Source organism: Pseudonaja textilis, chromosome 10, assembly GCF_049901715.1.
Source record: "Pseudonaja textilis isolate UNSWEBS1 chromosome 10, rPseTex1.2, whole genome shotgun sequence".
Classification (NCBI taxonomy): Eukaryota; Metazoa; Chordata; class Lepidosauria; order Squamata; family Elapidae; genus Pseudonaja; species Pseudonaja textilis.
The window spans coordinates 8,766,926-8,834,893 of record NC_141999.1 but is presented as its reverse complement, the minus strand read 5'-3'; the positions used below and the strand labels follow the sequence as shown (position 1 = coordinate 8,834,893).

Here is a 67,968-nt window from a genome sequence, read left to right as displayed (position 1 = left end):
AGCCAAAATGTGGTGACTCCTGGGCTGGGAGAAGGGTCTTGGATTTAATCCTGTGGTTTCTTCAGTGAAATTTAGGTTAAACGTTGTATGTGACGTAAAAATGCCTTTTGTTTTGTTTTCATCGTAGGCAAGCGGCTATGGTGGAGGAGTGTGAGTATTAAAAGATGCACCTTTTTCTAGGTTTTTTGGTCTGTTGCGTTCTTGGGAGATTTATTTGTGTGTTTGTTTGTTTATAAAATGTGTATAGCTGCTTACTCACTCAACATGGGAAAAAAACAACAAAAAACAACAGCCCACCCACCCCAGCGACAGCACACAATTAAAAGGGCAACCAGTGGAACTCAGTTTACTTTGAATCAGTGGTGATATTCAGCCAGTCCGCACCAGTTCAGGCGAACCGGTGTGAGGTTGCCAAACCGGTAGTAACTTTGGCCCCGTCGCCTGGTCACTGCTCGCTCACCCCGATGCTCGCTCACCCCAACCGCCTGACACTAGGCCACCCAATCGTCCCTTTTTTTCCTCCCAACAATCAGCTGTTCCTATGATCAGCTGTGCCAGGATTCTCCTGGCTTACTTCCTGCTTCACCCAGGAGGCCTCCCTGGGGCCCAGGAAGGTAAAAAAAAAATGGAGGGGGGGGGCAGAGGGATTTTTTTTACCTTCCTGGGCCCCAGGGAGGCCCCAAAATGAAGTGTGGGAAGGCTGCCCCCCCCATGCTCCATTTTTTTCCTTCCCGACCCCAGGGGAGCCTTCTGGGAGTAAAAACACCCCCCCCTCCCCAGGAGGCTTGCCTGGGGCCCAGAAGGCCCCCAAAAGGGGGCAGAGGTGCTGCAAAAAGCAAAGAAAAAAATACAACCTACCATGCCCAACTAGTCACATGGTCACTTCCCCTGGCCATGCCCGCAGAACTGGTAGTAAAAAAATTTTGAATCCCACCACTGCTTTGAATCCAAAGTGTGTTTTCAAACCTGCAGCTTTTGCAGATTTATTTTAAAACAACTTCACAGCAACCAGGTAAACTGTATTGCATGAATCTTGCCTTAGCTACGAAAATGGGCTGGGTGAGTTTGGACCAGTCACTCTCTCTCAGCCCAACCCACCTCACAGGATTGTTGTTGTGAGGAAAATAGGAGAAGGAAGGTGTGTTGGATATGTTCGCCGCCCTGAGTTATCTGTGAAAATAGTAAAAGTAGGGGAAGGAAGGAAGGAAGGAAAGAAGGAAGGAAGGAAGGAAGGAAGGAAGGAAGGAAGGAAGGGACTGCCTGTTGCCAAAAAGTAGGATTAAAAACTGAATCATGATGTCTGTTCTCCCTCTGCAGTCCGAGCCAAAGTGGTACGTGGCCTTCCAGATGTTGCAACTATCATGGAAAGTAAGGTAATGAATTGTCTTGGATGGTCTCCAGCTGTGCAAGTGGGGAATAACTGCTGTGGGAACCCTGCATTACCATTTTTATTAGCAACTGATAAGGCAAGCGTTGTGACATTCCATCTCTCTTTGTGTGCACTTTTGTGCAATCCTTCCAGGTCCCAGATTCATTGCACAACTTCAGGCTTCTCTCCCCAAAGTATGAGATCCTCAATGTTTCCAACAATCACCCCTTGGTTCCCACAAGACCCATGAAAACTCATGCACGAATGCTGACATGGTGATCTTGTAGCATTGCAAACTTTCTAAAAAGAAATGTCTATTTTTAATTTAATTTCTGGGAATGTCAGGTGCCCTTTGGAGGTTCAAAAGAATATCCTAGCGTGGGGCAAGAGGGAGAGGGGTCCTAGAGGGCATACAAGGGCTGTCTGCCCATACATTGGTACTGTCAGACCTGCCCTAGTCCAACCTCTTAGGAAAGAAAGACCCTGGACTCCATTTGGTTGAAGTGATAGCTTTTTACCAAAAGATATTGGTTGCAGTAGTGTCAGGCTAGACCTAATTTACCACGTGCAAAAAATACAGAATTTTTTCCCCCATCCCAGCCTCTCCCCGTGACCAGTCCATGTTCAGCCAGTAAGAGTCTGCCTAGGTGTTTTGAGAACACTGCGATGTTTAGAGGAATTCTTTCTCAAGGTGTATGGCCTTGATTATTGGCACAAATTGGTCCCGAGATCCCTGTTCTTCGTCAAGCTGTCATTCCCCCCCTCCCAATTTCCCATCACATATACATGCAGGTCGATTGCCCATTTGTTTCTCCCACCCACCCACCCATGTCTCCCTCCTCCCTCCTAGCCTTTGATGGCAGACCTGACAGGGACCAATGGACCCTGCCCTGCCTGTGTATCTGCCTTGCCCAATTATATTGCCTTTCCCTGTCCAATCTGAAGTCCTACAATGACTCCTTTCTTTGCTTTCCAAAATAGACTTTGTGCTTGACCTGCATCATCTCCGGAGACCCTTACCCAGAAATCACCTGGTACAAGAACGAGAAGGCCATTACCTTCAAAGATCGGTACAAGATGGAAGTGAAGGGGACCGTGATCACAATAACCATCGAGAACGTCAGCAGTGAGGACACTGGGAGGTTCAGCATCCTTGTGAAGAACAAGTGGGGCTCTGAAACTGGGAAGGTGACGGTCAGCGTCTACAAGCAGGGGGAAGAACCTAAGGAGCTGAAAGAGGAGCCCTCCTCTGCCTGAGACCAGGTTCGGTTCTAAGGGATGGGTCTGGTCCAGTAGAGGAGGATGGTCCTTATTCATTGCAAGGAAAGACCCACCTCCCCATCCCCTACCCTACCCTCACTGCTTTCTGAGCAGACTCCTTGGCTTATGATATTTATAAAAGTCAACCTCCAGCCTCATCAGGTCTCGCTCAGTGTTTTTCCGTGCTTTCAAACATATATATTCATAAATAGACTTACATACCGCTTCACAGAGCTTTTACAGCCCTCTAAGTGGTTTACAGAGTCAGCCTCTTGCCCGCCCCACCCCCAACAATCTGGGTCCTCATTTTACCCACCTCGGAAGGACCGAAGGCTTGAGCGAGGTGAGACTTGAACTGCCAAACCGCTGGCAGCCAGCAGTCAGCAGAAGGAGCCTGCAGCACTGCACTCTAACCACCGCGGCTCTTAAAGAAAGTCAAGAGTTGGTGAAGATACAGCCGTTACTGGTTTTAGCTCAAAAGACTAATGATGAGTTCATACATTTCAGTAAGCCAGGTAATTTCCCCCCACCCACCCACCATTTTGTGGAATACAGGCAGTCCTCAACCTACAGCCATTAATTTAGCAACGGTTTGAAGTTGCAATGGCGCTGAAAAAAGAGACACATGATTGATCCTCACATCTGCAAACCGTGGCAGCATCCTCACTGGCTATGTGATCAAAATTCAGGCCCCGGCCACCTGATACAGGTAGCCCTCGAGCTATGACCACAATTGAGCCCAAAATGTATGTTGCTAACTGAAACATTTGTTAAGTGGGTTTGCCCTGTTTTACAACTTTTCTTGCCAGAGTTGTTAAGTGAATCATTGCATTTGTTAAGTTAGCCAAATGGTTGCAAAAGGGATCCCATGATCTTGGGGCATTGCAACCCTCATAAGTAGGAACCAATTTCCAAGCATCTGAATTTTGATTACATGACCCTGGGGATGCTGCAACGGTCGTAACTTTGACAAACGGCCATAAGTCACTTTTTTTCAGTGCCCTTGTAACTTTGAAGGGTCACTAAATGAACTGTCGAGGACTACCTGTATATATTAATCACAGCTACAACACCCTGGGGTCATGGGATTGCTCTTCGCCACTTTCCCAGCTGGTTTCAGGAAAGAAAAATCAGTGAGGGAAGCCAGATCCCTTTAACAACCACATCGTCATGCACTGAACAGCTGGCTGTATTCCCTTAACAACCGTGGCCAAAAAAAATATATCATAAAATTGGACACACTGAACAACCACTTTCCTTAGCCACAGAAGTTCTGATCTCAACTGTGGTTGTAATTCGTGGACTGCCTGGGAGCCACAGTAGGAGGACTCCCGTGCTGTGTGATACTACACTATTAAACAGGATAAAGTGCATATTTTGGAGTGTGATTCACATTCTTCAACCCAATGGGTGGGACCAGGTGAACAGTTAAATTGGGCTCTATTTCACATTGAACAACATTGAATTAAAGTTAAATATACGGCAGTCCAAATGATTAGTTTCCAGTTAATATTCCATCTATTTCCCTTTACTTTCCGGAAATGTTACAAGGTGCTAATTACTGCGGGGAAATTCTGGGAGTCACCCCCAAGCTTCCCACGGGTTCATGGGGGCCCAAGGGCTCAAATCAAAGCCACCATAAATTATGACTTACAAACCACAATAATTAGGTTCATGTCAGATTCTAAATCAATACGAAATGTTTATGTGGCTGCTGCTTGCCATCTCCATGTGTCATAAAACCAAAGACTGTGATTTATAAACCATGGTTTATGGCTCAGCTCTATGAGCAAACCCAACCACTGTAGCTTATTCAGCAGAATATAATGGATCCAAACTCCTGAATGAAGGCAAATATACGTACATCTCCCAGGATAATATTGCAGGATCCAATCTGGGTTGGTCACTGGGACCAGCGGTTTAGTCTTCCGATTCCGAACTTTGGACTCTTGCTTGAGCCCATCCTCAGGGAACTTCTCTCTATCAGAATATGGTGCTTTGGGCTAAATATTATGGACTTCAAGATGAGTCCAAAACCTTGGAAGATTAAACCTCTTGGTCCAAATGACCAATCCAGATTGGATCCTGCAACATTATCCTGAAAGACATATATTTGCCTTCATTTATGAGAACACAATGGAAATAAATCATAGCTTAGGATGATGTGTGAATGGAATCACTCAGGCCTCGACTGCAAATATTCACAGATTTTTTTTTCAGGCTTAGATTCAATGATCTCCTGGTGCTACTATATCTTTGCTGACTTGCTCTACCATTTGCTAAATAAATAGTTGGATTTGGAGAGTATGATTACGATTGTGTTTATTTCAGAAATATACACGGTTGCTCAGCTCCAACACTGTGCCACTGGGCAGCTTACGAAAGAGCAGAAATAAATAATGATGGTATTTTGCAGTGGCACCTGTTTTCTTCAGTGAGACAATCCAAATTGTGACTACTGGGTGTAGGGAGGTTCCCAAGACCCTGATCTCCTGCAAGAACAGGAGGTGTGCACATTGGTGCCCCCTCTCTGCCCATTCTGTGCACACAGCAGATCTTTGAAGAGGTCAGCTTAAATTTTAGCTTCCCAAGGTCAGGACAGGATGAAGCAGTCGTATTGAGCAAAAGGGGCTGAAAGTCACTGAACTTTTTGGCGTTTCAATTCAATGTGTCCCATTACAGCTCAAGCCAGAGTATTTGCTGTCACAGAAGAAATATCCAGAAAGGATCCCCCATGACAAAGCATAAATCTGAATTAATGGACCACAATTGTGTTTGCACAAGAAGATTGAATGAATGAATGAATGAATGAATGAATGAATGAATGAATGTATTTGTTCGTTCTTTTGTTTGCTTAGCAAATTTATACAGCTGCCCAACTCATACAAAGGTGACTCCAGGTGGCTTATAACATTTTTTAAAAATATTGACCCTCTCCCATGGCAGCAACAACACAATCAAATCAGCCACGTCATTGCCATAGTCCCTGGACCCAATAACAAAACCACAATTTTAGGGCCTTTCACAAAAGGAACTGTCCTGACCCAACCGGGTTCCCAAAAAGCAAACACAGACAAAGGCAGCAGCCCCCACCATTTAAGGTTTAATCACAATTCTGTTCCTTTACAGATAAAAAGCTGCTTTCCAACAATTAGCTCCGACAAGAAAGAGCCTTGCCAAGTTGTTTGTCAAGGCTGCCAAAAACCCAGATAAGAACAAATTCTCCAAACATGAACTAAGATGTCCACAAGTTGAACTTCAGAGTTTCTTTGCTGTCTGCAAAGAATGCTTTTCCAAACCTGGCTTTTATCCTCTTGAGGGAGGGAGGGGCCATTACCTTGCAGCCTTACTCCCGAGTCACCTGTGCTGCTGTAATTGTTCTTTCCTCCGAGTAATCCTTCGTGCACATGCACTTGGCACAGGCTCCTCAGGAACCTCCTCATCACTGCTGCCAGCCCCCACAATCCCTGGAAGGCAGCAGTCCACTCCCTGAAGGTCCTGGCCCTTCATCAGAGTCCTCGCTCTCCTCAGCCATCTGCACCTGCTGCCGGCTAACCACAACAGAAACAGGATGGGAGCAACGATACCTCTGGAGAAATAATATTCTCTAAAGAAGGGGCCATCTCCAAGAAGGCCCTTTTTCGTGGTCCCACTAGATGCTCCAATAAATTGATTCAGCACTAAACATTGAGGGTCTCATTCACTTATTATACTAAGGGAATTGTTGGTTATGTAAGGGAACCCAGTGTGAAAAACACAATGTCCACACAGGATTGAAGAAAGACAAAACTCTTATTTCTGTACAGAAGAAGAAAAGGTCTCCTCTGGGTTTCATACCCAAAGAGAAATCAGGCACAGTTATTTTTGTAAAATTCACTACAGGAAATAAAAATACCATAAGAAAATTGCTGATTGGTTACAAAGTTCCATGACAGTCACACATCCATTCAAAGAAAAGGCATCTGCATACTCCATTAATTATTTAATTCTATTGTACTATCATACAAGTTGATTACCTTTGGATATGTTTTTTTATAGTACTAAAGATAAATTTTGCTTACTCCTGAATCTTTGTCTCGCCTCTTGCTGCTGCTTTGGCTAAATAACGTGTCACTTTCTTTGATTCCAGTAACAGGAATTCATAGCTTACAAAAGCCTCTAATTTAAAATAAGAGAGTTGGAAGGGACCTTGGAGGTCTTCTAGTCCAACTCCCTGCCTAGGCAGGAAACCCTACACCACTTCAGACAAATAGTTGTCCAATCTCTTCTTAAAAACTTTCAGTGTTGGAGCATTTACAACTTCTGGAGGCAGGTTGTTTCACTGATTAATTGTTCTAATGGTCAGGAAATTTCTCCTTAGTTCTAAGTTGCTTTTCTCCTTGATTAGTTTCCACCCATTGTTTCTTGTCCTGCCCTCAGGTGCTTTGGAAAATAGCTTGACCCCGCCACCCTCTTCTTTGTGGCAGCCCCTGAGATATTGGAACACTGCTATCATGTCTCCCCTAGTCCTTCTTTTCATATTACTAGACATATCCAGTTCCAGCAACCAATCTTTATATGTTTTAGCCTTTCATCCCCATATCATCTAATTCTTTATTGATTATCTAATAAGCCACCAGACCTTCAATCTGCAGGGGTGTCAAAGCTGTAAATAAATACCAGGCAAATTTCCACTCATCCTGCAGAACATCTAGGTTTCTCTTCCTATGAGACTCAAATTACTCCACCCCATTTTAACTTAGTCTAGCATGTTTGCAAACTCAGACTTCAAGACGTGCAAAGGAAGTAGGCAAGATTGCTCTCTGAATCTTTGCCAGGGTGAGCAGCACTGATGGCAAAATCAAAGAAAGAGAGAGCCACTTAACCTTTTTAAACACCTAAAAAGAGTTCAAGTTGCGAATTAACTCTGATTTTTTCTCTAAGATAGAGAAGTGTCAGGTATGAAGAATCAGAACCACAAATTAAGCTGATTTGTTGCTTATGCCTATACACCAGAATCTGATCAGCTAATAGTCGGTACTAAATTAATGCTGGATAAGAGTTAACAAAATTCAAGAGGAATTGGACTTATCCCAGTTGTGGGAACATAAGGACTCCAGGTTGATTCCTTTCTTGACTCCACCCCCAGGCTCTGCTACACATAGCCTAGCTTTGGTGATGTATAAACTAGATTTGTTTAACTTACGCATTTAGAAAGACGTATCTCACACAAACACGAACATTTTATTTGGGGGATTTTTAGCAAATCTTAAGGCATCAAATTTAAACCCATCTGCAGGGTGAATGTCCTCTGTTATCATCCTCCCTGCACAACGGTTTGAAAGGTTTACAAGTTATATTACTTATACAACAAGAAAGCATCAGATAAAACAGACTAAAAAAAAAATAGAAGGGGTAGAAAGAAAGTCTGTCCTTATCATCCTCAGGGAAGATCCAGAAAAAAGTTGGACAAGCAAGTGCCTTGACTAATGTTTCTCAACTTTGGCAACTGTCAGATATGTGGACTTCAACTCCCAGGATCCCCCAGGGCTTAGGGGCAAACATCTGACAGTTGCCAAGGTTGAGAAAAACTGATCTAGAGCTAGTAATCCCTCTTTTAAAAAATTAGCGTGTGACAATGTCCTAACAAAGGAACTCGCTTCAATTTCAGAATCACAAACTGAATCTTGATTTTTCTGACACCTTTTAGTAGAACCCACTGAGAATTATGACAATATGACATTTGTAGCTTGTTCCTTTTTCTGAGCAGTTAAAGCAGCGCAAAATTCCTGATCAGCAGATTTGTAGAAATAAAACCAGGGAGGGGCAGCTTAAGCACTCTTTCAAAATAGCTCCCTTTTTCCTGTTCAATTTATGAAGCAAGGGGAGAAAAATTTGAATGGCTAACCCTAGACTTCTGTCCTGGTTAAGGCTGTTATCAGGGACAGAAAGTCAAACTTTGTTCCCTTTTGTAGGTCAGTATAACTCATTTTCCAGGACTGTTTTTTCCCCCCTCAATTTTCACAGTGACCTAGACTGGAGCACAAAAGCAGGACAATCCCATGTATGATAAGCCTGACCATTGTCGGCATCCATATTAGGATCTCCCCAGACTTTCACAGCAATTGAGACCACAGGTAGTTCTTGACTTATGACCACAATTTAGTCCACAATTTTCATTGCTAAGCAAGACAGTTGTTAAGTGAACTTTATCACCTTTCTTGTCACAGTTGTTAAGTGTATCACTGCCGTTGTTAAGTAAATCACACAGTCATTAAGTGAATCCAGTCTCTCCCATTGACTTTGCTTCTCTGAAGCCAACTGGGAAGTGTACAATAGTGATCACATGATCCCGAGGCAGTGCAATGTCATAAATACATACATGCATACATATATAAATGCAGGATTTAAGTGTGAAAAACAGCCTTACGTCCCTTTGTCAGTGCCGTTGTAACTTTAAATAGACACTAAACAAATTGTTCATATCAAATACTACCTGTATTTATAATAGGGAAGAATATCTATTAGATTCCTGGTCCTGTGTTATTTAAAACATAGAATCATAGTTCACTCAATTCGAGAAGATTCTGAGTAGGCATTAATCAGATTGCCTTTAATTAAAAAGTTTATTAAATGTAATTCATCAGGTACAAAAGCTTTAGGGAAAACCACTGTTTCATCTCCTTTGTTGTTGTTGTTGGTGTTCTTGTTCTTTGCCTATTTTATACATTTTCTTTGAAACATCTAAAATATTTTTAAAAAATAAATTTCATATCAACTTTGTGGAAAGAGAATATCCTGCCAATACAGTCTATTCTACCTAGAATTTATTATTCTATTTCCCTTATATAAACAACTCAAACTTTGTATCCCACAGGAACTATTAAAAGCAAAACTGCACTGTATTCTGACATTACAAATATGTAGACAACAGTTCCTGTAAAAAGATGATTTTATAAAGAAATTGATAAAGAAAAGTTTGGTCTTCATTGCTCATTGTTTTCTAAATATTCTCACATAAAAGAAATGGAAAGTCAGAAGAATGTTGGCTGATTTTACAGTAGTATCATAGGCTCAACTATGACCAGGTACAAATTGAGTAATGTCCTGTCAAATAAGGTTGCTTGCATATTGGTCCTGATAAAGTTACCCAACATTTGTGTCTAGCTGATGAGTCATCACTATGATTTGTCTCTAAGCCAGAATGCTTAAGGATCAGCTGCCAGGTCTTTGGTGCCTTTCTTTCCTTCTACCTAGAATAAGTCTACCAACAATTGCAGACTTGACAGCTGCATTGAAAGAATGAAGCACTCCTGTGAATTGAACTCAAGTTCAAAGAGGTCCATGTTGCGTTCATGGCAACAAAATGAAACTATGGCACTGCTGTCCTCTGTAATTTATTTTCCCCATTTTACAACAGTGAAATTCAATACGGTACAGCCCTTGGATTTTCTGGTGGACCCTTCAAATACTCTTCCAGTACCAGAAGAATACTGTACCGGTTTGGTATAGTTCTCACAAAGGTACAGCTGAACAAGGGTTAAATGCTCCTTGAGCCTGCTGGATGATTATTCCTAAGAAGGATGAAAGAGATCATCTGTCTGAGTTGTTCTTCTGTTGGAAGATAAAGCTTTGTGTCCTAGACCAGAGATCGGGTCCATGGAGAGGTTTTTCTGCAGACTAGAGGGAGCGTGGTTTTGCAGGGAGTGGGGACCTATGTCCTAGACAACTAGTGGTTCTCTTTGATGGAGTCAGTTATCCTAAAGCAGAGGTGCCCAACCTTGGCAATTTTAAGCTTTGTGGACTTCAGAATTCTCCAGCCACGTTGGCAAGTTGAAATCCATAAGTTGCCAAGGTTAGGCACTCCTGTTCTAAATTGAGGAGGGAGCTAACTTTAGAGCCAGGTCAGACAGCTGGAATGAAGGCAGTGAGATGTCAATATGACTTCTCAGTTTTCTATGGTGTTTATACAACAGGCTTCACATTACCAGTTTAATCCATTTTCCGTTTTGCATGATGCTTGTCGTTAACCGGGTAGGTTGGGTTCATACAACACTCTTCAGCAGAAAAAAATACACTGAAGTTAAAACAAAACAAACCTAGTATTGTGTAAGTAAGGGTTCAGTGTAAGTATGTTGTGTGACTATAGGAAAATTACAGTGTGAGTGAAATAATCCCATCCAGGATATATTGCTTGGTAGTAACCCTTTTTTCTATAGTAGATAAGTTCACACATTATCTACACTATGTTGATATAGCCATGAAGAGAACTATGGGTAAGCTTCAATCAGAAATAAAAATAGACTGATGTAGTTTTCAAATATAAAATTTAGAAGTAAAAATAAGAGGGTTTTTTTTTTCCTTACGGATGATTCCCTGAACTTGGCCATGGAATTTAGCAAATAATATTCTTCTATGGAGTCAGCCAAGGCTTTTTCTGGCATGATGAACGAGAGGTTATTCTCACAATGTACAAACAGAAGATTAATGATTGATGGCTCGAAAGGGCACAGATCAGATTTGGCCCTCTGTATAAAGGCAGCTATTGCCAGGAGATGCCCCACTGGTCTCTCCCAATAGGAAGCATCCAGCAGTGTTGCCAATATGGCGTTTGATGGTACCTGGCAAGTCTACACCCAAGAGAAGTATGAAGACTTCCTGAAAGCAATTGGTAAGCTACAGGAAATCCCCCCCACCCCACCCCCAAAAAATGAACAGGATCTCTGAAGCAAATTCTGAGATTTTTACTGGAGACCTGATTCCATCTTGAGCATAGTATCCTCTGGGTAAAAGGACAACTGGAAAGCTAAGCAACCTACTATGAGGTTACTCAAGCTCAAGGAATGGTCCTTATCTGTTGCTAGATAGTGTTTCTCGACCTTGGCAACTTTAAGATGTGTAGACTTGGCTGGCTGTGGAATTCTGGGTTCTATCATCTTCTCTCCCATCTGCCTCAGCTCTATCAGATGATATCATTAAAATCGCCAAAAACATCAAGCCCATAACTGAAATCCATCAGACTGGGAATACTTTTGTGATCACATCGAAAACCCCCAACAAATCTGTTACGAACACATTCACGTTGGGAAAAGAAGCAGAAATGACCACCATGGATGGGAAAAAAGTCAAGGTGAGTCATACTCAACTATGTGACATTTTATTGTACACTGCCTAGAGTCCCTCTCTAAGAGAGATGGGCAGTCCAAAAATATGAAAAGTTCAATGAATGAATGAATGAATGAATATATGAATGAATGGTCTCCTTGACTTGAAAATCTTGAGGTTAGTTATGGAGACTCCAATCCTGGAACTGCCCATCTTAGGGTTTTTTTTATAATTTTCTGGACAGACAATAGGGAACACCTATGGAGATACTCAACCATCCAGGTCATGGTTGTCCCAAAGGTGCTCTTTCCAAAAAATACCTGTACTTTCTTGCTTTTTTCCTTTGAAAATATTTTGCTTCTCATCCAAGTTAGAACTGAAGAAATTTCTTGGATGTGAAGCAAAACATTTCAAAGGAAAAAAATCAAGAAAGTTCAGTTGCCTTTTGGAAAAGCACTTTTGGGACAACTGCAGGAAACCTTTTCTACTGCAATCTATGGCAAAACATCTCTGCATTTTATTAACTCAAGGTTGTAACTTTAGCACTATTTTCTTTTTTTTCCCCAAACATTGATATTTTTATAATATTATCTTTACATTTTCTGGTGGCTTGGAACATGGCTGTTTGATCTATGTTCAGTAATGGTTTTATTGTTTTACAGTGCACAGTAAATCTTGAGGATGGAAAATTAATAGCCAAGTCAGACAAATTCATCCACGAGCAAGAAATTGTAGGCAATGAAATGGTGGAGGTAAGTCAATGTTCGTAGTTTAATGGACAGGAAGAATAAAAATTTAATTTCACCCAGGAAGATATGGTAAGAAGTTGATTCAAGAGGCTGTGGTTCACTGACCACAGCCCTAGAGAATATGGAATCCCTGTTTCCTCAGTTAACTCAGTTTCCTCAGTCTGTATGATATACAAGCTGAGGTTTTATCACACACTAGGCTGAAATATGCTGGAAAACAACGGTGTCACTCTCCTGAGTCTGCAGGAAGAATGAAGTCAACCCTGATTGTTCATTGGAAGCACAACTTATAAAGCTAATGCTTAAATCACAGTTTCTCACCATGGCAACTTTAGGACCTGTGGACTTCATCTCCCAGAATTCCCCAGCCAGCTATGCTGGCTTAGGAATTATGGGAGTTGCAGTCCACAGGTCTTAAAGTTTGCCATGGTTGGGAAACTCTGGCTTAGATGTTACAGATACATAATACAAGTGAAAGAGTCATTGTTGATCATGATGTTGAAAAAAATCAAAGGCAATTGAAAAAATGGCTAGATACTCTCTGTCAGCCTGCCTCCCCAGACAGACCAGATCAGGAAGGCTAAAATTACCTGCATGGACATTGGCTAGGATAACAGAATTTTACAAGTCTATTCTATCTCTGCCTTCTTTCATTTTAATGAAATAGGGAAGAGTCACTTGTACCATAATGTTGTTTTTCTGAATTTAGCAATGTTCCCCTCCCTTTTGCTTGGGCAATGTTTTTTGCATTTTCCCAGCAAAGTCAACTTCCTTATTCTCTACACTCAAGCATGCAAGAAAACTGCATAGTGTATTCACATAGGCATCAGGAGTTGAGGTCAACTTAAAGGGGTTTACTAGCTATAAAACGACCACAATTACTTGTAAATTGCAACCACCTATACAGGTGACAATCTTCTTTTTTTTTCTTTTAGTAAATTCAAGACAACCTCTAAGATAGGTAAAAGGAGTGTTCAAAAGTAAAAGGGGAGGGGCACAAAAAATAGTGGAAACTAATTAAGGAGAGAAGAACCAACCTAGAAATGAGGAGAAATTTATTGACAATTAATCAGTGGAACAGCTTGCCTCCAAAAGTTGTGGGTACACCATGACAGGAGGATTTTTAAAAAGAGATTGGACAGCCATTTGTCTGAAATGGGATAGGGTCTCCTCTTTAACCCGGGGTTGGACTAGAAGACCTCTAAGGTACCTGCCAACTCTGTTACTCTGTTAAAAAGAGAAAGAAACAAAAGCAAAGATTTTTAGCATCTACGGTTGTTTGATGTAAAAAGAAGGGCTTTTTAAAGTAAATTCTTAAATAAATAAAATTCCTGTGTTTTATCAACCAGTGCAGTTCCTCATCTTTTCAAATGCCATTGATTCAAAGATATATTCATTTTCCTCCTAGTTCTTGCCTGCTGCAATTTTAAAGAGCTATACTTGTGTTGAAATATATTTTGTCATGCCTACAGAAGCTTTATTCACATTGGCTAATTAAAAGTCATTTTAATTTCAAAAGCCCATATCTTCACTTTTCTCCCACAGACTATTTCCTGCGGCTCAGCCACATTCACCCGAAGGAGCAAGAAGATTTAAACAAAAAGGGAGATAACTTTATTATTTTTTGTAGGTGCTTTTGTACATGAGAAATAGATAAATAAATAAATAAATAGAAACCACTGTCCATATCAGTTCACGTTTCCTTTTATTCAAAAACAACAGATTTTAGGACAACCAAGCATTTCCTTTTATTCATTTTTAGACAATTGTTGAAAGAATTATCCTTCTGGGTTCAGTTCCAAGTGGGGAAAAAGACACTGGAAACATGGAGGCTGTTTGGAAGGTTTAATGGTGAACAGGACCACGTGGCCTGGAGCTCCAAGAGTGAAAAGGAAGGATTATCACATGCTTCAATGTGAAGGAAGAGATCACGAAAAGGGCTGAGGGGCTGAGAGGGCCTGGGTTTTATAACCTTTGTTGGGATTTGAATTGGAGCTTGTATTCTGACTGGTTGTCAGACTCCCATGAGGCCATGCAGGGGCAGCTTTGTAAGCTGTCCTGAGTTCCAGGCTTGGTTGAGCCTTGCTGGATGATGATGCACTGAAAGGGCTTTTCAGCAATTGCTATAGCTTTACCTGGAGATCTTTGTTATGTAAAGCATTCTGCCCCAGGCCTTAATGGGTGGGCATCCATTAACAAAGGTGGGGGTGAGTTTCTGCTTCTGAGTTTCTACTCTTTTTAGAGGAAATATTCTGCCTTTTTAATATTTCCCAGGATATTTCAATTTTCTAGGAGAGGGGTGGGTGCTAACTTCCTACACAATATTGAAGAAAAAGTAGAAAAAGGCTGGGACAATTTATTATTATTATTATTATTTTATTCATTTTGATACAATTACAGAAGAAAAAGTAGTAAATGTGTATTTATTTATGTATTTATCATTTTATTAAATAATCCATTTGTTTACATGTTTAAATGATTGATACGGCCACCAGCCTCAGAACTGGAGGGCAGGTGAGAGGTAGCAACATCTGTAGCAAACCACAATGGCACAAAAAAGGACCTTCCACAAAGTTGTGAGATCATCATACAAATGCCAACATCATGTGTACATATGTAAATTGCGGCATTTGGAGAATGTTATCCTCACATGCGTGTCCACCTTTTCCTTTCCCTTTGCGCTGCAGATGGTCCAGAAATTATTTGCCACACAACTAGCCAGGTTATGGTTTAACAGGGAAGAAGGTGGAACTTTGATGGCATCATGGCAGCTTCACCTTCTTGGTCAGACTTTGAGGGTCCTTCTGGAACAAACCCGTCCCCACTTGAGCCTTATTCCACTTGAATAAGCATATTAGCATCCTGGTGACTTCCTTGTCAGAAAAGCCCCAGCATCCTTCTCCTTTCTCTACCACCTGAGGTTCAGGTCCATTCCTCTATTCATTCAGGACACAGATTAGGAATCTCCCAAATATAATTATGGATCTCCAGCATCTTGGTCTTGGTCAGATACACAAGGACACATATATTGATGTTCCCATGCGAATGCATATACAAGCAAGTTTAGAGACACAGTTAATTTCACACAAGAAATTTCAAATGGGGCAGTTGCATTAGAAAATTCACATCTGGTCCTTTACTCATTTCTAAGCAAGTAGAAAAACCTCCAGAAGTTCTTGAAGAAGGCACCTCTGTCCAGTGTCTTATCCTGGTTTTGCATTCCATCGCCCTGATCTCAACCCACGTACCTGACCAGCAGACTTTTACAAGCCTTGGCTTCCAGCTGAGGCTACGAAATGCTGGGTTGGCATGCATAAGGCCTCCTTCATCTGTGATTTGATGTCTTATTGGGACCTGCCTGGGTCCAGAAGTGACAGGGGTTTCCACTTTTGGAAACGTGCCCGGCTATGTTTGTGGTGTGGCAACAGCTGAGAATTCAGGCAGGGCTGGGGGTATGATCACTGTTATTCAAGAATCTCTGAAGACTTCATTCTTAAGACTTTCAGCTCCATGGCTTGCTGCATATAAGAAGTGGTTCATTCATTGGGTTGAAGGGACCAATTGGAATTGTTGCTATTATACCAGCTTCCCTATTGTATAACAGCCTCCTGAGGTGACCAGGGCATGAGTAATGGCACAACTGTTTTCAGGGCCTGAGCTGAGTGAGGAGGAGGAACAGCTGGGCCCTGTCCCAAATGCGCCTATGCACAGAGAAGTACAGAGAGGAGAGAAACGCAGGGCTGAGGGCCAACTATCCAGGAAAAGAAGATGTTAACAAGGCCCTTCCTGGCTGGGATATAAGGAGGAAGGGTGTGTGAGGCAAGCTTGTTGGAGACAACTGTTCATGCTCCAGAAAAGTTCCCTCCAGCACATTCTTTGCTAGGATTTCCTTGCCACTAACCAGGTCAATCAGGACTCTTTGTGTTGGGATTGAAATGCTAATTGAGGCTCCTTGAAACTGTTGTGTGAATCACCTAAGGAAGTGTGACCTGGAGCTTTGTCAGTGAATGCCATGTATTCCTGCCTTTCTAAATAAAAAGGGGTTTCTCTTCACAAGTAAGCTGTTGAGTGGGGCTCATGAAGGCTGGGTCAGAACAGCCGGATGCGTCAGACGTAGGCCATACCCAACCCAGCTCCGTGAATGGGAAAAACATCACGAAATATCACATGACAGCAACATGATGCCATAGGTTTGACACCCGTGGGCTAGATGATAAGAGCAATAAGAAACTTTTTTTTTCCGTCTGGTCCAGTACATAAATACTAATGTCACGTTTTATAAGGACAGATGCTAATCGAAATTGAATTGAATTCAAGGCTTCCCCATCAGTTGCAACAAGACTGCCTGACTATTGGGCAGATAAATACAAATACAAATAAATAAATAAACAATAAACAAGGCATGTCTCAACACAAAACTTCCAATTACTCTGGGAGTATATTGATAAAGATTATCCGTCCTTCATATGGAGTTTTCTGGAATGTGCCATGGCAACTGCATTCCTTTTCTGTTTGGCTTGAAACATCTTGCTGCTTATTCAAGCAGTTCCTTTGGTCAGACTGAAGAAGCTACAGTCAGATAAACAGTGAAACATTTGAAACCAAGAAGAGAAGAGAAGAGAAGAGAAGAGAAGAGAAGAGAAGAGAAGAGAAGAGAAGAGAAGAGAAGAGTTAGGTTCATTTAGTGATCATTCAAAGTTACAACAGCATTGGAAAAAAGTGACTTATGACCATTTTTCACACTTACAACTGTTGCAGCATTCTCATGGTCACATGATTAAAATTCAGACACTGGCAACTAACTCATATTTACGATGGTTGCAGTGTCCCTGGGTCATGTGATCAGCTTTTGTGACCTTCTGATAAGCAAAGTCAATGGGGAATCCAGATTCACTTAACAACGTTACTAACTTAACAACTGTAATGGTTCGCTTAATAAGAAACTGGGGCAAAACTCACTTGACAAATGTTTCACTTAGCAACATAAATTTTGGGCTCAATTGTCCTCATTTGGCAGCTAGTGGTGCAGCACAATGATCCATACACTACTGTATTTGTCCTTCTGAATTGTGCCCACACAACTGGCATTTTACATAAGGTTTCTGTTTATTGTAAGCTTCACCCAATTGCTGTATGAACATCTAAAAAGGTTTACAAACCATAGGAAACCTAAAAATCAGATCTGTTTATTTCCTGCTTGTTATCTCAGCTTTGCAGTTCAGCATGACATAAACCAAACAGCCCTGTGACAGATGAAGATGAATTGTCAGCAAATTGTCAGGATGCGAATATTATTGCAATGCTGGGAAGGGCTTCCTGGGTTGCCATCAGCCCACAGGGAGGTCCTTCATTCTTTTCCTCCACTGGGAAATGGAAATGCAGCTTGGGAAACTGAAACCTAAAAATAAGATATAAAGGACTGGGTCAATATTTAATAGCTGGAATGTGTATCATGGAAATGAAGGCAGAACTATCTGCAATGATATTGGATATCTGTCATTTGCCACTCCCACTGTGGACTTTTTTTAAAGCCAGCTCAGGAAAGTTTTGGGGAGTCCTTTAAGAGGCCGCATACTAGCTTCATTTAATAACAATAACCTTATTTCGTTTCCTCTACTGGTTTACAAGGTACCAGGTAGTTTGGATTTTAATCATTTCCTTTTGGGTTACAGAACTTTTTGAGCATAGTGTGGGATATCAGTAGTTCTCGGTTGGCTTGGGGGAAATATGTTCAGATTTGGTACCTGGGCTGGCTAGAAAACAGTACTGGTTGGAAACTTCAGTTCTGGGGATAATGGTTGGATGGACTTCAAGGCATTGGGTCAGCAGTCAGAAGTTCTTAGCTGTAGAATGTATTTTCTTACCAGAGTTAAGGGGCGTGCATAAGCGCACCAATGTGCCTACCGTCCCTGCCCTAATGTTCCTTTTTATTTGTATCCATTTCATGTACTCATAATCATGTTTATACTTATACATGTTATCTAATACATACTTGACAAAATAAATAAATAAATAAAGTTTCTGTTTTTTACTTACAGGTGCATTCACAGCAACAATGGGTGAGAAATAAGACCAATTGATTTAATTTTTAATTAATTAATTTTCTAGTCCTAAACATGTTGTCAACCTTGTATGATATATGATATGAGTTACAACAGCTGGGTTCACTTGGCCATATAAAAGAGATAAATACTATTTTTAACACCATATTAGAGGCATCCTAGGTAGGAGTGTTTGAGTGCAAGAAGTGTGTGTGAGAGAGAGAGAAAGAGAGGGAGGGAGAGGGAATGAGAACGGCAATTGTATACACGTCAGCATTGCCCAACCATGGAGGAAAAAGGGAAGGGGAAAATGTTGGAAAAAGAGAAAGAAAGCGTGTTGGCTTCTGATTCCCTTTGATGCAGTAGAATAAGATAATAATATCAAACCTCAACTGTTTACTTTTACATAGTAATATAAACTAGCCATTTCTATAACAACCTAAATCCTATTAATCAAAATTTCATTTTTTTCCCACCTCAGACAGAAGCAGTTTCCCAAAAATACAGTCTTTCCTTTACAACATTGGGAAGTGTTAAACTTGAGTTCCCCTGGTAATACAAGTCTCTTACTTGAAGCTCTGTGTGTGTGTGTGTGTGCGTGTGTGTGTGTGTCTGTGTACCGTGTTTCTCCAACAATACGACCTCTCCCAATAGGAAGACCCAGCATGTTTTCTAGGCATAAAATGAAATTAAGCCCCTCCCCCCCCAAATTTATGCCTATTTTAAAACATGCGAAATGGGGGGAAGGGCAGGGGGACTTGCCGTTAGGAGCGCCCCGCAGGCAACAATTCCTCGCCACCACCTGCCCCTAATGGGTGATCATGGCAGAGCGCAGAGAGCATCTACTCCTGCCAAGCATCTTTGCGGCAGACCCAAGACCTTCAGTGCCCGCCGCTGTTGATTTCCCTTCTGCCGATGCCACCACCGCATTTGGAGCTGCTGCTTCCACGTTTGGAGTGCTGCCGCTGTGTGGAGCACTGCTGCTGTTTGGAGCTGCCGTTTCTGCATTTGGAGCTGCCACCGCATTTGGAACTGCCGCTTCCGCGTTTGGAACCCCACCGCTGTTTGGAGCACTGCCGCTGTTTGGAGTTGCCATGTCCGCATTTGGAGCTGCCGCTGCGTTTGGAGCTGCCGCTTCCACGTTTGGAGCACTGCCGCTGTTTGGAGCACCACTGCCATTTGGAGCACCGCCACCACTCCAAACACGGTGGCAGCTCCAAATATGACAGCGGTGTTCCAAATGGCGGCAGCACTCCAAATGGCAGCGGCACTCCAAACACGGAAGCGGCAGCTCCAAACGTGGCAGCAGAATGGGCAGAAGGGAAAGCAACAGCAGTGGGTGCCAAAGGTCTTGGGTCTGCAGCAAAGGTGTTTGGTGGGAGTAGGGAGCTCTCTGCGCTTCGCCATGATCACCCGTTAGGAGCGGCTGGTGGCGAGGCTGCCCATGGGGCACTCTAGATGAGGATGCAAGTGGGGGGGAACCCTGCTGACCACCCAGTAGCCTACCACTGCTACTACTGGTCTATGAGGTACCGGGCAATTTAGGTTTTAGCCATTTATTTTGGGTTTATATAACTTTTTAAGCATTATGTGGGAATTCAGTAGTTCTCAGGTGGCTTGGGGAAAATACGTTCAGCTTTTGCACCTAGGTTGGCTAGAAAACTACTGGTTGGAAGCTTCAGTTCTGGGGATAATGGTTGGATGGACTTCAAGGCATTGGGTCAGCAGTCAAAAGTTCTTAGCTGTAGAATGTATTTTCTTACCAGAGTTAAGGGGCGTGCATAAGCGCACCAATGTGCCTACTGTCCCTGCCTAATGTTCTTTTTTATTCGTATCCATTTCTATATCCATGTATGTATATAGTCACCATGGACGAATGGGCAGCAATATAAATTCAAATATCTGACTGGCACATATCTATTTCCTTAGGATTGCTAACTGGGGTTGCCATCGGGCTTGGTAAGTTGTTTCTTTATGGATTGTCATATTGGTGGCTGGGAGAGTTTTGCATTAGAGGAGTTCCCAGTTCAAATAAGAGGTTTAGTTTGGAGAAAAAAGAACTCCAGATTTTGGGACTCTTCCTAGTGCGGATGGAACTTAAGAATGTTCTTCCATTATTTTTCCTAGCTTTTAAGAAGCTCGTGCACCACTTGGGTGATGCCCAAGTCATTTTTGTTTTAACAAAAATGATTTGAGGATCCATAGGGAGGTTCAAAGCTTTGGTGACAAGTGCAGTCTTCCAATCTGTATCAGAGATGGGCAACAGTTGAAATAGTCATAAAAGTGTGGGAAATGGTCGTGTCACTTTTTTCATTGCCATTTTAATTCTGAATGGTCACTAACAAATGATTGTAAGTCAAAGGCTGCCTGTAGGTTCCATTTTACACAGATGGATTCCTGTATTCTATGCAGTAGTGTCATGCCCCTGTTGGAATCTGATTCCGAGGGAGAGGTGGAACAGCTGACAGGGAGTGGGAGTGTGGCTCCGGTGGCTGTGGAGGAAACTGGGGAAGGGAACAGTCCAGCTGGGCATTCAGAGGAAGACCCTGGCTTACCCCCTCTTCATCGTATGGCACGCAGGGAGGAATGGAGAAGGAACAACGTGGGTTATGGGGGAGAAAAAGTCCCTGATTCCCTTCATTAGTTGCAGCTGGGAAAACAGGATAAAGAGGGTGTTTGCGCACAGCTCCTTGCTGGAAGCAAAGCATGAATTATTTTGGTCTGTCAAGTCTTATCTGGGTTCCGGAGTCCTCTCAACTGTGGGTGTTTCGTTATCTTTTGAAGTCTTCAATTCCTTATCCTGCCCTGTCTCGTTAATTGCTGCAATGTGGTTTGTGTTGGTTTTTATTTATAATTTAGATATACTTTGGGTTCGACTGAATTTCTTCCCTTTAAAAACTGTTCTTGGGAGAGTTTTTTTCTCCAGCCAATGAGAAATGGACATTATGGGCCAAGTTGGAGGTATTTTAGGGACTTTACCTACTTTGTTGCTTTTGTGCCACGCCATGGGTCATCACAAGTGGGATATAGTCAGCATGTTGTTAATGTTCACAGAGCACAACGAGAAGCAGCGTTTTTGTTGAAATATTAGTTTGCTGCCTTCCGTGAGTAAAGCCACTACTGGGTTAGCTTGTAGCTGTTTCTGTTAAGACTTCAAGGGGAATACAGGCAGGGGAAGTAATTTAGAAAGCCAATTTATTGGTTAAAATGCTGGATTGCTTTAAGGAGACATGCATTCACTTTCACTGTGCAGCTGATTGAATGACTCTGGTGAGAAATAAGGTGTGGAGAGAAAAATTGCTAGAAAATGCAGTAAATGAACAAGTGATATGAATTTACTTCAGATCTAGTTAGTTATGTAACTAACAGCATGCTTTTCAGGTGGTGTCGTGGGTGTTCCACTGGCACTAAGTGCCGTGGGGTTCACAGCTGCTGGCATTGCTGCCGGGTCACTGGCAGCGAAGATGATGTCAGCCGCAGCCATAGCCAACGGTGGTGGTGTGGCTGCTGGGAGCATCGTTGCCCTCGGGCAATCAGCTGGTCAGTATCGCTTTTCTATTTTTTGCTGTTGCAGCAGAATCTGTAGTGGCCAAGCCATTTATTATGCCATAGCATTTTGCAGATGATTGTCCCATTTCCTCAAATGCCTAAGTTGTGATTTTGAAAAAAGGGATACTTATATACTTGTGGGAAGGTGCCAACAGGAACATAGAAACTGAATTTTATTGCTTTGGATGGTTTAAATAAGAGGAAAAGTCAGCCTGGAATGTTACAACATGCCTTTTTCTCTCGTGCATCATCATCTTCTTTTAACGACTCCATAATCCTTTGCGGGGTGACGTCTGAGCAACTGAATGGAGCTAGCAGAGTATTTAATGGCCAGATGCCTTTCCTGTTGCCAATGCGGAGTTTTGTTCAGCATATATATTCCCATTGAGCCCAGAGAGAGAAATATCTGCCTCTATCTAGGATCAAACTCACAGTCTCCTGATTGTGAGGTGAGAGTTCCACCTCTAGGCCCTTTTCTCTCATGGATAGGCAACCTTTTTTACCAGGACCATGTGTGACCCAACCCCCCAAAAGTACTCTTTGTGGAGGCTTAGCTGACTTTGCATAATTGGCATTAGTGGACAATAGTGTTTTATTGTTCCATGGTGGGAAACCCTAATATAAGTCCTAAAATTAAAACCAAGACAAATCCTTGGGTGTCCAATCATACTTGGCCAATAAAGAATTCTATTCTATTCTAAAAAATGCCAACTGATGGATTGATCGGTGGGATTGGCCCAAAGATTTAAATCAAGAGTCCCCAATTTCCATCTCGGTACCTTAACTATTATAACCCCACTGGCTCTCTAAATGGTTCAAGAACCAAAGACCCCAGGTTCCTAGCCAGCCATTTTGGTAGGTCCACCCTTCTCCAGTATGCAACTTTCAAATAACAATTTGTGCAAAACAGAGGAAGTTTTCTATTACAACTCAGAACAAAAGACTGAGCTATGGGAGTTCTGTCAACCTGCTCCATGCCAGCCATAATTGGGCAGAAACAAAGCCAGACGTCTCATATAACAACCAAAACAAACCAAAAATATTTTGGAGTATTTTGGCCAAGGAAAAGAACTGAGATTCAGAGCCCTGATAGCAGTACCAGGATATAAAAGACAATTGACTGAGTTTTAAACATGCTTGGGACAAACATCTCATAGACATGAAAAACAAGATAATAAAATATAAAAATAATAAATAATACATTCATTCATTAAAAAGTAAACAAAAACTCTAGTGGTTGTTGTCCATACCTGGTACAGGGAATCCTCAACTTACCACAATTGAGCCCAAAATTGGTTGCTAAATGAAACATTTGTTAAGTGAGTTTTGCCCTATTTGATGACCTTTTTTGCCAGTTAATTGAATTACTGCAGTTGTTAAGTTAGTAACATAGCTAAGAATTTCCTTATTCTTGTTACTTGTCAGAATCTTGCAAAAAGATGAATTGTCTTAAATATGAGTCAGTTGCCAAGCATCTGAATTTTTAATCATGTGACCATGGAGATGTTTGCAATGGCTGTAAGTGTGAGAAATGGTCATAAGTCACATTTTTCATTGCCATTGTAACTTTGAACAGTCACTAAACGAGTTGTTGTAAGTCGAGGACTACCTGTACTGTAGCATTAGCACCAGGGTTCCCTTTTTATTTGGAAGAACAGATGTTCTTATTGAAAGGATGCAATGAGAGATAGGATGGCTTTGTGTTTGTGATTCCTCACAGCACATTCCTTTCAAAAATCAATTACTTCCAGGAGTTTTTGAAGGGTGTATTGAGGGTCACACTGGTATACACGAAGCTCTGCATGGGGTTTTGTTTTTTTTGTGTGTGTATATCTGGTTTTGAAGAACAACCTAACTGGTCGCTTGAAGCCAAATGGACATCCTTGCAGAAAATATTACATTGATTTTATGAGAAGGGTATCTTTTAAACAAATATTTTCAAATATACCTCTCTCTTGTTTTCTCCTAAACCTAATTGGATTGTTTCTCTCCATCCCAGTATTTAAAGATCTGCCTGCATTTACTTTTTCTATTGTTTTTTCCTGAAAACAAAACAATTGGCAGTTTCTCCTTGATCGAATGAACATTCGGAGGGAGGTGGAAGGACAAGAAAAAGTTACTCAGAAGGGTGGGGCCTGGAAATATCAAACTCTTTGCCCAGCTACCCATTTAATCCTTTGATGTAGAATATATATTAATAGTATTCCAAACAATATGTAATTGTAGGATAAGCATTCTTGAAGATATACTGGAACAGAGAATATACAGATCAAATCGCGAAGTGCAAAGTAGATTTGGGGTTAAATATAGCACCTACTGCATCAACAGTGCTCCAGGATGAATAGATCATATGTCCATATGACTGTATTTTAACAGGTGAACATAAAATCATTTGCATTTTAAAATGTGTTCGGAACAACAAAAGGGTGCAAGAGAATGAACTTTACACAGCCCAAGATTGAACGATAGTCAAATAGCTATCCAAAACCAAGGTATCAGTGCCAAACCTTTGAAAAAAAAAAAGCATAACAATAATTAAGAGATACTAAGTTTAGCCACATTTATCCTGCTGAATGTGAAGTTTCAGAGCGCCTTGAAAATAAAGCACTTAGTGTATGTGTCTATGCGTGTGTATATTTCTAAATCCCCAAATCTATAGCAAACAATTATTTCCTGGGTGCATTTACATGAGTACTTAAATGGACAATAAACAAGACTGATGTATTATTGACTGATGTACTATTTATACATTTACAGTACTTCTGCTTATTTTTCCTAGCTCAATTTGCATAAGATCTGACTTTTAAGTTTCCAAGACATCAAATTCTTTTTTTTCCAGACATTTGTAGAACATTTGATCATTTGTTTTTCATCTTCCTAATTATGTTACATTTTTGTTTTTCACCCTAGGGATGGCAGGCCTTTCTGTCGCTACCAAAGCTGCGATAACAGCCACTGGTGTAGTGGTGGGGCTCCTGCTGTAAGAGATGTCTGGAAAGTTCACGCTATCTTTAAGAAGACTAGCATTTAAATACATATTTGTGAACTAATAAGCTTAATTGCTACTAACCAATAATTGATTTATGTCAATCATACTCTGAATAAAATAATTTCACAAGTCTCTTCTTTCTGTTCGCTGATTATCTATATATATATAAAAGCGAAATACCACTCACGCATCATCACAAAATCTCCAGAACCGTAAAGCCTACAAACTTGAAATTGGGAAGTATGTTCCTCTTGGCTTCTAGATGCTCACTAAGAAAGGATTTTTCAAAATGACCATCAGAGCATTAGTATTTCCTATAAAGTTATTATTAACACGCTCTGAAAAGAAATCTGTTCCAACTGCCAGTTGCCTCACATTCCATTACCTCAGTTCAAACTGGCAGACGTTCCACTCCTTCACTCAGGAGTGTCTGGGGCTCCTTACAGTACTTATTTATTTTTATTTATTTTTTATTTTTATTTATTTATTTCAATTTGTCAATTGTTTACAAGATAATAGGTATAAGTATATACATAGTTATGAATACATGAAATGGGTACATATAAGAAAAATAAAAGAAACAATAGGACAGGGACGGTAGGCACGTTGGTGCGCTTATGCACGCCGCCTACAGACCTCTTAGGAAAGGGGTTCCTCACCAAAATGTCTATGCCTTCCACCTATGGAACTGCTTCCGGGCTCAAAGCGACAGGAGCGATATTCCCTTATGTGTTTCAATCACCGACCACCACTGAGCCAACTGACTGAACCAAATTTCTCCTTCATAGCCCGATCACAAAGTTTTGTCACGAAGCACAGGTATCCAACTAGTACATACGCAGAGCTTCTAGCACTTAAACAAAGAAGTATTTGACACTCTCAACTGTAGTTAAGGGTGGGGTTCTTTTCTGGAATTGTAGATATTTGAAATAGGAAAAATTTGGTGTATTGGACTTGCTTTTTGTAAAGGAGAAATAGTTGGTTATGTTGCGGTTTATTTACATTGGGATACTGGGACCCTCTCAGGACTTTTAAATGGATTTTGTTGCAATTAAGAGTTAAGATGGGAACAAAGGGGGGGATGCAAATATTTTCACTACCAGTTCTGTGGGCGTGGCTAGGTGGGAGTGGCTAGGTGGGCGTGGCCACGTGCCTGGATGGGCGTGGCTTCTTTTTTTTGTGCAGCACCCCCTGCTCCATTTTTTTTTTTTGCCTCCTGGGCAAAGCAGCAAGACAGCGAGGGGGATCCCGGCACAGCTGATCGTCAGAACAGCTGATCGTCAGGAGGGGAAAAAAAGAAATGCCAGTTCAGCTTTTTACGACCGGTTCGCTCAGTCAGGCCAAACCGGTAGAATCCCACCACTGGATGTGAAATGCTGTGTTATATATGTTGATTATTGACAAAATCCTAGAGCTCTGCATAGACTTTTCGCTGATAACTGGATTAAAGATGTTACTTATTTGATTTCCCTATTTATTAAATAATTATTTAAACTTATATAGCTGCCCAATTCACACACAATGACTCCAGGCAAAATGCATTAAAAATTCAGTTAAAAAGCCACAATTTTTCACCCATCCCATGGTGGCAATAATTCTATAAGACAAGCAACTTGATAGGCTCAAGCCTGCTGACAAAGCCACTGTAAGCTGCTCAGAATTACCTTGAGGTAAGATGGCCAACCAATACATTGGATGGATGGATGGGCAGACAGACAGTTTTCAAGGCCTTGTGGAAAAGCAACAAGATGGGAGCCAACTTCATCTCTGAGGGAATGGTGTTCCAAAAAGAGGGAGTCATCAGAGAGAAGCCCTTTTTCTATACCCCACCATTTCTATCCTACATCCAGGCCAGAATCCCAAACGGGACCCACGTTATCCATTTCCTCCAGCACCCTTGGCCAACGGGAGAGGGGAAGAGACCTATATCTCTCTACCAGGTTCAAAGTACTAATATCCCCTTTTAAAATGCTAACCATGAAGCTTAAAATCCCAGGCAACATTACTACAAAAAAGATGTTGAGACCTTGGGAAAAGTTCAGAGAAGAACAAGTAAGATGATCAAACATACGAAGAATGGCTTCAGGTTTTGGGTCTGACTAGTCTAAGATAAAGGAGAGTTAGAGGCGACATGATAGTAGTGTTCCAATATTTGAGAAGCTGCCACAAAGAAGAGGGGGTTAACCTATTTTCGAAAGCACCAGAAGGCAGGACAAGAAACAATGGATGGAAACTAATCAAGGGTAGAAGCAACCTGGAATTAAGGAGAAACTTCCTAACAGTGAGGACAATTAACCAATGGAACAGCTTGCCTTCAAAAATTGTGGGTGCTCCATCACTGGAGGTTTTTAAGAAGAATTATTTTAGGTAATTAAAAGAAACCTCCTTTTCAAAAACAGCTAGCCTTCATATCTTGTTTGCCTCTAGGCTCGGACGGAAGGAACCCAAGGAAATTCTCCCAGCAAAACGTTTTGCAGTTTGTCCAAGCAACTTCTTTGGTTACACTGAAGAAACTACAGTCAGATAAGCAGCAAACATTTCAGACCAAAAAGTACAGCCAGATAAGTAGCAAAACATTTCAAAACCAAACAGGAAAGAAAAGTTAGTGGGGAGACAAATGATTAAGGACTTAATCATTTGTCTCCCCACCAACTTTTCTCTGCTGTTAACTATAGTGTGAGTGTGTGTGTGTGTGTGTGTGTGTGTGTGTGTGTGTGTGTGTACACAGTTTGGGCTAAGCATATTATGTAATACCAGCTATTTTTATTTTTAAACCACAGCTCATGGTTCAAGCATTGTGTAAGATGCAAGCCCCTATGACTTCTTCAATAAAGGATAGTTGAAAAAGCAAAGCCTACCGTGTGAAACATCATCAGTTCTATGATTTTACTGGTTCACTGGCAAGAGGAATAATGCTTTAAACTACCTTGTTTCCTTGGCTCTCATGGGATTAGATAGCATGTCAGAATACAGAACACATTAAAGCCAAAATTTAGCTTTACAAAACACCACTGTCAGCTGCTGCCTCACTCTCCGCTTGTGCTTCGATGCCATGTGATGAAAATCTGCTATGAACTATGGAGGAGCGGGGAGGGGAAAGCAAAACTGACTGTTGTTTGGGGAAAGCAGAAGGAAATTTTGTATCCTCCCCCCCCCGCCCCCCCAGCTGCTTGCTGTAGCTCCCCTGAACCCTGTTTCATGACCACCCAGCTGAGAGAAGAATGCTGCTGCTGCATGCCAACCTACACTTGAAGTAACCATTCTCAAAACATCTTGAACGTGATGGTCAGGGATGGGTTGGCAATGATGGCAGGCAACTAAGGGAGGGAAATGTTGGATTTAGGGATGGTTGTGCGATTCTCGGTTCTGGCTGCGCATTCTATTGTGGAAAGGGAACTTCATGAGGACAGTGGTGATACCCAAGCAGGAAAAGCCCAAAGGGAACATCAGGCCAGCTATAAAACAAACTTGCATAGGAAAAGAGATTTAATAAAAGGTATTGAAAGAAGCCCCCTAGACAAAAGCCAAGTAATTAAGAAAGCTAGGGAAACAAGAAAAAGAAATCCCTTACAAACAAAAGGCCATGCCAAATCAGCAAAACAAATAGACAAAAGACACGAGCAGACAGGAGATTGCCACCAAACAAATATAAGAAAACATTAGGATGAAACTGATAATCCAATCAAACCACCCTGCAGAGTTTACCCTCTGGCGGAAATGAAGACAACCCCCTGACAGGATTTAAAACATTAAGAAATACAAACACAAGCACTCACACACAAAAGGAGAAAAGGTATAAAAATCAGGAGTTTATTATACAAAGATGGCTAGCCCCAGGAACGCAGACTTCTTGCTATCTCTTGCCTTCCTGAAGAATAAACCAGCTTCCAAGTAGTTGTCTGTGTCCTTGCACTGGAGCCCTCCCAGCCGGAAAACCGAATCCTCAAAGGAAAGGCATTTTCCAGCCTTTCAACACTATCTATCAGTGTAGGCAAAAGTCCATAATATCTACAACATAGGCCTGAATATGGTCTCTTACTTGTCTTTGGTTAGACTCAGTCTTTCTCCCACAGCCCTCCAGAGGTTGCTTCTGGCATTTTATTTCTTGATTGATCAGATTTATAAGATTCCGAGGGTTTCTTTAATAGGTTTAAGGTATCTCAGAGTTCGTCCAACAAGTTGTAAAGCTCAAAGAACATGTATGTCCAGTGGTCATCTGCAGCCAACTTGCACCAGCTTGTAAGAGCTAATTGTGAAATTTTCTGGACTGGTCACTTGAGAGCAGAACTATGTCATAAGACCCAGTATGCCAACCAGCTGTTTGGGGGATAATGATGCCACGTTGCTGATTGTTAAACAACTATCCATACCCCACTGTCCTTCTGAATCGTGCCCATGTGATCGGCATTATATAAAGTTTCTGTTTCTTGCAAACCTCAGCTAGTTGCTATCTGGACATCCAGAATAAAATCTTGCAAACAGTAACAATCTTAAAAATCTGCTCTATTTATGTAACTTTGCAATTCAGCATGATATAAACCAAACAGCCCCATGGCAGATAAAGATAAAGAAATTGTCAGGATGTGAATATTATTGCAATGTTGGGAAAGCTCTCATGGGTTTCCATCAACCCACAAGGAAGTCCTTGATTCTTTTCTTTTGCTGGGAAATCGAAACTAAAATGTTACTTGGGAAATTGAAACCTAAAAATAAGATTTGGGGGCTGGGTCAATATTAAATAACTGGAAGGTGCATCATGGCAACCAAGGCAGTTCTACTGCAATACTATTGGCTATCTGTCATTAGCCATGCCCACTGTGGACAGTTTTTAAGCCCCAGGGATGGTCAGTGTACACAGAACCCCTCGAGTGTTAAGTCCTTCAACAAGAATATCAACTTGCTTTAGTAAGGATAAGCTGCTTTTGTTTCTTCTACTACTCAGAGGGGTTGGCAAGGGGTTTGCTGATCATGAGCGCACTTTGGGGCTGAAACGCAGTTTCAAACAGGTTACTAATCGACTCAGGCAGCTCCAGTGAATACAGCACAGGCGGCGCGGAACTCGCCTGGGCAGCCTGAGCAGGGGAAAAGTTAGTTATTTAGGGAAAGCATAGCACAAGGACAAGTGGCCAGCTCAACCAGAGATAACAACTTCACCTGAACCCTGCCGACCACCCAGTAGCCCACCACTGCTACTACTGGTCTGTGAGGTACCGGGCAACTTAGGTTTTAGCCATTTATTTTGGGGTTATATAACTTTTTAAGCATTGTGTGGGAAGTCAGTAGTTCTCAGGTGGCTTGGGGAAAATATGTTCAGCTTTTGCACCTAGGCTGGCTAGCAAACAGTACTGGTTGGAAGCTTCAGTTCTGGGGATAATGGTTGGATGGACTTCAAGGCATTGGATCAGCAGTCAGAAGTTCTTAGCTGTAGAATGTATTTTCTTACCAGAGTTTCTATTTTTTACTTGCAGGTCCATCAATAGAAATATGGGTAAGAACTAAGACATTTAATTTTCTGCTAATGAAGATGTTGTCAACTTTGTGTGATGTAGTTACAGTGACTTGGTTCACTTGGCCATGCAAGGTGGGAAAATACCATTATTAGTACTTCACATCAGAGGTGGGGTGTCTGAATGTGAGAAGCGTGTGAAGAGAGAGAAGGAGGGAGGGAGAGAGGGAGAGGGAGGGAGAGAGAGATTGGTGACTGCATACAAGTCATCAAAGTCCAGCTTCTTTTTACCCACATTGTTCACAGAAAAATTCAATGTTTCTTTTATAACACTGGGAAGCGTGGAATTTGACTTTCCTTGGCAGTGGAACTTGAAGCTTACTATATATGTCAAAAATGTGACTGGCACATATCTATTTCCTTAGGTCTACTCCTAGCAGCTGTACTCGGTGTGGGTAAGTTGTTTTGCTGTATCTCTAAACAATGGGAGAGGAGTTTTGCATTAGAGGAGCAGTTCTCAGTGCAAGCCAGATGTCTCATTTGCAAAAAAGAGAACTGTAGGCAATTTTGGACCAGAAATCTTCCTAGTGCAGATGGAACATGACAATCCTTTTCCTTTATATTTTTCTAGCTTTTAAGAAGGATATGCACCAAGACTTTGTAATGCTCAAATAATCTTTGTTAAAATTGACAAAAAATGATTTGAGCATCCATAGGGAAGTTAAAAGCTTCAGAAGTAGGTGCAGTTTTCAATCTGTACCAGGGTGGGCATCTCTTTTGGCCCTTTAAGACCTGTGGACTTCAACTCCCAGAATTCCTGAGCCAGGTGTAAAGGGGCCAGAATTGCCTCACAGCAGACAATCAGGGCCTGCTGCTTATAATTGCCATTTTTAAGTGAATTGCTGCTGTACCTTATCAGTTTCTGAGCTTTTTAAATCATGAAAATGAAATTATTAATTTCCATTCTGCAGATAAGAGACATCAGCAGCAGAATGAAAGGATTGCCTCAGGTCCTCCCTACCAGGGAGTACATGCTGAACGACCACTTGTTCAGCAGCCATTCAAACTTACAATGACATTGAATGAGGGCTACTTATGACGGGTCCTCAAAGTTACAGCTGTTGCGGCATCCCCATGGTCACATGATCGCCATTGGTAACTTTCACTGCTGGCTTCCTACAAACAAAATTGATGTGGGAGCCAGCAGGTCACAAATGGCAACCATCTGACCACCAGGCACTATGGTCTCGTAGTCACCTAGCAGCATCATTTAGCAACATAATTTCCAGTCTCTGTTACAGCTGGTAACAAGAACTACCTGTAGAGTTGGTAGAAGGAATGGGAGCTTTCTATGTAGTCCAAATTTCATGCCACAATATTCACCCTTCATGAGCTTACAAGTATGAAGATCACTTAATAATACCTTGTATAAAAAATGGTTTATTAAAAATCTTTACAGGTACGGGTAGTCCTCGACTTACGGCCACAACTGAGTTCAAAATTTATGTTGTTAACTGAGACATTTGTTGAGTTTTGCCCCATTTTACGACACTTCTTGCCACATGAATCACTGTGGTTCTTAAGCTAGTAACATGGTTGTTAACTGAATCTGGCTTCCCCATTATTATGCTTGTCCAAGTTGCAAAAGGGGATCCCACAACCCTGGGACAATGCAACTGTCATAAGTATGAATCACTTGCCAGCAGCTGAATTTTGATCACGTGATCATGGGGATGCTGCAAAGGGTCACAAGTGTGAAAAATGGAAAAATGTCACTTTTTTCAGTATTGTTATAACTTTGAACGGTCATTAAATGAACTGTTGTAAGTCAAGAACTACCTGTAGTCCTCAGCTTATGACCGCAGTCGAGTCCAAAATTGCTGAGCAAGACAGTTAAGTAAGTTTTGCCACATTCAATGACTGTTTTGCTACTGTTCTCAAGCAAATCACCTTAGTTGTTAAATGAATCATGCAGTCGTTAAGCATATCTGGCTTCTTCCCCTATTAACTTCGTTGGGAGCCAGCTGGGAAGGTTGCAAATGGTGAATCACACGACTTCAGCCCAGTGCAACTGTCCTAAATGCATGCCAGATGCCAAGTGCCTGAATTTTGATCATAGGAATGTTGCAATGGTCGTAAGTGTGGAAAATGGTCATAAGTCACTTTTTTCATAGCTGTTGTAACTTCAAACGATCATTAAACCAATAGTTGTAAGTCAAGGATTGCCTGTCCTTTTTATCCCGATAGATTCCTGTATTCTACACAATGTAATGGCAGTCTGCGTGTCGTTCATGTTTACAGAGCACATTAGAAGCAGCTTGTTTTGAGCTGAAGGGATTAGCTTGCTGCCTTCTTGCTGCGTAAAACCCCTCCTGGGATAGCGGTTGTAGCTGTTTCTGTTTAGAACGCCAATGTGTCAGGGTTCCAAGTAATAGATCCATATCAAGCAAAACTCCAAGGCCGGTAGAATAGGTTTATTGGAAATATCATATTGGCACATACCTGGTGAAAACCAACACTGAAGGGCCCTGCGGTTTTCACATAATTAAACTGTTCTCTGGCCGGTTGCTGGGTAGGCGTGGCCATGGTGGGACCTTCTGGGAGGCCTGTTTTTCGCCTTGCCCAGGCTCTGGAAGCTTTCTTTGAGCCTCTAGGAAGCCAAAAACTGCCTCCCCGGGCTCCGGAGACTCTCCGGAAGCCGGAACCAGGTCCGTTTCTGGACTTCTGGAATTTCTGGGAGGCCCGTTTTCCCCCCTCCCGAGCCTCCACTGTAGCAGCACTGAAGCTCCAGGATGGCTTTGGCCAGGCCAGCTTCAGGGTTGACACAATGTAGTGGTTAATTTTTATTTATTTATTTGTTCATTTGTTTGTCAAGCATGTATTAGATAACAGATAGAAGTATAAGCATGGTTATTAATACATGAAATGGGTACGAATAAAAGGGAACATTAGAACAGAGACGGTAAGCACATTGGTGTGGAGACATACATACAGTCAATGACCATGAAGCTGCTCGAATTACTCTGGTGAGAAATAAGGTGCGGAGAGGGAAAATGGATAGAAAATGCAGCCCACAAACAAGTAATGTGAATTTACTTCAGATCTAGATTATGTCTCTGCAGCTGTAACTAACATCCTACTTTTCAGGCGGTGTGGTCGGTGCGCCACTAGCACTAAGTGCCGTGGGGTTCACGGCAGCTGGCATTGCTGCCGGCACACTGGCAGCGAAGATGATGTCAGCCGCAGCCATAGCCAACGGTGGTGGTGTGGCCGCTGGAAGCCTTGTTGCCCTTGCGCAAGCAGCTGGTTAGTATCCCTTTTCATTTTTTGGCTCTCTTGCAACAAAACCTGTAGTGACCCAGCCATTTATTATGCCATAGTGTTTTGCAGATGATTGTCCCATTTCCTCAAAGGTCCAAGTTGTGATTTTGGGAGGGGAAAAATGGTATCTACATACTTGTGGGAAGGTGCCAATGGGAAAATAAAAACCAGTGGTGGTATTCTACCAGTTTGGCCCGGTTCTAGCTTACCGGTAGCGCTGAAGATCAGCTGGCAGAGAACCGGTTCACTCCGAGCCTCTCCGACACTCTGCAGTTGGGCCCCCCACCCACCCACCCCTGCTCCTAGGTCCTCTTTAACCTCTCAGTTGTTTGGCACGGCAGAGCGGATTGCTGCGCTAAACAGCTGAGAGACACAGTAGCTTAGTTTTTACTGTTTTAAGGTGTGCGCAAAGCGCACATTTGGCATGCATGCAAGTCACGCAATCCCACCCCTGCAGCCATGCCCTCCAAGCCACGCCCACAGAACCGGTGGCGGGAAACTTTTGAATCCCACCACTGATAGAAACTGAATCTCATTGCTTTAAATGGTTTTAATAAAAGGAAATGTCAGCCTGCAACATGTCTTTCCCTCTCTCTGGATGGGCAACCTGTTTTCCCAGGACCATGTGTGGACACCCTCCCCCCAACACACTTTGTGGAGACTTTGTGTAATCGGCATAAGTGGACAACAGTGTCTTATTGTTCCATAGTGGGAAACTCTAATGGAAGTCCTAAAATGGCAACTGGCGGGTTGATCTCTGCCTTCAAATCAGTCCTGACTACCTGCCAAGTCCCTGCAGTTTTCTAGGCAAATTTATCAGCAAGTACCAAAAATTGCCAGGGGGTGTTTCCTGGATAGGGAGGCTCTCTGCTTAATTCTCACTTAAATCTCCTCTGGTCATCTTCCCTTTGGACTATTGCAGTGCGCTGTCCACGGGGCTACCCTTGAAAGTAGGTGGAAGCTTCAGCTGGTGCAGAATGTGACAGGCAGGCTGACACCTTTGCTCCAGGAACTGCATGTGGTGCCAGTTTCCTTCCTGGTACCATTGAAAGGGTCAGTTATTACCTTTAAAGCCCTTCATGGCATGAGGCCAGACCACCTACAAAACAGTCTCCTCCCATTACATGTGCCTGCCCCACCTGGTCCGGCAGGAAAGGTATATTGCAGACTGTCAGTTCAAGAATTCCAATTGGCAAGGGGTAAGAAGAGCGTCTTCTCTGGTCATGATTCCCGCCCTGCGGAATATGCCCCCAGTCCCTGTGGTCTTGTATCGAGAGCCCAGAGGAGCATGCAATCAGCAGGCTGATTGGCATCCTGAGAGCCCTCCCTTCATCTTCTAATTATTTTTAGTTGTGTTTCAAGTTGCCTCTTTTAAATTTTTAACTTTTATGTGTTTTTTTTTTTAATGTTTTAATATTTTATTGTACACTGCCCAGCAGCCCTCTGTGAGGAAAAAGGCCAGTTTAAAAAGGCAATAAACAAACAGATTTTTTTTTTAAGTGATTTGCCATGGCTGCATTTTTCCTAGAGCTAAGAGAACGACTGGCCCAAAGATTTAAAGAAGGATTAGAACCTAATTTCTGCCTTGGTGCATTAAGTATTATATCCCACTTGCACTTGAAATGGCTCAAGAACAAGAATGTTTATGTCATTTTAGTAGACCCCTCCTTTGCCAATATATAGCTTTGTTGCCATCTAGTGGTTTTTGTCCAAATCTGGTACTGTAGCATTAGCACCAGGGTTTCCCTTTTTCTTTGGAATAACAGATGTTTTTCTATTGAAAGGATGCGATGAGAGATAGGCTGGGTTTGTGTTTGTGATTTCTCACAAGACACATCCCTTTCAAAAATCCATTACTTCCAGGGGTTTTTGAAGGGTGTAGTCCCAAAGATCAAGATGATGGCCACATATTGAAGCTCTGCAGTTTTTTCTTATCTGACTTTAAATTAGATACCTACATAATTAGATAAATCTAATTACCTCCTTGAGACCAGATGGACATCCATGCAGAAAATATTAAACTGATTCTATGAGAAAACTACTTTTTTAAAAAAATATGTTCAAATAGACCTCTTCCTTGTTGTCTCCTAAACCTAATTGGATTGTTTCTATCCATCCAGTGTTTAAAGATATGCCTGCATTTACTTTTTCCATTTTTCTTGAAAGAAAAACAAATGGCAGTTTCCACCTGATCAATTTCTACCTGAGCATTTGGAGGAAGATGGGAGGACAAAAAAATAAATTACTCAAAATAGAGACTCCACCCAAATATTTCTCTTTACACAGCTACTCATTTAATCCTCCAAAGTAGTATACACCGGTAGTACTACTAGTACTCCAAGCAATTATAGGACATGCACTTTTGAAGTTATATTGGAACAGAGAATATACAGGTCAAATCACCAAGTATAAATTAGCTTTTGGGTTACATATAGTATATATTGCATCAACAATGCTCAAGGATGAATAGACCATATGACTATATGATTGTATTTTAACAGATGAACATAAAATCGTTTAGATTTTAAAATGTGTTCTGAACAAAAGAGTGCAAGAGAATGAACTTTACACGGTGCAAGATTGAACGATAATCAATCAGCTATCCCAAACCAAGATATCAGTGCCAAACCTTTGAAAAAATGCATAACAATAATTAAGTGATGCTGAGTTGAGCTGTTTTTATCCTGCTGAATGTGAAGTTTCAGTCTTGAAAATAAAGCACTTAACTAACACACACACACACACATTCTGAATCTCAAAATCTGTAGGAACTCCCAGGGTGCAGTTAACTGAGTACTTAAGCAGACAATAAACAACATCAATGCTTAATTGTACTTTTTACATTTACGGTACTTCTGTGTATATGTGTAGCTTATTTTCCCTAGCTCAATTTGCATTATATCTGACTTTTAACTTTCTAAAATATCACATTATTGTTTTCAGACACTTGTAGAACATTTGATAATTTGTTTTTCATCTTCCTAATTGTATTACCTATTTTTGTTTTTCACTCTAGGGGCGGCAGGCCTTTCTGTTGCAGCTAACGCTGGGATAGCAACTACTGGTGCAGTGGTGGGGCTCCTGGTATAAGAAAGATCTGGAAAGGAGTTCACAATGTCATTTAGAACAGCACTTAAATACCTATCTATGAACCAAGAAGCTTATTAGCCACTAACCAATAAAGGATTTATCTCAATCATAATCTGAATAATTTCATAATTTCACAAGTCTCTTCTTTCTGTTGGCTGCGTATGCATATATAAAGCTGCTACCTAAATAAAGAAGCATTTGATACCCTCAGCTATAAGCCATATAGAATTAGGAGTGGGATTTCTTTGGAATTGTATTTAAAATAGGAAAAACTTTGGTTTTATTAAAGCTTGCTTTTTGTAAAGGAGAAATGGTAATATTAAACCTGAGTTTTCTTTATTTTAGTTACATTGAAATATTGGAACCCTATCAGGCCTTTTAAATGGATTTTCTTGCAACTACAAGTTCAGATGTGGAATGTTGAGTGTTATATACATTAATTATTGTTAAAATGCTACATCTTTGCATAGACCTTTTGCTGATAACTGGGTTAAAGAAGATGGAACTTATAAGTATTTATGGAAAGTTTATAAGTGTTCCCATAGAAGTATGATACTTATTTGAAAAGTAATGTGTAAAATGTTCAAGATTTAAATGAATATTAATATTAATGATAGAATTGAATTGGTATGGATTGTTGTTTTAATTATGTTATATATTTACAATTTTTTCTTTTTTTAAAATACATTGTGTAGTTTTAGAATGTACCAAGCAGAATCCGAACGGAAGTTATGTATTATATTAAGTGTTTTAATTTTAGGGGAAAGATATAAAGGCGTCATACTCCAATTAGTGATCACAGGAGAAATTTTGCTTAATGAGAAAAGATAATAGACAGCTGAAACAGGACAAAGAATATAAGTATGATGATTTGAATTGAGATGAAATAAATAAAATAAAATTAAGGAAGTCGAAAGAGGGGAGAACTTATATAGAAAATGTAGAATGATAATAAGATATGGAATGGAATATAAAAATGAGCATGAACTTGAATTTGTGTCTCCACGAAGAGATGTAACCTGGGATCAGGCTGCTTGGTCCCCTGGGAGTCTGACAACCAGTCAGGATACATTTTTTGCCACAGGAACAGGAAGCAAGTTCAAAGCCCAACAGAGGTTATATCTCTCTTTCCCTCTCTCACCCACGTGCTCCATTTTGCCTAGGACCTCAAAACCATGTGGTCCTGTCCTCCAATAAACCATCTTTCCAAATAGCCTCCATGTTTCCAGTATCTTTCTCCCCACTTGGAACTGAACCCAGATGGACATTTCTTCCAACAGTCCCACCATTTTCAACCTACATCCAGGCCAGAATCCTAATTGAAAGGGGTCCACATTATCCATTTCCTTCAGGATCCTCCGGAGCTGCAGTGCAATTACCTTCTCAACCACCCTCCCCAGAAAGGGAAAATTAGAGGCAAAACAATTCATTGATCTTAATGGGATCTAACCATGATTTAAGAGCACCCTTCAAGGCTTGGAGCAACCCTCATACCCACTCACAAGTCAATTTCCATGAAAGCTTTATTAGCCAGACTGTGGACTGCAGCTCCGAGCATTACACCCATCTTAAAGTGGCCATGGTTGGAGAAATACTGCCACAGACTGACATGACTTTGCTCTTAGTTACCACTGTTGGAAGAAATATCTTTCTGCCTTTTTAATATTTCCTAGGATATTTCAATTTTCTAGGAGAGGTATGGATGCCAACTTCCTACACCACCAAACGAAGGCACCCTGAGTCTGGCAGGGAGATTTATTTATTTTTATTTAGTTTAGTTTGTCAAGCATGTATGAGAAAACAAGTATGAACATAAACAAGTATAAGTATATACATAATGAATAAGTACGAATAAATGGGAACATAGGAGAGGGATGGTAGGCACACTGGTGTGCTTATGCACGTCCCCTGTGCATAAACACGAGATAATAAGAGTGGGCCACACCAAAGTGGCTTCTGAAAATACCAATCACTAGATAATTCAGACAAAGCAAAAAGCATTTGTTAAGCATGTTTTTATTGAGTACAGAAATGATACATTCATTTGATATATGTGACACATCAGAAAACAAGTGAACAATAAAAAGGCATTAATTACATGCAGGACTTGAACAAAAAAAAATGATTCTAAATAACATTCTACAAGTGGCAAATTTATTGGTTACATTATTCTTTCCCAGCTGGGTTGGTATCTTTCTTAAAATGTACAGGCATTCAAGACTGTTCAGAATATGCTGTTGTTTAGAACTTTAATGAAAAGTTCTGATGTACCAAAAATTACCATGGCCAAACATGTTTTCCTGAGGTTAAAAAAGAGACCTATACAACTCTTTATCAGATTAAAAGTGCTAATATCTTTTTTAAAACGCTAACAATGAAGCCTAAAATCCCAAGCAACTTTACCACGTCTTAAAGAGAACATTATTTTTACAAAACGCAGCCTAACAAACTAAATGACCAAGGACGTTCCCCCACAGACACGGTTTTAAACTATTTTACATTCTCTTCTTTTTGCATCCCCCTCCCCCAAAGAATCACTATTCGTCGTATTTACGTAGTGTATATTGGAGTTAGTGACTCTTCCAGTCCTGTATGCAACGAAATTTGATTTTATCGTAGGCCGATTAGTGCAGAGATCTCCAACCTTGGCAACTTTAAGCCTGGCGGACTTCAATTCCCAGATTTCCAAAGCTGGCTGGAGAATTCTGGGAATTGAAGTCCGCCAGGCTTAAAGTCGCCAAGGTTGGAGACCTCTGGATTATACATTCAAAGTGACAACAAAATTATTCTAAGTCTCATCCTGTCCCAGATTTGCCCGGGAACCAAAGGCGGCAAAGCAAAACCCGAATCGACCGCGCAGGCGCGCTGAACCCCAAGCGCTCGCCAAATCACGCGAGACCTGCCTCCGTACAACGGTTGCTGGCGAGGCGCCTCGCTCGACGGCTGAGAACGCGAGACGCCATCCCGCCCGCCGTTGGTGCGCGCGGCCTGACTCTCGCGAGATTTCGCTACAAGGCGGTTGCCCCGAGTCGTTCTCTTGTTGTGTGTGTGCCTCTTTCTCCTCAGCGCCGGCCTCGTTTCAACCCTTCTTGGGCTCGCCCTTCGCCTCTAGCCCTGCGGGCCGCTTCCCTTGCCCCGGAATAACCATGTCTCGCTACCTGCGGCCGCCCAACACCTCGCTATTTGTGCGAAACGTGGCCGACGACACCAGGTGTGTTAACTAAGGGAAGCGGGGAAGGAAGGCCGCGATAGGCCTGAGGCGCGACCGGGGGCTTGGTTGCCTCGCTGTTTCCCGCGTCCCGCCTTGCGCTTGCAGCAGCTTCGGGTGGTGGTCACTAGGCGCCCCTTTGCTCCGGGCAGGCCTGCTTGGAGAAGGCCTCCTTGGTCGTTTTCCCGCCCCGTGGCCGCCTCACCCGTTCTTCGAACGTCTCCGTTAGATCGCCACTTGGGGCTCGTTTCATTTGTGTGCTAACTTCTCTTTTTGGCGCCAAGAGAGACTTAGAAAGAACCGTGTGTAAAATCAAGAATATCGCGTTAGTTAGTGAAATCATAAAACAGTTCTGTGTTTGAGAGATTATTAGGAGAGGAAGAATATTTACATTTTTAACCCCCTTTTTCTTTCCCCTTGCCTGCGTTTCTGCCAGCTTTCCTTCTGTTTTTGTACATTTTTTGCTATTTTTTTCCTTTTCTGCAAGACTGCTGCATGTTTGCTGTATCCGCTGATTCCTTTATTCGAATTTAACCTCATTAAAATGACTCCTCGGTAATGATACATAATAATTCCAATTTTAGTATGTTCCAAATCTTCGTTTTTTACTTTAAATTTGGATTATGTTTTGACATTTACATTAAGTTTTATTTTTCCCAGATTCTTCTCTCCTTCCCCTTCCTAAGACTAAAGAACTTCAGTAATTAATTGAAATCTACAGCAAGTCTATTTTCCTCCCCAATGTTCTTTATTAATCTGCATCTAAGTAAATGGTCAGATTCTGATTATTAGAGTTGGTGCATGAAGTCTTACAGTATTATGGCTTGTAGGAGCGTGCACACACAAAAAGTTCAGCGCACAAAATAAGTTGGGGTTTGGAATTTCAATCAAATGTTTCCAGACCAGTCATGCAGGTTTTTCAGTTTAATCACAAACCACCTTGAAATCAGCTATTCTGATGCAAGAACTTTTGTATATCTCTGGCTAGTAGCCATTTATAAGCTTGAATTTATTTTCTCCAAAGGTTACATTCTTAATAATATTTGGCATGAATGGCATATTAAGTCTCGTTTCATTATATTCTATTAAAAATTGGGTTCTTGCTTCAAGATGGCAAGGGAAAGCTCGTACTTAGTGGGATGTACTTAGCAAAGTCATAGTATTGCACCCCCAAATCTTTATGGGTGGATACAGGATATATACACATAAGTATCTTAACGTTAAATCTTATTTCAGGTCTGAAGACTTACGTCGGGAATTTGGTCGATATGGTCCAATAGTTGATGTATACGTACCCCTGGATTTCTACACCCGCCGTCCAAGGGGATTTGCTTATGTTCAATATCCTTTCTTCAGATGACTGATTGGTGAGAGGGGTGTTGGAGTTTGAAATTCACGTTTGTGTATGAGGTAACAAACCTAAATGACAAGGCTGTTTTCTTCTGTTATTTGTAATATGTTGTGTGTGTTCCATTCCTTGAGATTAATGCATTAACAAATTTTATACTTTGAAAACTTTTAACTATAGTCAATAATATATTGCATTATTGTAGCACAGGCCTCATATTTAGATGTGCTTTTAGTATGGAAATGGCATTTGCTGCGGCCTCCAAAGTTTATCATTGCAATTCAGCATATTGGGCATTTCTAGTAAATATATTCTTAATGCTTAGCAAAATGTGATTTTTATTGTTTATTTAATCAAGAACAGACTTGTATAAAATAAGGTGAAAATTCTTGCTCTGATTATTGTCCCCTAATTTACTGTCCTCTGTTGTTGCCTCAGAGTGTAAAGCTGTACAGTAATGGCGACCCCAAAGAAAAAGCATGAAAGAACCTTTAGAGTAGAATTCAAGAATTAAGGCAAGTAGACAAGCCAAAGACCTCTTAAGGATCAGGCTTGAAGAGAAGGGAAAGTTTGGGAAAAGAAAATATAAAGAAAAGCTGGAAGAAGGACAAGCCATAATGGGAGAAAAAGCTTCGCTTTATCTACAAATGGGGGAAAAGGTTGTTTTTCAAAATGTAAAGATAAAGCCATCTGTCACTTTTGACCAAGCATCTCAAGTCCTTCTGACAAGCACTTAAAGAGTTAAAGGTCAAGATGAAGTTGACTGGTGGCCAAGATAAAAGGAGCCTTACCTGATGTATCCTACAGAATAAGAGCTGTCCTCTTGCTGCTTGTGTAAGTGGTTAACCAATACTTTTTATTCTAATTTAGTTTAGCTATGGCCCTGTAATAACCATGATGTCTATGCATTTAATTAAGTACAATTTCAATTTATCATTACTGATTTGAGATGAGGGTATCTGTAATAAGGTGACATTTGCTATATAGGGTATTTGTAATTTGACACATAGGGACAATTAAGATCACTTAGGTGCTTGCAATATGTAACTTGAGCTTAATTTTCCAGCATATGTCTTTATCGTAAAATCTTACATAATTTTGGAATGATCTTATTAAATGAATTATTGAAAACGAAAATCATCCATACAGGCAGTCCCTGGGCTAAGAACATCCAACTTAAACTGTAGAGTTGTAATTGCAGGAATGTTCTAATCTCGGATGGCAAACCTCAGATAAAGAATGTTTTTAAGCAAATACAACTCAGGCAAACAAAGTCACTAATCTAAAGGAGGATTAGAGAGAGGAAGTAAACATATGTTAGACTTTAACTAGAGATAATTGTCTTAATTACTGTGCTAAACAGTAATGAAAGTTAAGCAGTAACCAAAGTTAACCAATGATGGAGGATAACTAAAAATGTGTATAAATGCAAGACTAGACTCCAATAAAGATCATCATGATTCAGTTGTTCATGATCAAACAACTCGACTGCCTCGTCATTACAACTTTAAACAACCTCTAGAGAGGAACAGGACTAACTGTTACAAAATGGCAGATGTGTTGCAAAAACATTTACTACAGTTTATGGCAGATGGCTGACTAGCAATTTGATCCCATCAAATGGCGGAAACTGTTATCCTTTGAGCTGACAAAGTGCTGAAGCTACAAAAAGATTTCATGAACCTTTTTTTAACAGTTTTTTAACAGTTTTTGAAAGCATTGTGCAATTTCAGTAGGAGAACACTGCCTGCCATTTTGAGGTGAATCACTTTGCGTTCAGGACAGTGAGAGATTGAATTCCAGAGGATTCTCCTTGACTTGAGTTCTCCTTGCTGGAAATCTGTCTTCACCATAACTCAATTTTAAAGTCATAATTTTAAACTTTACAAAAAAAACAAAACTTTGTATGCAACTTTGTTGCTCTTGATGTTCACTCCTAATAGGCAGAAGCACAAGTACAATAGCCTATTCCAACCTGAAAACAATTTTGGGTTGAAGACATTTAGGAAAGAGAACAGGTGCTTAACCCTGGAATTGCCTGTATTAGTTTCATCTGGAAAATGCTATACTGTTACTATGTTAAAGCTCTCTAAGAAAAATACTTAAGAGTGAGATATTTTTAAACATTGATAGATGAAACATGACAATTAAAAATCCAATTTTTTAAAAAATCAGAATTTGAGGCAAATGCAAATTAACATTACTGATATCAGCTAATCTTAGTTATGCTGCAGAACATACAAAAAATGAGGACAAGTTAGTTGCAGGGCTGTAATGGCATTATGGGAAAACAATTTACTAATTACATAGTTGCAAATACTTCAAATCCCCAAGTACCTTAACATCTAGCACATTTGAAGATGTCCGGGATGCTGAAGATGCCCTTCATAATTTGGATCGGAAATGGATTTGTGGCCGCCAAATAGAAATCCAGTTTGCTCAAGGAGATCGGAAAAGTATGTACTGCATTTATATTTAAATAAAGTTTGTCAGAAAATTAATACTGAAACATAGCATATAGAGCTGTAGGAATTACTCTGTCATAGTCCTAATACATAAACTTATTTTTCCTCTACACAGATTATTAAAATGTCATATTTGCTATTTACTGTTAAATGATCTGGTAAAAATTATAGTGCAAGATTCTGATTAGAATGTATGATACCTCCAAATTTTACAAGAATATATATTAATGAGGGATCAGATGCGCACAAATAATTGATGGGAATGCTTTTCATGAGCAGTCAACTGGACTACATGGACTTCTCCAATATGAAAAAAAATCATAAAACCTACCAGTTAAATATAGATACAACTCAATAAGAGTGGGGAAAAAATGTCCTTCCCCTGGCATTATTAGTTTTTTTATATCCATTTAGTGTAATTGTAGTCATATGTCACTCAGCTACCATGGAAGTTGGTTTGAGATATGAAGCAGTTATGTACAGCAAATTGCCCCACTTAATAAACATCTTTTTTTATCACAAGCTGTCAGACTATAGGATATAGTGGCAGCATCAATCTTCACTAGTCTCAGAAAAAAGTAAAACAGTGTCTAATTTGATTATTACTTGCAATGGAGACCAGAAGGAAACACCGGGGTTTTGGCTAGACTAGGAAGTCATAAAAACCTTCATAGAGCAATTAGTAGAGGTATTATTTTAAAAAATGGGGGGTGGGATTTTGGTGTACTTTTAATTAATTACTTTTCAACAAAATGAAACATTCTTTCACATTTAGGTATTTAATTCCCAATTTTTTCACCTGTGTGATCAGTACCAGGTTACAGAGGGTTGTTGCAATTAAGAATATCTAATAATGATTGTTAAAAAGTTCATTCAAGGAAAAAAGAAGGTCCCAGAAAGATTTGCACGATGAACAGAATACATTGCACAGTTGAATTGTTGAATTATAATTTACATAACTAAGAATTTGCAAAACAAATCTATCATGGCCACCAGTTTGATTGCCTATACAAGATTTGAGAAATTCATAGTTAAAACTTAGCATGTTGCTTGTAATAAATTTTATACATATTATTATTCCTCTAAATATATATTGTAAATTAATATGACCTATTGCAGATGTTTTGTAGACACCTGGCTATTGAAGAAACAAAACATTAGATTACTAAAATACAGGTAGTCCTTTTTTAATGGCCATAATTGGGACTGGCAACTGTTGCTAAGCAACATGCTCATTAAGCAAGATATTGCATAACTGCAATGAACTTACAGCCTTATTTTCTCTACAATCAAGGAGCAAATCTCCATGGATATCACGTGACTGGGGATGTTGCAACATAAGTGAGGACTGGTTGTAAAAGTTACTTTTTCAAGGCCATTGTAACTCTGCAACTGCTAAACAGGGCATTAAATGAGGACTATCCATATTTCATCTGACAAGTAGTTTTTAGGGGAATGAAGAGCTAAAGTTTTAAGAAAATAATGGAAAAGTAAAACAATAAATAATGGAACACAGCAGGTTATGTGGGCTTATTGAGAGAAAAGCAATATGGATACAAGAAGACAGATTTGAAAATACTTTTTGACAAAGATGATATGGGAGATAGATGCAAAGAGAAGAAATAGACGTGCTATGTTTTAATGGATCTTTCGAAAACAGCAGAATAAGTTCTAGATGAGCGCTTCTGCCCTCAGTGTTCAGTTATTGGGATCTAATAAGAAATACTAAGCTTGAACATTAAGCATGTTAGCTTACAAATAAGGGGCTAGCTTTCAAGCTCTCAATTGATTTTTCTGTCAATTCCGTCCCTGAATTGAGAAGAAATGGAGAGATCATACCCACTTAAACGTGTTCAAAGCCAGTCCTAGTTGGACTTTCAGTATCCAATCTTTATAGAAGTCAAATAAATGAAGTATTGTTGCATTAGATATTAATGTTTAATTAAAAACTGATTATTTTTTGTCTACAGCACCAAACCAAATGAAAGCTAAGGAAGGAAGAAATGTGTATAGCTCATCTCGTTATGATGATTATGATAGATACCGGCGTTCAAGAAGTCGCAGTTATGAAAGGCGGTCAAGAAGCCGATCTTTTGATTACAACTATCGCAGATCTTATAGTCCTAGAAAGTAAGTGTTGTACTACCTTGACCTATGCTGACCTGTAATGAAGAGGAAACTCATTGACTGTCTGACACCTAGATTCCAAGTCACCTTAGCAGTAACATGCATGGAAGTTGTTATACCTTGCATGAACTATGAGAAATAGTGCATCCTTGAAGAAAAAAAGAAATATTGCAACTGAAGAATCTTTAGTTGGGGGTGTGTGAGTAATTCTAAAGGTATATGCCACTGTTTACTTTTTCTCATGTACCTTTTTAGCAGTAGACCTGCTGGAAGACATCGCCGTAGCAGAAGTCGTTCAGATAATGATAGGTAAACATTCTTTTATATAACACATTCAAAATCAGAAAAGCCTGTGCCTGCAACAATAAGCCATTTTAATGTGAGATAATACAACACCTAATGAGCCTGACCATATTCAAATGTATTATCTTCCTCTTTCTGATAGGTTCAGACACCGTAACACATCTTTTTCAAGGTCAAAGTCCAATTCAAGATCACGATCTAAGTCACCAGCCAAAAAAGAAATGAAGGCTAAATCACGGTCTAGGTCTACATCTCGCACTAAATCTAGAGACAACTCTAAAATGGATTCTAAGGCACATTATAAGTCCAGCTCAAGATATGAAAAAGAATCAAGGAAAAATGAATCAGCTAGATCCAAATCTCAGTCAAGAACGCAGTCTAGATCTAGATCAAAATCCAGATCCAGATCATGGGCTAGTCCCAAGTCCAGTGGCCACTAAACAGTGTATTTTGCTTTTTAGTCATGTGTCATCTAGATAAACAATTGAGTTATGATGTTGCAACATTGCTTTAAAATAATTTTGTTAGTTATCCCTGGAGCAGGCAATTATTACTATTAAAAATACAATACAGATAATCTTACACAATAGAGTCCACTTTGTTAAATGTCTTGGGCAGCTGAGATTCTTGTGTTTCTATGTATATTTTTGTAAAAAAAAAAAAAGTATGGTCTTATGCTTCAAATATCAATGGTATCTTGATCATCACCATTTATACTATTACAATATCTGCTGTACAGCCAGCAGATTGAGCAGTTTTGCTGTAGTGACTGAGCTTAAAAATGTCAGGGTTGTAAAGGCTTGCTTGTCTTGGACACTTGTGCCAAAATGGTTGGCTCCTTGGGCATCTTAAAGACATTGAAATACTGATAACTTCTGAAGCGATGGTCTTGAGAATAAATTAGAAAAAGCAGAAATTACTCACAAAGATTTACTGTGGATTTGTCAAAATCCAGGTGCTTTTCCTAATATGTTAACCTCCAAAAATACTCAGTTAAATCGTTAAATAAATATTTGTATGCAATGTGGCGGGCTTTGTGAGGTTTAGTGAGCAAATTCCATATGGCTTTTTGCTGCATTAAATTAAACATTCAGATTGCACAATGTATAAACTAAACTTCAACACAAATGTCTATAAGTAGTTGGCTTACCTATTTAGTACCCCAGGGTTTTATTAGCAGTATTTCTAAATAGAAGCGACAGTTTTGAGTTTATACATCAATCTAACTTTCTCTTCAGATCAGGAAGGTTATTCAATATATGTTGTTTTTGCTTTTGGTAATATTATTTAGACTATGGAAAGTTGCCATGGAATTATCTCAAAAACATTCTCTGGAAGATAATATTGTATTAAGAACATAGATTTTCTGTTGGGAGAATGAAAGTTGGCAGCAGGAAAATTTAATATCAAAGATGCCTTTTAAAATGCTGGCTGTTCAATAAGCTGAAGGAGTGATTCCAGAATCTTTGTATATTTGATAGCCTAAGTTTTGTTTAGTACTAAAAGTTAATGTCCTGCTATGCAATCATTTATTACTTTTTTTTTAAAGAGTTCTTCCTAATGTAGTTTAAAACAAAGTGTAAAATTGTGTTACTGTGCAGCTCTGGTCAGAAGAAACTTGTGGAAATAAACTTTATATTTTCTTTCTTATAGAGGCTTCCAAAAAAGGTATTTTTATGTTTTTTTAAATACTGGTACTACTTTAAGAAATCACTGTTTTGATTAGGAGGAGCAGTTTATATTTTGCTTGCTGTAAATTTAGCATACAAACAAATAAAAAAAGGAAGTAGAAACACACAAATTCTCTACTGTAGTTTTAACTAGTATTGTTTTGAGGATGGATATATTCATACTTAAAGGAGAAAACCAATGCTGCTTGTTCAATGCAGGAGCAGTAATTATTTCAGGGCTTCCTTAGCCAATGAGAAAGACAAGTCTAAAATATTTTGTTACCCAGAACAAATTCTGCCTCAGAGATTGAGTCCTAAAGCAGTTATATAAATATTTTATTGGTTTGTATAACGGCTCATCTTGCCAGTTGTGATTCTGAGTGAACTTAAGAAACAAACAAAACCTCAGAACCCCAGAATACAGTAACAAAAAGATGAGATCTTGCATTAATTTATTGTGCACTATTTTACTAAGTTTGGCTTTCCCACAAAAAGATTAAATTTCATCCATAAGTTAAATGAAAAAATAGGCCAATGGAAGTTTTCCTCAATCAGGAAGATGTTGAAAACATACCATGCTCTTAATGTCAAATTTTCATTTTATGCTTATTTGGTTCAACATATCCAGTGTACTGTAATCCAGTAATATATAAAGAACAAATTGAATTTGCTCCCAGTCATTAGATATAGGGCTAATCATAATCACCTTATGCCCAACCGCAAATATTTTAGCACACCTGTACTTTTCATTTTTAACATGATTCACAGCTCAATGTTAAAGCCTCTGCTTTACAGATAAAAATTCTTCCATCTAAAGGTTCGTATTGAAAGAAAACCATTGGGTTACTTGCCAACTATCTGCAGCTATTCATATTAAAACAGAGTTCATGCACATGCTTTTTTCTCTTCCACCTCGTGTGTCTTTATGGGCAAGATGTCCCTTAATGCTTACTATATCTGCTTTTTTAGTTTGAAAAGAGTAATATAAATAAAGTAGCAAGTCAACACACTGTTGGGGAGAAAGGGTTAAGGATTTTTATTTTAAATTTGTTTCAAATTCATATCTAAGTATATCAAGCATAGAATTTAGAGTATCAAAATTACATCTGGGATACAAAGATTTTCAAACGTTTGAGATACATTTGGGACATAAGGTAATATTTTGATAAAGTTGTCCGATCTTGTTTTATTTGGAAATACTTTAAATGTTCTGATGGTTGCTAAAACATTTTGAATATATATGTAGCTGAAATGTGCAACAATGTACAGCCAAATACCCCTCACAATTTAAAAAAAAAACATCTTTCATGGCAACTAAATGTTTCATTACTACTGTTGGAAATTTAGCAACATTACACATTTTGTTATGTATGTTTCTGTTTACATAATCTATTTTCACCAAGATACATAGTGCCTAACACATCTGAAATTCTACCAAATTCTAAAGATGCTGCTTCTAAGAAGAGTTCAGAACAAATCAAAAAACAATTATGGTATATAATGAAATACTACTTTTAACAAACGACAGCATATAAAACAGCTAAGAAAAGTGCTATAATATAATACATAGTTTAAAAACAAATACTTGAAAAAAAAACACTTTTATATCTTGACAAATACAAGATAGGGTGGGGGTTTTTGGCATTTTGGACACTGGAACTTCTAATACTTTGTTTCTCTGCTAAAAAATACTTTATACATCCAAAATGAAAGCAACCATCAGAGGGTACATTACAACTGTACACAACAGTTCTAGTATGCAGGAGTTGAGGTTTCACTGAAATGCAACCTTACCGCCCAGTCCCAAACACACTTGGATGAAGCTGTTTTCAACGAAGTATATTAGGACTGAAATCTAAAGAATGCATAAACATTTAACTGAATTATCAAGATTTTTTTCTCTGCATTAAGCAGAAATTGGACTACGCCCTTAACTTCAAAAAGATATTTTTATCTTTTAAAACGGTACTTTCTACCAAGTTAAATCCAAATTCTCATCTAAACAGACACAGGCTGAGCACATTCTTTCACTGATACTCAAGTGCAATGGCATAGATATGTGCTTTTAAAAGGTTTTTTTAGCATTTTTTTTTATAAAAATCATGCCATGTATTTAACATGGACTTGTTTACATTCAGCAGTTTTGTACTAAAAATAGTTCTTTTTTGGCAGGAAAGCCCACAATAAATTTACATATGCTACAAATTTTACATTTATTTACATGGCTCTTCCTTCCCCTCCATAAAAGATGTTTTTACAATTGTCAAATTCTTTAAACAAGTTCACATAATAGATTACCCTATTACACATTGGCCTTAGCAGTTCAGTTTCAGGAAATGATGCAAAACATACAGAATGCTTATCAAAAACAGCTTAATGAAATTCACTGAAGAAAAAAGATGCTAGAAGCTTTTGGCAGTACCAGTCATTACAAACATTCAAGTTGGCACATTTTGGGGTATCAATTTTCAATGCATTGTTTAAGGATTGAATAAGAACTATAGATTAATAATGAAAATAATTGGCATGCAATTAAACAAGGGTTTATATATATAGATTGGCATTTCAAATCCAAATTTTGGATTTCAAGTCCCAAGCCTTTGAATGGATATATGCTTGCCCAATCCATCAGTTCAGTGGTTAAAAAAAATGAATTACTTGGAGAAATTAAGTTCCTTTTTACAATTTTGGGTAAAAGCTCAAAAACATCTGATTTTGAACACTTACAGAATCTCATTGTATAGGGAATCACGTTTTGCAATTACACTGCCATTGTGGTTAAAAAATTGTCTGGCTTATATTACTGCATCCCAAAAGACATACATCAAGCACACTTTGAGAAAGAAAACATCAATACAATTTGTATAGAGAACAATGACTGAGATTTGGTCTAGGCTATCAAATTATTTTAACAATGCATCTGCAGCACATAAAAATGGATACAGTGCACAGTAACACCCAAAAGTGAACTATTTAATTGAGTATTTCCAAGGAGTGACCTTTCACCATTATACACGATTCAACTACTCTCCAACATGGTGACTTAGTTCTGCAGGTTGTGCTTTTGTTTGAATTCTGGACTCCAAAATGGATTCTTACTGAAAATTGAAACTATGAAATGTCATTTTCTATGGAACTTAAGCCTGTACTTTCAGTAAGGTCTTAAGTTGAAAAGTCATGATTTCTTTATCAGCAGGGTTAAATGAAACAGTTACCCAGTGGCTTGGTGGTTTAGGAAGAACACTTGGGGATGGCGGCTCACTAAATTTTGCTCCAGCATAGTTTTGATTGGTTTGAGGCATGAAAAGTGAGTGGGATAAAGCTGGATTCCAAGTCTGGTTGGTTTGGAAATGCACTGAGGTTTTTCCTTCATTGTGCATGGCCTGCCATGCTACAGATGATGGGTTGCAGCCATGTCCTCTCTCTTTCTTGTGAATTTTCTTCATATGGGAATTCTGATCTTTACTCTTTTTTCTATTATTCAGTTGTTGATGGCTCTTAGTAGCATTTCTGGACTGGACAGATGGAACACTGAATCTTTCTCCACCTCCCATCTTCAAGTTAAATGTCACCTATCCAGGGATTGGGAAGAGACAAGAAAAGACAAAACATGTCAGGGAAAACCTAAGAAAATATGGCATGTGATGTAACCATAATCTTTTGTTTAAAAGAAACATCTTCAATGGCAATGCCAGAGTATATTCAGATTGCAAAGGCAAGAATCAAATAGCTTTATTAAGTCTTCAAATTATCCTGGTTTCAAAATTTGGCATGTAGGCTGGGTTTTGAGCTACCATATTGATGTAACTATAAGCCAAATTTTGCTTAAAAATGGTTTCATCAATATTTTGGATAATAGTACAATTTATTCAACACAAATATTTCTGGAGGTTTAGGATTGCTATGAAATTGAATTCCATAGTACACTGGCTTGTTTCACATACCATAGTAAATTGTGATTTTTGTTTCCAACCATGGTTTGTTAAAGCATAACAGATTAGAAAACATAGCACAATAAGCCACTTAAAAGAGCTTTTCTGAAACAAAAATCTTTGAAACATTCCATCAGGTTTGTTTGTTTTTTAACAACACCAACCTCTTCCCATTTCAGAAAAGGTGCACCTTTCACTGTATAATAAACCAACAGTTTTAAATATTGGTTAGGTTTTTTTTAAATCTCACTTTTATTACTTTACAAGTAACTCAAGGCAGTGGACATACATAATGCTCCTTCCTCCTACTATTTTCCCTATTAAAACAGCCGGGTTAGGTGAGGTAAAAGAGTGACTTGCCCAAAGTCACCAGGCTGGGTTTTGTGCCTAATGTGGAACTAGAACTCGGTCTCGTCAAATATATACTGCATGGCAATTTTCCATGCAGAATAAAACCAAAAGAAACAGCCAATCAGATATTTTAATAAGCTGATAAAAAACAAAGATGTATTTAACTAAGTTACTGAATTTTAAGGTACAAAATGAACCATAACTTTTGGACCAGTTTTATTTATTTAAAACATTTATATATCCACCCATCTATTCAACTCTGGGTAGCTCCCATTCAACAAAACAACCTCAATAAAGGACAGAATACATTTATCTATTAAAACCACAGACGTTAAAAACCTGGCATCAAAGTTAAGTTTCCAACATACTCAATAAATCCTCTTCTTACCACCTCCCCCTGGTCTCAACTCTTAGGGGAAAGCCAGGTGCTTTTTGCAAGGCTAGGAGAGTAGAAGCCTGCCAAACATGAAAGGGGTTGGGTGTTCCACCGGGCAAGGGCTTCCAGAGAAGAAAAGGCAGATTCCTTAACTTCATTACTTCCTACACAAGGAATAAGCCTTCCAAAGAAACAGCAATATATAAAGGAACACCAATCTTTCCCAAAGATATGTGGTTTATGTGGTTCCCAATTTATGTGGTTCCCATTTACCTTTCAGTTCTGTTTTCAGATTCCACAATGTCCACCTCCTGTCCTCTTTCTTGCTGCCAGACTTGAAAGAAAAGATGCTGACTTTTATTGGATCTCTTTTGGCTAGGAATGGTAGTTCTCATGGGCTGGTTTGCCGTTTTCAGCCACGAAGCCAAGCCCAACATCAGATTCTCGGCACGTGGGTTTCAAGGGTAGAAGTCCCAGCTCTAAAATGAAATTTGAAGTAGAAAATCAAATAAAGTTCCCAGTTCCAAATAGTGCTCTATTTTTAAAAAGTTATTTTTATTTTGTTTACAGAGCTATGCTTCCACAAAAGTGCCTTATAAACAACTTTGGCAAAGGCAAAATATAACCCCCATCTGAATACAAAATATATATTACTGTACCACTCCCTATTTTAAAAGGTATCAAAAGTGGTTTATTTTTGTAGACTAAATTGGAGCATCACTATAAATTTATGTGAAAATTGTATAAATACTACATATTAATAAGTCTGGGGGAAATGGCACCTAGAATATTTCTGAAAGCAGAGTGCCAAGGCTTCATAAGCTTAATATGTATCTAGCAATTGAACAGGTTATGTCAAATACAAATTCACCATTATTACCTGTATCAAATATTGAGTTTTAGTTTTCAAGGTCTGCTTTGAACAGCCAACAGAAAGATAACCAAATCAAGAAAAAAAACCCTCAAAAATAATAAACCTACCCTACAAATGTATATAATATTAAAAGTAAACCTACAAATACATATATACAAAATTATACAAAAAGAAAATGTCCAAAACATGCCCATCAAATTCACACCAATAACATATAACCAATGAACCCGTTGTAATCACCTTCCAAAAACCAGAAAGGAGGAGCAGAATTCCAAATTATGGGAGCAGTGATCAAAAATGCCAAGGTCCCCTCTGATGGCATTCTGATGCAGATGGAGCCTGAAGAAAGTTTACTCTGTTTACGTTGATCAGACAAGGAAATGACTGAGGCAGAAGGTAGTCCAGAGTCCTGAAGGTGGCAACTACCATCATGAATTATGTCCAAAAGCCAATCAGTGCAGTTCCTGACAATGAGGTCACCCAAGTATATTGAGATATATTCATCACTGCCTAGGTTGTTGGAATATGGGCAGGTGCTTTCCAAGGACAGGACTCTGCAGACTACATTATAATCAAGTGGGAGGTGACTGAGACCTGAATGTCTGAATGCAGTCTCCTGACCCAGGAGTGGCCAGATCTAGTCTACAAGACGCAGTTGCACAAAACCTTTCCTAGACAGAGCTGCCACTTGTTGCTCAAGCAGGAGCATGAACCATCTCTCAAACAAAGCAATACAATTCCATTCAGAATCAGATAAGGAATTACTCTGGAAACTCTTAGCTCCCAAACCCAATTTTGAGTTTCAGTTGGAGATTCCAGACTCAGATCCAATATTTCTACAGTATTGCATTATCTGTCTGACCCAAGGAGTATCAGAAATACCACACAAGTACAGAAAGCTCAATTCTGCACATGCCTATTCACAGAATCAGAACCATGAGATGACCACAAAAACCATATAATCCAACCCCTTACAATATAAGCAATCAATTATTAAACCAATGAGATGTTGGCCTCTTAAAACTTTCAGAAGGGAGAACTCACAACCTCCATGAGTAACGTTTTCCACTGTTTACAGATCACATCTTCAGAAAACGTTTCCTTATATTTAAACAAATTTACTGCATTCATCAGGATTCTTACCACTACTAAACCAAAGCGTATACAGACTTGCAGTCTTCCATCAGCGGCAACGGAGGGATTGAGCCAAGCAAATCCCAGTGCATTGTTTCTGTTCTCTGTTAGCTTCATCGCTATTAAAAACACCCAGAGAGCAAATCTTTTCACAACCATGACTGTTCCATTGCCCAAAACAAGTTTCTATCTGAATGGCAAGTTTTGCACAGCACAATCCAGAAGCACTTTTGGCACAGCTATGTCAAAGAGGAGCCAATCTTGAAATTAATTCCTGTTGACAGCTAACCAAAAAAATCTTTATAAAACATTCCTGAGGGACACCCTTACAACAAAGTTAAATTCTTAGGACGCATTTTAGGTATTTAAAACAGTGTAAGGCCATCACTGCCTTCTTCAGACCAGTGCCCAGATAAACTAGTCCACAACTGCCACTAGCCATAACTAGCCAAAACGAAGTCTATTCTTCTACAAGACATCTGGAGGGCAATTTATACTGGTTAGTTATCACTCAACATACTCAAAAAAGTCTTCTCACTGGCCAAGAAAGGAACCGTTGTAAGAAAGACAGTCCTCACACACAGAAACCCAACCCCCTGAATTGATTTGCACAACTCTGCACTGCAAACAATCCAGTGTAAATATTGCACATCCATTTCATCAGACCAGGCAGCTTTGGCTCCTTGTTAACCCCTCTATCCCATCTAGTAAAACCATTCATTCCCAACAAGGAAAGAGTTTGTCATCAGGATTCCTTTCCTCAGATCCCATTTGTCATCCTGACACGTCCACACAAGGCAACCCACACACGGAATTTCCGAGCACCGCACAACGGGCGAGGCAGTGGGGGAGATTTCCAAAACCACATCCTCGAGAGAAGGAAACCAAACAAAGCCTTTACCAACTTGCCTTCCCCGCCGTCCCCAAAAAGTGAATCTCACTCCTTTCAACTCGCCGAATAAGCAACTTGCCAAACTACCCGAGATGTGGGATTTTGAATCCCCAGGTGGGGAGGGGGCGTCTATTAAACTACTAGGGGGAGGACTGTTGGGGGGGTCACAGAAAAGTCTTCCGATGGAAGGAGAGGTTCGATCAGCAAAAAGCACCCGCAAACCACGCAAGTATTTTCAGAGTTCGTCTGGTTTTTGTTAAAGGCTGCCCTGGAAGGCTTACCCCCGCCCACCCCCACTCCAAATGAACTATTCAGCAAAGTCATCGCTAAGTTCGGCCCGCGCTTCTCTTGAGCCCCCCTCAACCAGGCACAATCCAGCCTCTCCCCCCCCTTATAAAGGCCGGCCTTGAGGTTAATACGAGTGGGTGGAAACTTCTGAAGGGTGCCAAGTTGGGGAAAGGGAGCTTTAACTCTCCTCTCCCTCCCCCCGCACAACGTATTATGAAGGGAAGTTGTATCTCCATAAATAGAAAGGCAGGGCCGACCCCTGCCAGTGGGGAGCACTTTTCTTATCTTCCCCCATTGAAACACTGGGGGGGGGGGGAAAGCACCCATCTTGGGCTTTTATATGGGGCACCACAACATGGCGGCACACCCCTTTCCCCCCCCCCCCACGCCCAGCTGGTCTTCTCCCCCGTGCCCCTTCTCCCGTGCCCCTTCCGTGCTACTAAGGACAGTTCCGGCCCTTGCTCGACCCCACCTTCAGCTGCAGCCGAACCCGCTCCGCTCCTCCGGCTCCTGCTGCGCTCGAGCTCCACAACCCCAAAACTCTCGCACAAAATGGCCGACAATTCCCGACTTTGAGCCCGAAGAGAAAGGGAGGGGCAACACATACAATACCGCCCCTCCTTCTTTCCCAGGGTAGCCAATGAAAGGGCGGAGCCTACGAACGGGCAGCCAATAGGAATCGGGTCCGCCTGTTGCTAGGGGCGGAAAGGAAGGCGGGTCAAAGAAAGGAAAGGAAAATAAAGGAGGAGTCATTGTTGTTGTTTCAACTTCTCAAGAAGGAGCCTGTCGGGAAAGGGGCCTGTTGGAGGGGGGCGGTGATATATTATTAGAACAAACCACGATGATGGAATGGTAAGGGTCAAACCATGGTTTGTTTAAATGTGGTGTATTGAATAAACCACCTTTGGCTGAACTACATTTTAGGCTTTTTTATAAGCATTTTTATAAAGGTGATATTAGCATTTTAGCATGGTACCCATACCTCCTTTTGAGAGGTTTAGGAAACCCCACCATTCTACATAACAGATGTGAGTTCTGCCAAAGGTGGCTTATTCAGTAATTACATTTAAACAAGCCATGGTTTGATCCTTACCATTTCACCGAAGCCATTTTCTTGAATGTGCAAAAGGCAAAAGCAATGAAAAAACAGGGCTGTATTCTAAAGACCTTAAACAAAGTTGCAAGTATGAAGAAAGAAAGAAACCCTGGTGGGAAAGGAGAAAATGCAACATAGTTTAAGTCTGTGTCTTAACAAAATAAATTTTTTATTGCATATTAATATTTTTTATTATTTGATTTGTTGCTTTTTAACTAGCCATATACATATAATATATGCAATATTTATTTCTGTATCCTATAAAAAGACTTGACCCACCTTAACACTCAGTCTATGCTTTGCCTGAAGTACTTATAGTTCCTATCCTGCACTGAATAAATACATTGTCAGAAGATTGGCTCAGTATATCTGGTTCTTTTATACTCTATAGCACCCAGTTATCAGTTTTTTAAGAAAATGCTACAAACTGACATGTTTTACTTTGCTCCACTTATCCCCAAAACTAGATAAGACAGCTTCTCTCCAATTTTATATATATATATATATATATATATATGGATCTTTGGTTGTTCGGGTTTTCTCCCGCGTAAGATTCAAGTATCTAGGATTTGATGAAGTCTCATTCATCATCTTCAGGCTTTGTCTTGGCCAGAAGATCAGAACGTGATGAGTCTCATTCATCATCTTCAGGCTTTGTCTCGGCTCTTGAGAAGAGAGCCGAAGACAAATGATGAATGAGACTTCATCAAACGCTTGCCTAGATACTTCGAATCTTACACGGAGAAAAACCCAACAACCAAAGATCCACATACAAATACCCATAGAACCTCAGAAAATATATATATATATATATATAATTGCTTGCTATAGAAGAAAGTTGTTGACACCATTAAGAAACACCAGTTCAGATGCTATTTGCTCTGACCTATTCCAACCATTTCAGAGGTTTTCAAACATTTATCTAGGGTAGTTATTTAAGGATAAGCTGAATTACAAAATTCAGAGGTTCTCTGGAAAACTTGGCTGGTCAGTTCCTCTCTGTCACTGGGTTGCTGTTGTTAGGGAGGAAAAAGGAACAAGGGGGAACACTGCATATGCCACCTTGCCCTCCTGAATGGAGAGGCAAGATAAAAAACTAATACCGTAGAGAAATAAATAGAATTAATAAGTAGAAGTTTTATTTCAAAACAGGGTAAAATGAAACTGAAGAAATTATTGAAGTCAGGAGTGCTTTGGCCCAAACTAGGCAGGGCTGGATCTTATCCAAAGCTAGGAGCCCAAGGCAAATGGGATTAAGGATATAATAAACACTTTTTAAATGATATATGTAAAAGCAAATTGAGTATAATTGTCTTGCCAGCAATGGTTTGCAAAAGGAATTTCAGAAGCGTAACTTTTTCTTGGGCTTTCCGCTCCCTTCTGTAGTCTGTTGAAACTGGATTCATGCCTGTTTCATCTCAGCTCTCTTTTGAGGGTTAATGCAGATAGTTGTGGCTACTAGCCAAGTTGTAAGGAACACTAAACAGGCAAAACCAGCCAAATTTATCATGGCTGTGTTTAAAGCATCTAGATTATTGGATATATGTAGCCATTATGCCACATTTCTCCTTTAAGGACTAGTGAGTTGACACTTGGATGTCAAAAAATGAAGTGAGTCAAGAGTTCCTATTTATGGGGAAACTGATAATGACAGATAACAGAGTTGGAAGGGACCTTTGAGGTTTCCTAGTCCAACCCCCTACTTAAGAGGAGACCTTATATTATACCATTCAGGACACATGGCAGTCCAAACTCTTATTGAAACCTCCAGTGATGGAGCGCCCACAACTTCTGAAGGCAAGCCATTCCACTGATTAATTGTTCTAGCTGTCAGGAAATTTCTCCTTAATTCCCTTGTTGGATCTCTCCTTGTTGGATCGAGTCTCCTCCATCCATTACTTCTTTTCTTGTTCTCGGGTACTTTGGAGAGCTGGTCACAAATGAAAAGATCACTTGTTCCAAATTTGCAGCATTAATTGGAAACTGATGAAATATCCATTCTTAGTTCACACAGAGACTACCTACTTGTTTATTTATTTGCAGGACTTACACAGTTGCCTATCTCAAACAAAAACTCTAGGACCATGTTGGCGAATCTATGGCATGCATGTCGGAAGTGGCACGCAGAGCCATTTCTGCCGGCATGTGAGAGGTCGCCCAAAAGAGCCCCACTGTGTATGTGTGTGCAGGCCGCCGCCCGACAACTGATTGTTGGGTATCTGGTGCGCATGCACAAGGGTGGGGGTGCACGGGAGGCACACACGTGCACAGAGACATGCAGCGTGCGGAGGGGTCTCACATGCATGCACAGAAACACATGACACATGAAGGGGATCGCGTGCGCATGTGCAGAGATGCACGGCAATGCAGCGGGTTGCACATGCATGCGTAGGGAGCATGGGAGGGCCACCACGCATTGCCTTCTAGGTGCTGGCATGCAAGCACATGCCAGTGAGCGCATGCGCAATTATCAGCACCGGAGCCAAAAAAGGTTAGCCACCAGTGCTCTAGGAGGTAGATGACAACAAGCCATAAAGCATAGCTAAAAATGAAAGTACCATCTTCTCAGGCCCCAGACCAAGTATCCTTGCAGCTCAACCCCCATCCTAGGTTAATGCATGGGGGAAGAGCAAGGTCTTTACAGCCTACCAGAAGGCTAAAAGGGTAAGAGGAGGGGTGGGATACAAAATTTTTAACAACCAGTTCTGTGGGCATGGCTTAGGTGGTGGGTGTGGCTTGGTGGTCATGTGACTGGGTGGACATGGCTCGGTGGTCATGTTATTGGCTGGGCGTGGCCAACTCAATATCACTCACATCAAGGAACGCATCTCCTCGCCTGGCCTCTCATGACTGTGAGGATGCTGCAACAGTCATAAGTGTGAAAAATGGTCATAAGTCACTTTTTTCAGTGCCATTGTAACTTTGAATGGACACTCCACACAAGCAAAGTACCAGCAAAGGAGGTGGAAAAAACTCCAGAGAAGTTCCTGAGACAGGAAGTCTAGTCCTGCCAGGAATGTAATAAGGGTTAACGGAGAGGTAGTTTCTATAAGCAACACCAGAATGTTTCCTTCCTGCCTTCCTTACAGGATTAGACCAGTAATTTCTTCTAACAACTGGTTCTCCGAACTGCTTAGAATGTTAACAACCAGTTCTAGCGAATAGGTGTGAACTGGTAGAATCCCACCCCTGGATAAGAGTCCGTCTATCTCTGGTGGGAGGCTGTTCCAAAGGACTGAGGGGGACCATAAAGAAGGCAGCCTCCAAGGTCCCAACAGATGGCAACATTTAAGGGAGAGCACCCACCCTAATAATCTAGTAATAGGATAGACAGATATACTCCGGGAGAATCAGTTCTGCAGATAGCCTGGCTTTGTGCCACATGGAGCTTCAAAGGTCATAACCAGCACCTTGACTTGCACCCAGAAAACCACTGGAAGCCAGAGCAGCTCTGGTGTTACTTGGCTGAATTGCAGGGCATCCAAAATTGTGTGTGCTGCTGCTGTTGCATTCTCAGCCAGTTGTAGCTTCTGGATGGTCTTCAAGGGCAGCCCCATGTAGAGCACACTGACATCATCCAAAAAGGAGATGACTAAGGCATGGACAATTGGGAACAAGAAAAATGCCTTTTTCTTACCAGTAGAAGAGGGAAATAAGGAACTAACAAATTGTGCAAGTATGTTGTAAACCTTAAGTCTCTGAATGTTGCACAAGCCTAAAAAATTCCATCTCACAAATTTCATCTGTTGATACCTGACTTTGGTGGTTGGAAAGCTTTCAAGGACACTCCTGATTAGATATTGTACAAGGAGAATTACAGTTAGTTTATGATAACCAGGAATCTTAAGGAGTTAACCTTTTCAGATTAAGAAACATTACTAAGCTCATGAAAACTTAGGCTTTTTAATAAAATTTGCCAGCCCCAAAAACTGTTACCAAGCTTCTCCCAGCTTCTTGATAATGTGGTTTTATTGCAGATATTAGAATAGATATATATTAAGAATGAAGAAAGCCAGCTGCTATCAACAGTAAGACTCAAGCAATACATACGCATAGCTGATGGAAGCTTCAAAATGCCTGCTCTCACCCATCCATTGTAGCATTGAGAACCACTTATTTTTAACCTGGAGAAGGAATTGGCATTTGTGTACTGTTGTGGTAACAATAACACAAGGCCTTTGCTTCTGACCTGGCCCATTTTAGCCCTCACACCAACAATCCATTTTCCAGATGTTAAGCCAACATCTCCAGCTACCTTTGTTGAACAACCTTCTGAGAACCTTCTATTATCTCTGGTCACTTCCTTCTGCTTGCCTTCTTGTGGATGCCACCGCCTGCCACAAAGTCTGTCTAGCCCTGGAGGATGTGCAACCCAATCACAAACCAGATCCTACCCTTGGAAACGTCCAATGGCAACCACACTGGAGATATCTCTTGCATTGTCCTATCACTCCATCGTTTTGCCCTCCCACTCATAATGACTCTTCTTTTGCTTCTGTGCTTCACTTCTTCCACCTGACCCTACTTTGAGGTTTCAGTTCTGCAAATACTACCGGTAATTCTTTCTACTACCTCACAGCTCTCTAGCTGGTTGGACTTTAACAAAGCTTTCCCACCACTTTCTCAGCACAGGTGAGGACCCTGCAGAAAGCCCTCAAACACCCCCCCACAAAAAAAACCCATTGGAAACTTGCACAGGTAGGTCCTAAGCATAATTATTATTTTTTTACACTTAGAAACATCCAATCCTGGGTCAGTCTTCTAGAGTTAAATGTAAGAAGGAAAAAGTATTTTGGATCCTACAATACAAACTGTGTACATTGGGGAAAAAATGAGAATGCAGATAAAAAAAATCATGAAAATCACAAGTAATGACTATGTGTAGCAACTGCCGGTGCTTATAGGAAGCTGCAACATTCTGCATTGCATCAGCTTTCAAAATGTTTCTAGTTAACTTGGCTTTTCTACACAAGAAATTTGCTGTTTCTAGCAGGAGAAATGCAACTCTCTGCCTCATTTCAGGGATCTTGGCAAATCAATGACCTGTTTTGAACTTCTTGCTCAGGTATGGGCTAAGATGATATGGATAAGTCCCTCCAGAAGGGCATCCAAAAAGAAGGTAAGATTGTCTGAGTGGGAACTAAACTAGTTTTCTAAAGTGGTAGTATCAGGAGAAGTGACATATCACAAAAAGTGATATGACCATACCAAGGCATACTGGATGGAATGTTGCATCCAGTTTTGGTCACTATATTATAAAAAAACAAGTTGAAACTCTGGAAAGAGGGCAGAAAAGAGAAACAAAGAGAAATGGGGGCCGAAGGCTAAAACATATGAAGAACGTTTGCAGGAATGAGGTTTATGTATAGAAGAACTAGAAGGGACATAATAGCAGTCTTCCAGTATTTGAAGGACTCCTATAAAGAAGAGGTGGTGAACTTATTTTCCAAAGCACAGACAAAAAACAATAGATGGAAATTGAACAAAGAGAAAAGCAACCTAGAACTAAGAAGAAACTTCCTGACAGCAAGAACAATCAACCAGTGGAACAACTCGCCTTTAGAAGTTGTGGGAGCTCCAACATTGGAGGCTTTTAAGAAGGGACAGGACAACCATTTGTCAAAAATGGTTTAGGGTCAGTCTTCTGCCTGAGCAGGGTGTTGGAACAGAAGACTTAACAAGTCCTTTCAACTCGTTTATTCTATTAACTGCAAACTGGAGTAAGTCAGGAAGAAGATGCCACCATAAGATTAGTTCTATTTATATACTAAGAAATATGGTTGAAATAAAGTTCTCCAGTCCAGCAAAGAAGCATGTAATATTATAATTAGGACATGGTCAGAAAACAGTTGGAAAAACATTGTTCCAGCCACTACTCTTCAGAAATGTTGGGGTTTGGGGCTCTGTTCTAAGGACCTTGCTTGAGGCTTCCCTGCAGGCACTCCTGTTGATATCCTATCTTTATTTTTTATCTTAATGCATAATATCATAGAGTGGAAGAAGCTACTGAATTCAACCACCTGAATTCCACCGTTATATGGCTCTTATTGTTAGAAATATCCTAATATTCAACCAGAATATTCTAAATGATGAATTCTGAGATGATTAAAAAACAGGTTGCGGTGCAGGAAACATGCGAACTCAAACCTTTAAAATGCTTGGTTGGGGGTGCATACTGGGATTCTGCTAAGTTGACCCCTTCTAAATATGAGAATACTGCATGGCAAGCTGCCACTGAAGATACCAAGACATTGTTGACATTCTTTTTTCCCTTGGAATGAAGATTATTCCTTTTCTAGCTGGTACTGATGCCCACTGCTTTCTGCTATCCTCATTGCCCTTTCATTCTTTGGAGGAAAATGTGTAATGTTGGAATGCCATAAACAATGTCCTCCTTTGGGAGATGCATCCACCTTCTATTCTTTCAGCATGTAGAAAATGTGTGGAAAGGCTTCTCCTTTGACACTTCATTGTTAGGAGATTTAAGTGCAGGTTAATCTGAATACCTTCTTTTCTTGGCAGAGACTGTTTTTATTTATAAAACGTTTGCCACAATGAGTGCTTCCCAGAAGAGAAACATAGAATGTAAATCAATTCCTTGGAAAAAGAAACCTGGTTGTAATTTTGCTGTGAATGGAGAATTGGGTCTGGAGCTGTTCATTTCCACAGTAGCCCATAGTTATACACTGTGGCTTTCTAGCCTAAGCAAGACAATCTATCAGAGATTAAATAGATCGAATGAAGTACGATGATCAAGGTTTTCTGCTCCTGGTATTCTTTGTGGACAGCTACACCAATTTGGGAAAAAACCTTTAAGAGGAAGAGTGATCTCTTGTTATTTGTCTGAGGCTCCAACTTGTATAATTAGGAGTACGGGCAAATTTATAAGGGTTTTAATCCAACCTATCCATGTGGAAAAACAGTAGATGATTTGCCTATTATTTGTTTACTAACCAGCATCTGGAAATCATAGCTCTGCTTTTTCTGAACTTGAACTTTTGAGAGGGACATATTATCTCAGCTTGGGAAGTCAAGGGCTGCCAACGAACAAGTAAATGTAGAAGTACAAACCAATATTCCATGCATTTGACATTAGGAACTGTTTTTCACCTGGCCTGAAAAAAAAGGGGGGCATCTGGGGTTTTTTTTGAAGGACACAGGCAACTATGTGGAAAGTATGAAAAGGAGAATTGTACACTGTTCAGATCAAGAGTTGAAATAAACCTACCAATTATTTTATCTTACTTAAATTCTTTGATAAATACCCTCAAAGAAGACTTAGAGGATGTTTTGGTTAGTGTTTATGCTTGGGAAAACAGGAAGTTAAAAAGAGCCAACTTCCTCAGTCAGAAAACTCATTGAGAATTATCTCTATGGTCAACCCTGCAAAAATGTTTAAAGCCTATGTTGACAGTGCTTGATTTCGTCAGAGTAATCTTGATGACTTTGGGAACTGTAGAAATAGGGTGAGAGGCCACAGGTTCCCTATTCATGGCACAAAACATACATTCATCAATCAATACACATATACACACCATGTGCCAATTTGATGTGGCGGTTGTCTCCAGGACTAGGAAATTTTGACTTCTGGTCCTCCCTTAGGCATGCAAGCTGGATGGGTGACTTGGAACCAGCCCCTTTCAGTCTAGCTGGGTTGTTGATGGGGGAAAAACACCTCATCTTCCTACAAGAGATTATCTGATCCCGTTTTGAAACTCAGATCAAATTTTCTCCATAAGAGCATGTTTGTGGGGTAATAATATAATATAAGGTGGAGCATGGAATAATCATTGTTTTTTCAAATCCAGCAACTTTAAGTTTTGCTGACGTCAACTCCCATAATTCCCCAACTTGCACGCTGGCTAGGGAATTCTGAGAGTTGAAGTCCATACATCTTAAAATTGCCAAGTTTAAAAAACACTGGGATAAATCAAGGCTGTGCAGAAAATGTTACATTTGCTACGATCCATTTAATTTTCCTTGCTGTCATCTTTTGCAGTTACAAAACTTGTCAAGGAAGAAAACCCTTTCCCGAAAAAGACCTTTGCAATCTCAAGTTTACCAGGATGGAAGAATGCAACCCGACCGAAATATTTACTAACCTTCAATGCAATTCCACCATGCTATACCTGAAATGCTTCATGGTCCTCAACCAATCAGAAAAACCCTTTATTGCTGTTCTGTGTTTCAGCATTGGTGGGCTTTGCATCATAGAGAACTTCTTGGTACTGTTCCTCATCTTTTCTTCTTCAAAGCTTCGGAAGAAACCTTCTTACATCCTTCTTAGCAGCTTGGCCTTAGCAGACACACTGGCAACTGTTACGTTTGTGAGCAGCTTTCTTAGCTTCCATGTTTTTAACAGGACAGGTGCTTCCAAGGAAATATACTTGCTAAAGCTTACTGGAGTCAACACCTCCTTCACAGCTTCCCTTGGCAGTCTGTTCCTGATGGCATTTGACAGGTACATATGTATCCTCCGGCCCAGCCACTACAAGCAGTTAGTCACCAGAAGAAGAGCTGTGGTGGCTCTGTTAGTGCTGTGGGCTACTGCCCTTTTCCTATCCTCCTTGCCTCTTCTGGGATGGAACTGTTGTAGTACCCAGTCTACCTGCTCCCAGCTGTTCCCTTTTGTTGCTAACAGCTATCTCTCAAGCTGGATCATCTTGGTGATGGTCCTCCTGGCTTCCATCATCTATGCATACATGCACGTCCTTTGGAAGGCTCACCAACACACCGCGAACATGAAGAAGCACCACCTGGAAGAAAGCCAACAAAACCCAAAGAGGAGAATTGACATCAAGCTGGCCAAGACGCTATCGATCGTCCTGATGGTCCTGGTGATATGTTGGCTACCAGGCTTGCTACTCATGGCCTACAGCCTCTTTTCTATAATGGACAACTCTATCAGGGTAGCATTTGCCTTTTGCATCACCCTCTGTCTGGTGAACTCAATGGTGAACCCAGCTATCTATGCCCTACGAAGCAAGGAGCTAAGCTCTTCCCTGAGGAGAATCTGCTCTTGTTTGGGGAAGGTGTTGGGCAATTCAGAGAGCAACCAGGAAGCAGAAAGCTCTTAAAAATACATCCTAGTTGGAAATTAACCCACATGCTCCTATGCATCAACATGGGAATGTTCCTCCATTTGGAAGCAACTCATAGCAATGTCATCTCCTTGAACTATAATTCCCAGCATTCTTCGCTATTGACTTTGGGAATTCCAGATCAGCGATATCCAGAAGGGTTCACAGTCCTTGTTCTCTGATGTCTGAAGGGATACCCTTCCTTCTGCTGAAGGATATGAGACTTGTATGCTCACACTTTATGAGGGCTAGGATTCCTTTGGGGAGAGGGGTTTAAGGAGGGAACAAAGGGAGACATTAGCAGCTCCAAAGTTTAAGGTACCTATTTTGCCTTTCAGCTGCCTGCTCTTGAAACCACGCCAAATGCAAAAAGCAAAAAGCTTGCACCCCCACCCCTCCGTCACAGTGGGGCTCTCTGGGGTTGTTTAAGGGATTTTGGCTCACACTTCTTGCACTTCCATTCCTCAGGCAAAAGTTATGCTCTGAAATCAAACATTCCCCAATGTTACAACTAGTGAAAAAAACTCCAGGGGACATCACTCGGTTGTCAAAACAACATCTATTAGAATGACTTAGTACCTAGGAAAAAATGGATTCACATCCAGTTCCTTGAGTGGCAGTTTAAAAAAAAACAACCTTGAGAACTATCAGCAGGAATTAAGCATTAAGCAAGTGCATCGCTGTTAAGTGAACCAATGGTTCACTATAGGCTTGGTTTTGCTAAAAGCTGGGAATAAATGCTGGTTTTCAGCAAAACCACTGTCCAATGTGGTCATGTGTGTTTTGTGATAAATGGGGCCCAGTTTCTGGGTGCCCAAAGTGTGCTCACATAATATTCTTGTATCAGAAGTGGTATAAAATATCTTAAAGAAAAATAAATATAGCATAACAATGTTAGGATAAATAAGAAACAGGAATACATTTATTTGATTGACAACCAAAAGAAACTCTTTGTACTCAGCCAAAGAATCTATTAAAATACAGTATATAGTCAGTAAATATTTTTAATCAAGGCAACTGCACTATTATCGAAGGCCAGGCATGCTTATTCAGCAGTGGAAGCAAGGCAATGAAAGCCAGCTGGAGTGGCAGGGACCGTGGAGTGCAGGTGGGACAGGTGGGGGAAAGGATAGGCAGGTAGAAGGAATTGAAATGCCCCTGAATTTTAACCGCTTGGCTGCAAGGCAGTCCAGCTGCTGTAATTTGGGGACCAGTTTTAAGCCCCTTCATTCAGCATCACCGTAACTTCAAATGGTCACTGAACAAACAGTAAGTCAATATAATGGTATGTATGGGCGGCCTTGGGGAATGAGGGAAAGACCTGCTGCCTAAGGAACAGTCAGACAAGAGGGAGCTGAGCCCACAGTTGCACAGAGGGCAGATGAAAAGTTTCAGGACAAACCCTCCCTAAGTCATTGGGCTGCAAAGGTGACAGCGAGACATTCGTATCCTCTGTACGAATTTAACAGATTCTGCTACTATGTCTTTACGAGGGAAGTAGAATTAGTCCATCTCGTCATATTTCCTGCCCCTGGTTTACTTGACAGGGCTGGCAGTAGTCAAGCTAGTCTAAAAGTACAAACTTCCAGCTTTCCCTTTTAACCTGACTCCAGGTTAAAATCATTGTAACTTTGGATAATCACTCAAGTGTTGGTTAAACGGGACTACCCGTATAGCTTGGCATGGATGTGTACATCAACTAATTGTGGTTTATTTAATAAATCATGGTTAAATTCACTATGGTTTCAACCGCTCTGTAATGCCCCACCCCTTTGTGTGTGTGTGTTATGTGTGTTACAAATGATCTTCATGACAGAAACCAAAATTAATTTAACCTAATTCCTAATTCCATTAAAATACATTTACTTAACCCAACACACCTCACAGGGTTATTTATTTGATTTACATAAGCATGGGATATCTTAA

The 67,968-nt window shown here is 40.4% G+C and overlaps 6 protein-coding genes across 13 annotated transcripts; 5 read left to right on the top strand and 1 right to left on the bottom strand.

Annotated features, from left to right (window-relative positions):
- The first annotated feature begins 11,119 nt into the window (after window positions 1–11,119).
- Window positions 11,120–14,148, top strand: LOC113437559 (fatty acid-binding protein, liver). Its single transcript, XM_026702624.2, has 4 exons — window positions 11,120–11,279; window positions 11,566–11,738; window positions 12,376–12,465; window positions 14,008–14,148. Exons 1-4 carry the CDS (start codon window positions 11,213–11,215, stop codon window positions 14,056–14,058), a joined length of 381 nt encoding a protein of 126 aa, XP_026558409.1. The 5' UTR covers window positions 11,120–11,212; the 3' UTR covers window positions 14,059–14,148.
- Window positions 14,149–17,882: 3,734 nt separating this feature from the next.
- On the top strand, window positions 17,883–25,173 carry LOC113437560 (interferon alpha-inducible protein 27-like protein 2A). 4 transcript variants are annotated; one of them, XM_087939630.1, is made up of 5 exons: window positions 17,883–18,097; window positions 18,501–18,521; window positions 20,433–20,462; window positions 21,885–22,043; window positions 24,963–25,173. In XM_087939630.1, the coding sequence occupies exons 2-5, from the start codon at window positions 18,518–18,520 to the stop codon at window positions 25,034–25,036; spliced, it is 267 nt and encodes an 88-aa protein (XP_087795756.1). In that variant the 5' UTR covers window positions 17,883–18,097; window positions 18,501–18,517; the 3' UTR covers window positions 25,037–25,173. The 4 variants fall into 4 exon arrangements, with proteins under 4 accessions (XP_087795756.1, XP_087795757.1, XP_087795755.1 ...); XM_087939631.1 differs by having other exon boundaries at window positions 17,885–18,092; window positions 18,504–18,521; XM_087939629.1 differs by having other exon boundaries at window positions 17,897–18,099; window positions 18,504–18,521.
- Window positions 25,174–29,843: 4,670 nt separating this feature from the next.
- Window positions 29,844–38,111, top strand: LOC113437557 (interferon alpha-inducible protein 27-like protein 2A). 2 transcript variants are annotated; one of them, XM_087939628.1, is made up of 5 exons: window positions 29,844–29,946; window positions 30,510–30,529; window positions 30,913–30,942; window positions 33,635–33,793; window positions 36,849–38,111. In XM_087939628.1, the coding sequence occupies exons 2-5, from the start codon at window positions 30,526–30,528 to the stop codon at window positions 36,896–36,898; spliced, it is 243 nt and encodes an 80-aa protein (XP_087795754.1). In that variant the 5' UTR covers window positions 29,844–29,946; window positions 30,510–30,525; the 3' UTR covers window positions 36,899–38,111. The 2 variants fall into 2 exon arrangements, with proteins under 2 accessions (XP_087795754.1, XP_087795753.1); XM_087939627.1 differs by having other exon boundaries at window positions 29,846–29,946; window positions 36,825–37,010.
- Window positions 38,112–39,788: 1,677 nt separating this feature from the next.
- SRSF10 (serine and arginine rich splicing factor 10) lies at window positions 39,789–52,510 on the top strand. Of its 4 annotated transcripts, none has more exons than XM_087939623.1 (6): window positions 39,789–40,109; window positions 41,343–41,449; window positions 43,809–43,910; window positions 45,890–46,049; window positions 46,302–46,355; window positions 46,492–47,999. In XM_087939623.1, the coding sequence occupies exons 1-6, from the start codon at window positions 40,045–40,047 to the stop codon at window positions 46,787–46,789; spliced, it is 786 nt and encodes a 261-aa protein (XP_087795749.1). In that variant the 5' UTR covers window positions 39,789–40,044; the 3' UTR covers window positions 46,790–47,999. The 4 variants fall into 4 exon arrangements, with proteins under 4 accessions (XP_087795749.1, XP_087795750.1, XP_087795752.1 ...); XM_087939624.1 differs by lacking the exon at window positions 46,492–47,999 and adding an exon at window positions 51,505–52,510 and having other exon boundaries at window positions 39,790–40,109; XM_087939626.1 differs by lacking the exons at window positions 46,302–46,355; window positions 46,492–47,999 and adding an exon at window positions 51,505–52,510 and having other exon boundaries at window positions 39,790–40,109.
- PNRC2 (proline rich nuclear receptor coactivator 2) lies at window positions 49,032–51,573 on the bottom strand. The gene has a single exon (XM_026702623.2). It carries the CDS (start codon window positions 51,571–51,573, stop codon window positions 51,157–51,159), a length of 417 nt encoding a protein of 138 aa, XP_026558408.1. The 3' UTR covers window positions 49,032–51,156.
- A 9,048-nt stretch (window positions 52,511–61,558) lies between the features above and the next one.
- On the top strand, window positions 61,559–66,123 carry CNR2 (cannabinoid receptor 2). Its single transcript, XM_087939622.1, has 2 exons — window positions 61,559–61,660; window positions 64,962–66,123. Exon 2 carries the CDS (start codon window positions 65,029–65,031, stop codon window positions 66,037–66,039), a length of 1,011 nt encoding a protein of 336 aa, XP_087795748.1. The 5' UTR covers window positions 61,559–61,660; window positions 64,962–65,028; the 3' UTR covers window positions 66,040–66,123.
- The last annotated feature ends 1,845 nt before the right edge of the window (window positions 66,124–67,968 follow it).

Coding starts and splice junctions, on each gene's coding strand:
- CNR2 (XM_087939622.1), top strand. CDS start 65,029: ATGGAAGAATGCAACCCGACCGAAATATTTACTAACCTTCAATGCAAT.
- SRSF10 (XM_087939623.1), top strand. CDS start 40,045: ATGTCTCGCTACCTGCGGCCGCCCAACACCTCGCTATTTGTGCGAAAC. Junction 40,110..41,342: donor AACGTGGCCGACGACACCAG/GTGTGTTAACTA, acceptor ATCTTATTTCAG/GTCTGAAGACTTACGTCGGG. Junction 41,450..43,808: donor GGGATTTGCTTATGTTCAAT/ATCCTTTCTTCA, acceptor CATCTAGCACAT/TTGAAGATGTCCGGGATGCT.
- PNRC2 (XM_026702623.2), bottom strand. CDS start 51,573: ATGGGAGGTGGAGAAAGATTCAGTGTTCCATCTGTCCAGTCCAGAAAT.
- LOC113437557 (XM_087939627.1), top strand. Junction 30,943..33,634: donor AGCAGCTGTACTCGGTGTGG/GTAAGTTGTTTT, acceptor CCTACTTTTCAG/GCGGTGTGGTCGGTGCGCCA. Junction 33,794..36,824: donor TGCCCTTGCGCAAGCAGCTG/GTTAGTATCCCT, acceptor TTTTCACTCTAG/GGGCGGCAGGCCTTTCTGTT.
- LOC113437560 (XM_087939630.1), top strand. Junction 20,463..21,884: donor TGGGGTTGCCATCGGGCTTG/GTAAGTTGTTTC, acceptor CATGCTTTTCAG/GTGGTGTCGTGGGTGTTCCA. Junction 22,044..24,962: donor TGCCCTCGGGCAATCAGCTG/GTCAGTATCGCT, acceptor TTTTCACCCTAG/GGATGGCAGGCCTTTCTGTC.
- LOC113437559 (XM_026702624.2), top strand. CDS start 11,213: ATGGCGTTTGATGGTACCTGGCAAGTCTACACCCAAGAGAAGTATGAA. Junction 11,739..12,375: donor TGGATGGGAAAAAAGTCAAG/GTGAGTCATACT, acceptor ATTGTTTTACAG/TGCACAGTAAATCTTGAGGA. Junction 12,466..14,007: donor TAGGCAATGAAATGGTGGAG/GTAAGTCAATGT, acceptor TTTCTCCCACAG/ACTATTTCCTGCGGCTCAGC.